Source organism: Macrobrachium rosenbergii, chromosome 30, assembly GCF_040412425.1.
Source record: "Macrobrachium rosenbergii isolate ZJJX-2024 chromosome 30, ASM4041242v1, whole genome shotgun sequence".
NCBI lineage: Eukaryota > Metazoa > Arthropoda > Malacostraca > Decapoda > Palaemonidae > Macrobrachium > Macrobrachium rosenbergii.
In genome coordinates this window covers 24,483,417-24,555,505 of record NC_089770.1, presented here as the reverse complement: position 1 = coordinate 24,555,505, position 72,089 = coordinate 24,483,417, and the positions used below count along the sequence as shown (strand labels likewise).

Genomic DNA, 72,089 nt, shown 5'->3' with positions numbered 1-72,089 from the left:
CACAAACTCTGGCGAGGAGCACAGAGTAGGAGAGAGAGGACGTGAAGCGTCCTCCTCCCTAAAGCTTCTCTTAAGAGGGCGAGAGTCTATCTGACGGTTCCAACCCCTGCGTGGGGAGGACGTGTCAGAAGACGAGAAGCAGTCCTTTAGGACCCGAACACGAGTTCGCGCCTGGGCAGCCTGGGAAACGTCTTCAGGACCTGCCGAAGGGACGCCAGACTGGTGGGGGTTCCCCGTCACCCTCCTTCGGCTTTCGACATGCTCTCTCCCTGAGTCCTGGGAGTCCAGCAGAGGTCCAGGCCTAGAGGCGTGATGGGGCCGGTCTGACGCCCCCTCCACTGCACTGGGGGCACTAGTCACTTCACAACACTTTTCTTGGAGAGCTGACACCTTAGATTCTAATGCACGAATCGATTCCATCATAGCGAAAGCATATTAGTCTCCACTGGCACGATCTCAGGCTGGAGACAAAACCACAGGGTTAGGGATCTAAAGGTACAGGGAGTTAGGGCCGACATCAACACTTCCGCAAAGAGAAGCACTCCTGGAGGAAGACCTCCTCAGTCGATCACGCTCCAACTTCCTCACATATTTATCATACGCTCTCCATTCATTTTCAGACAAAGAAGCACATTCATTACACCTATCATTCAACATGCATATATGCTTCCTACAGTTAGAACATACAGTGTGAGGGTCAACCGCAGCTTTCGGCAACCTCACCTTACATTCAGACATCACACACGCACGGTAACTAGCAGAGCTAGACCCAGACATAATGATAATCTAAAGCAAAACCAAAGAAAAGTCAAAAAAGCGTATGCCGATCTACCGATCCAAAGTCAAAATACCAAAAGACAATCAGATACTCAAGAAAAAAGCAAATCCTATGACGGAGGTGCAGACAACAGTTGTTGACAACACCGGCGACAGAGAAAATCTGAATGGAAAATGGGAATGGTTCTGATACCCGCCTCCCAGCGGCGGAATGGGTACTAACCACCTGACCGGCCACTGCGTGTGCCGCGAAATTTGAAATTCTGTCGGACCTTCGGAGAATACAGCTATATATATATATCTGACAGGTAAGTTTCATGAACAAACCTAATGGTAAACATAAACCAAGTGAACTACAAGGACTATTAAACCTAACCCAACCCAGGGTACCACAGCTTTACCTGGCGGCAACTGGAACCTCACTTTCCTAACCATGGGCACTGCAAATTAAACAAGGTTGTGAACTAGCCTACTTAAAAGTTCGTTTCCGGTCCGAACTCCATTTCCACATGAGGGCTAGTACTAAACAGTGATTCATCTACACTGTTTTGCTTTGATAATTACTAGAACCTGGGGGGTCAAATGTATTTTGCCATGTTCAGTATATACTAGCCCTTGGGGGATCAAATGTCCCTTTAAAGTCCTTTTCATAATATTGAAACTAAGAAAAAATCCCAAATTATTTACAAATACCTGTATTTTATTTTTCATCGTGACAAATATTAGCTTGCAAGAATTATGCATACAGAATATTTTTTTCATTTTTTTATGAAGATTCAAAAGATATAATAAAAAATCAAGTTGGGATGTTCAGACCGGAAACAAGCATTATACCTAATTACACATAACCTAACCTAACCCATGGTGTAAAGTCTTTACCAGGCCAAAGGGGATTTGCCCCCTACCACTGGACCAGACCCCAGCCAGCTTGCCTACGATACAGTAAATTTAAAACAAATAGGGTTGCAAACCTAATGAACCTGACCATAACCATAAAAAATTACTCATTTTCTAAGGTTTCCCAACCGGAAAAACCCTGGTCTACACCAGGGTGCTCCAGACTCAGAGCTGGAGAGGAGGGTTTAACAAAAAAAAATTAATAGCCTAATTTCTGATGGTTTGGAATATCAGATATATTCAAAATACATCAAAAGCAAATTCACAACAGGTATGTGTAATGGGCTAGTAAAAAAAAATTGTCAGCAAATCAGCTTCCACAAGAGCCATGATGGACAGCATGCTTCAATATGCCTGCACAGCAAGATAGCCAAAGTCTAGTGCATCACTTGCCAAGTAAGTGAATGGGTTTCTTTCCCCCTCACTTTTCATCTGAGTGAATAGATATGTTCCTTTCCCCTCACTACTAATTAACCACCTAGGCCTAGTTACCAAGCTTCCATGACGGGACCAGCAATTGCCAAACCTAATCCACCTGAGAATGAAGGTCTGTATTTGAGTAGGAACAACTGCCCCATCACCTGTCTTACTCAGGGCCTAAACATAAAGATTTTTCTCCTTTAATAGATTACAAGCCATAGGCCTATGCCCCAGCCATTTGGGTGACTTTCACACCAAGCAGGGTGGTGAGAATGCTATTATTTCCTGGCACTTCAAAGGAGGGAAAATGTAACTGCCAGTGCCTCATGTGAAGTTGCTTACCTGCCATTCAAGAGAGCATTTCATCCTACCAAGGGGTCCACAACCCTCCACAAAATGCTCTTCTGCCTTGAGTTAGTTTATGGGCCTAAATGATCCCCAGACCACTGACATGTCCTAAAATTTGGCCTACAGGCCACTGCTTATTCTCAATGCTGTATTATACCACACAACTGAGACTCGACATTGCAATTTTATGTTGTGCTCTCAAGTCTCCCTAATATACTTATTACAGAAATCATACCAAAACCTTTCTCAAATTTACTGTTACCGCGATATTTGCCGTCTTTTGTTTATGTTTTATCACTTAATTCCATGGGGATGGTACTAAACACGACTATCGTGGGAGTGACAGTGGTATTCAAGAAAATAAGCTAGGCTCATGTCAAGTGGCTAACCTGACACTAAGGGGGTGGGATATTCCCCCCTCAAGGTATTTAGCCTAGGCCTACATCCATCTAGGCTACTAAGCATTCCTCACAGAAGGCCTACTGCGTATGCAAGCCTTTGGGAAGGAAGTTCTTGGTCCCCGTCCTTTTCCTCGATCTAAGCTGATGCTGACAGGTTAGGCCTATATATTCACAATGTCCTAGACTCAGACGGACCTGACAAATTCCTACTCATCCTCTAAAGCGCATATCTGTATACAGGCAGATACATATAATATGGATATATACATATATATATATATATATATATATATATATATATATATATATATATATATATATATATATATATATATATATATATATATATAATATACTTGAACACATCATGCACAATTATTTCTGGAAGGCTTAGGCTACCTGAGCCCCCCATAGGCCTACAAGTGTTTGCACCACTTTGTGAGGTCTCTGCTTAGACATAAAGCCATCTAATTCTAAACACATACAACAAAACGATAATACTGGACACATACGGTAGCTACTTCGATGGTAGGTTAATTGGGAACATTCACGATAGAATGATCCACAGAATCCCGACCGAAATCACTTTGTACGACACAGACTGTCAGTCACAAACGTTTCCCAGGAGGAGCGTCTTTTGATTCTTTTGAAGCAGACGGCAACGTTCCAGTATTAATGAGTGATCGTTAAAACATTAATATGCAAAACAAAATGTTGCATTTCCATACTGTAATCAATACAGATTAAGATAAAAATTACCGAAATAGCATGAATTTCATATATATGGATGCATACAATAATTTTACCCAAATTTGATAGTGTTCTTTCATTTGAAGACTATGTTATCCGGTATGAAAAAATAGACAGCGCCTGAAAGTGGCGGTTTGGATTACGTTTTACGACTGTGTACTACCAAATTCAAAACCCGCTACTTGCTACTTAAAACGTTATTTGGGTTCTTCCTTAAATTTTGGCTGGATTGAGTTTAACTTTTTTCTCTTATAATTCCTTTCTCTGTAGGGGAAATGTCACGTAATAATTATATTGTCTTGATTGACTTCAGAGGGAGGGTATAGACACGCTCGTGAACGTTTTCATTTAGCTAACATAAATATGAAATTATGTGTAAGTAAAACTGGCCGTTAACATTTCGCTGCAGTTCAACACAGTGTGGTCTCCATCTGTATATATCCATGGCGGTCCTTTACATATACTCTGAGAGATAATTAAAGGACCTTGGTCTCAACAAAAGTCAGAAATGTACTGAGTTATAAAGCTTGTCGTTTTTCGAGATAAGCTGGTGTTATGCTGGAGAGGGCTCTAGCTCTTAGAGCAACCCGTTGAGATTATAAAGCAGTTTTTTTTTTTGGGGGGATTGTCTTTTACATACGGAAGTGGTGGGCGTAAAAGTGGTTCAGTTGCTGTATATGCTCAAGTATTGAGATGATGAACGTGGCTAGGGGACATTATCGTCGAACACGTCAAACCCTCTAACGGCAATGATACTATACAGTTTACGATTTATTATTATAGGAATAAAAAGGGCCTAGCCTTCTGATGAAGAACAACAGCCTCGTCTCTGCATGATGCCCTCAGAAAAACTAACGTGGCCTACCAGTTCCAATGCCATATTCGAGGATGCCCCGTCACTTTTACCGAGATTACCAGGCTGCGTCTCTAGAGGAGGATTTGAAACTACGTTCAGGACGGCGCCATCAATTGCCTGGTTTACGTGCGAAAGGCGCCAACCAATCAACGACGAGCGCTAGGAGACTCATCCAAACACTAAAACCAGTTTCATGCTCGCCACTTAAGTGTAAAGACCACACCCTGCTTCATAATTCATTTGTGGGCAACTCTGTGAACAATAGCCCGAGCTGGCATAACGCCGGCTTAATCATACACAACTTTATAATTCAGTATGTACCTCAACGTCTCTGACTTTCGTTGAGACCATGCAGTGCTGAACTGCAGTGAAATATTAACGGCCATATTATACATTTCCAGTCCTTTTATACTTAACTGTAGGGTGCATTTTTATAGTAATAAAAACTAAACGTTTCCGAGCACTTCTATGCTCTCATTTTGATGAAATGAATATAGGACAATTATTACATGCCCCACTCAGGGGCGGTAGGGCAGTCAGTGCACCTCACCCGGTGCACTGTAGGCATTGCTTAGGTTCTTTGCAGAGTCCCTTCGGCCCCTAGATGCAAACCCTTTCATCCCTTTTACTGTACCTCCTTCATCCATAATGCTCTTTCTTCAGTCTTGCCATCCACCCTCTCCTAACAATTATTTCATAGTGCAACTGCGAGGTTTTCCTTCTGTTTCACCTTTCTACTCTCAGTTTCCCTTTCAGTGCTGAATGACCTCATAGGTCCCAGTACTTGGCCTTTGGCCTAAATTCTATATTCTGTTCAATTATTACTTGACTCTACCCTACGGAGAAAGGGATAGATATATAGTAATATAAATTAGACATCGCTGATGCAGCCATAATTTTTAATGAAACTTGTATAAGAGAGAGAGGTGAGCGGGAACCAGCACAAAAGCTCTTTAGAAACAATGATAAATTTACTTTTTAATAAAAAACTCAAAGCCCTATAGAGGCTGGATGACGTCATCGCAGTCAAAACGTTTCTTCACAAGAAACCAAAGCCAGACCATATGATCAGAGTTTATATGACGTAACTTCCACATGCTCTCCCTCTCTCTCTCTGAGACAAAAAGATGTTATGCACTAATGTGCTCGCGACTTGACTAAGACAGCACGATACATGTTCAGAAACACACAAGACTATGGGATCATTTAGCTCGTGACTCTAACAAGAAAATGTTTGCTTGGCCAAGCGTCCTTCTCTTATCTCGTCGAATCAAAACAAAAGAGAGCCTGTGACCGCCCAGTCACATGAGACTGAGTGACGTAATCTTCTCCCGCTATTACGTTACTTAAAGATTTTAAATTACTCTTATTTCTTGTGAAATCCAAATAGACACTCATAAACTAACACGAATGATATTTTAACAACTATTATTATTACATACATGTAATAACTCTTGTATACAGGAAAAATACGACAGTTATAACAACACTGAGAAACATACACTACCAATATAGTGCTGCGGCGGACAGTTGAAAAGTGCTCTAAATATGAAGGTACCCTCACCGGAGGTATAACAAGTTGAATGTGGTATCAAATTGAAGCTTTAGTCTTGTACTTTCTAGAAATGGAGTTGTGCTTGTCAATATCCCTGCACAACGTTTTCTTTTTAACACTTTTTACCGCAAACTTCACTAGAATTTTTTGTGCGGTGTATACGCTTTCTTTATCATATTCTTACACTTGCAAAAGATTTAAACATAAATAAGGCATAGTTTCATATCCTTTAGGATACGAGGAATCATAATATGACCACCATTTTATTGTCGGAAGCATATAAAAGTAAATAAAAGAGACCTCTCTTACAAAAACAGTGAAAAAAATGGAAAAAACATAATTTCATTTACGTTCACAACCAAACTGTCACAGATATGAACATTTCTACCTTATTCATTGTTTTAGAGCATTCAATGTACTTTCTAATGAGACCAAAATGAATAAGCTAACACAATTCAGTATGGCTTTAAAGCAATTTTGCAAGAAACATCTTTTGCATGTAATTTCATGTGGAATTAGTCATTTGGAAGTACCATCATTTATATGTAATTCTGTTATTATAGATAATAAAGGCAAACATTAGAAGATACTACCAATGGCATAATAGATATGTAAGATAAATAAATAAAGTACAAACAAAATATAGTAACTGGTATCATCATGCAATATAATGTTTTTACAACAGATTCCTTTCAGACACTAATCACATGCTTAAAAAGCGTAAACATGATGAGTAACTAATCTCTCTCGTCTTTCTCATCCTCATCATCATCATCTTGACTTAAAATGTCAGCGTTTGAACAACTATTACAGTTGCACATCTCTATACATTTTGGGCCTGCTAAGATGCATGGACATTTTCTTCAATCAGTGCATTGTTCATCCTTACAGAAGAAGTGGGTCAGACTCCTTCAAGCTCGTTACATATTGCAGGTCTTTATTGCATTTCATCCAACCATATGGCTACTGCACCAAATTATGGTCTGTAACCTTGCTCCTAGAGATAAGGATAGCTAAGACGTCTGTATCATCACTTCTAATAATAGTGCGTGGAAATGATGACATATATGTTGCATGCAGCACCATCTTGAGTCTGCCTCTTCATGGGGTGAAAATAGTTTTTCCAGATATCTGCCTCCTTGGTGGGTTATTTCTCTCACAACTTCTCCATTAGGATAACCTCCAGCAGTTACAAATGCCTTTTTCTTTGGAAGTCTCTCTGAGACTCTGGCCTCTACGTAATTGCTCAGAAAATGAATGAGAGTCATTTTGTTCATTCCCGACTTGAGAAATTGTCTGTAGTTGGCAACCTGTCTATTTCCCACAATGATATGAGAAGGAGCACCAATGGTAGTTAGTATGTCACCACACCGCTGCTGTTCTTTGCCTTTGATACCTGAACTTAAGTCATAGCGGTCATACACTAACACAAGGGTCTCAATATCAAGGTCAGGATTCATGAATAGGGTGATTAACCTCTTGAAAATAACTTCTCCTAGGTCATCAAAAGTTTTGAACTGTGATTCATTATCACCTTGGATAAAATTCATACCGTCAATGATGTATGCTGTTGGAGTGTGGCATTTGGTTTTCAGTTCAGTTTCTTGCATAATAGTTTCCTCCAATTTGTGTGCTAGATCAGACTTTGTGGCCTTTCTTATGGTCCCAACATCTTGGAATAGTGGAGATGGAACTGGAGTTAATTCAAAGGACAAAACCTTCTTCATATCAATGTCTCGATACTTTGCAACTGATAGCAAGCGACGGAACAATACCTCTGGATCAAGTATCATTTTCCTAGTTGTGTCAAAAGATATTGTTTTTTTTCATGATCTCGAAAGTCACCATTGTACCCTTGGGAATGGAATCCCAAAAGCTTTTTGTTCCCTCGTCCATTAAACTCTCAGAGATGAAGTTTTTCTCTACAGCCTTGGTAGCAATCTGGCCAGTAGTGATGTTAATCAACTCTTTAGGGATGGTGTCTATGTCAAAGGGGTTTTGACAGTGCTTTGTGATGTAATCTTTTATGGATGCCACATCTGACTTGTCTTTTGACATTCTTGTTGGGCTGAGCTCCTCATGTATATTACCTTCTGAGGTGTTTTCAAATAGCTGCTGAAAGACCTCTGAGTACTATCCAGAAACGTGTCAGGGTAACATCCATCGCAGAAGCGCAGCTTTCCGCAGGGTGAATCCTATTACACCCCCTGTACCCTTTGCCTCTCGGTTGATAGTTTGCTCTAAAGCTTGATCAGTTGGGACACAGTTAAACTTTCTCCTTTTTGTCCGGCTCACAACAAAACCTTTCACTAGAAACTTGTACATCTCGGGATGCTTTGTCTCAAGTTGTCTCATCTCTGAAACATAAACTGGATTGTACCTGGCATAGTTTACTCGTCCAGCCACATGGAAGAAAGTAACCGTCTCCATAACTGTCTGCAGATGAAGGTTGAAATCAGCTTCTTTGTCTACCCTGATTAATCTAAGTAGCAAATCTCCTGCCTCTAGAAAGCTGGCCCAGTACTTGAAGGTTTGAGAACGTTCTTTCTGAAATGAGTGAAAGTGCCTGAGAGTCTGGATCACTTCAGATATCTTATTTTTCAGTAGATTAAATACTCCAAAATAACTAGCCTGGTTGTTCCTGTGCATACTGTTTTGGAGTTTTTGGGCAAGGTTATGGAATTCATCATCAATCCAAGGAAGACCATTTTCGCTGGCATAGTATTCAGCTGCAGACAAATATAGGTGTGCCAGTGCTGCCTGTGCAACTTTCACTCCTCTTATTCCTTTTGCAAAGTGCTTACCTTGCAACAACTTTCGGGCTGTCCCACTAGCATACACATTGGAAGATGTTAAGATATCTAGTAAGCCACCATCTCCATATAGCTTTCCAATGCTAACAATGAAAGTCATTATAAGATGCATACCACCGAGTCTCATGGTTACACTTCTTTGCAATTCAGGTTTTGACCAAATTATCTGCTGTGCCTAACTGTAAATGGCAAGGTCAGCAGTCACTAAAATATGTGGCTGGCCTTGGGATTTTGCAACAGAAATCAGTCTTAATATGGCAGTATACACAGCTGAGAAATTTGAAGGTGGAGCACTGATGAAAGGCAAGTATCTCACATTGGCAACAGGAATATCTGTCTGTGATACCATCGCATTGAATCCTGACCATGCTGGTAGGAGGGTCATGTCATCAGTATTTCTACACAATTTCCAAACTAAATCACACGCTTCCACCTGCCTGTGCAAGTTCACGTCATGTGTATTGAAGATGGATTCCTCTGCAACACGCTTTGGTTCAGGGCTTTTATGAGGTTTGTTAAAGATTGAAAGAGGTTTCTCCATATACCGCAAGGCATGTAGTGTCTTTTTCTGTGATCTTGGAATGCCACGTATGATACTGCTTGACTCGGTTTTTTGATATAACACAGCTGCCATACAGTGGGTGGTCGATAAGCCATCAAGTGTTTCTTCATGCTGGTCAAAATTGTCGATTGCAACATAATGATGGAAGTCCAGTCGCCTTCCTTGTACTTAACAATTCCTCGTGGAATGTATGTGCCATCTTTATGTTCATCATCCTCTGCCACTGATGTCGTAAACCGTCTAATCTCATCATATGGAATAGAATAGCCCAGCCCATGCATAGTTTCAATGAGTTGCCGACTTCCAAATCTGTGATGTAGATAAATACCTAAACCAAAACTGATAGGTGTCGCAATGTTATGGCTGAGTTGAGTGATGTTGTGACATATTGCTAATGTTTTTACAAGATTATCACTTACATATCCATCAGTATAGCATGTAGCATTGGTGAAGGCTTTGTCTGAGGTACACCAAGAAATGAATTCAAGTAAAGGTGTAGGGACAAATTCCACACATTTCTCCATGACTAAATCACCACTGGACAGATAGAGGTCTGAAATGAATGACACATTGGCAATGCTCTTTCTTATGATACCTGCAGCTCTGTGTAACATCGCTGAATCACTTTCACCGCATTCATTATTTGAAAAGAATGCAAATCAGTACTATCATCTGTGTTCTGGAGGCTTATCTCAATAACTCGTGTCAATACATCACCTAATGATAATTCCATGGATCAAGCTATGTCAGATTTGCCAGGTTGAGAGATGAAAATTAACCTGTCTAAAGTGCCCCTTCAGTTTTTCTTTGAGTTTCCATGATCTGCATGAATCTGGCTCAGGTGAGCCAACACTGCGAAGAATCTCTATAAATCTTGCGTTCATTTCATTCAGATTTAATACTTCTTTCCTGCCAGACAACAAAGTATGCTCAACCTCTTTACATAATACCATGAACCCCTTTTGAAATGGGTCATTCAGTGGTTCACTTTTTACCTTTGACTCTAATACTTGAATGTTGCGCTTACTGATATATCCAGCATAACATGATTGGTGATATTTCACATCATAAGCAAATAAATCTGGACATGACAACATCCTGAGTTCTATTTGTTCATCGTCTCTTTGCGTAGCTGCTTTGAGCACATGTTCACGTGTTGAGTTCCCAGTACCTGTTGAAATTTGAGTTGTGGCTTGTTGATGGTGAAGCCTCTGGTTTTCGTTTCCTGACAGCAAGTTGCACAATATGTTTTGCTGTGCATGGTGATCTGCAGCTTTTGTGAAATGCTATTCTAATGGTACCATTCTGGATGTCGTCGTGACTAGGTGAAAGCCTTTCATAAACGTCGTCTTGTCGGAGTTGTGCAGCATCTAAGAGTGTACGGATACCTTGTGTTGGATCCTTTATGGCCTTTTCCCCAGAAAGCAGTTTACTGCATATGACACAATTTGTAGATTTAATTTTCTTCTTTGGAGATCCACTTTCTTCTATGATTATAGGTTGACTTTATTCTTATATTACAGGATCATTAGCTGAAAAGGATAGGACATATTATGTATACTTACAATAGCTACAGAGAAGCATAACAAAATAATGCAATTGTGAAGAAACATACAAAATATACGATTAGGAGTAAACTTAATGAGGGTTCTGAGCCCTGCTGTCGGCTGGCTCAGTTCTTCATTAAAAACTTACTTTAATTCAACTTCGGATTATTCTAGAATGTTACTTTTGGTTTCATTAGAAAGCTCATTAAATGCTTTAAAACACTGCATAAGGCAGAAATGTTCATATCTGTGACAGTTTAGTTGTGAACGTAAATGAAATTATGTTTTTCCATTTTTTCACTATTTTTGAAAGAGAATTTTCAATTATTGACTTTTATGTGCTTCCGACAATAAAATGGTGGTCATATTATGATTCTTCATATCCTAAAGCATGTGAAACTATGCCTTATTTATGTTTAAATCTTTTGCAAGTGTAAGAATATGATAAAGAAAGCATATACACTGCACAAAAAATTCTAGGGAAGTTTACGGTAAAAAGTGTTAAAAAAAAAAGTTGTGCAGGGATATTGACAAGCACAACTCCATTCTTAGAAAGTACAAGACTAAAGCTTCAATTTGATACCACATTCAACTTGTTATACCTCCGGTAGGGGTACCTTCATTTTTAGACCACTTGCTGCAGCACTAATATATTTTCTACATAATCTATATATACGATATATATATATATATATATATATATATATATATATATATATATATATATATATATATATATATATATATATAAATGGATTTATGTGTGTGTGTGTTCCAGCATAACTCTGAAACGCATTGAGCAATTTCAACCAAACTTAGTATACATACGACTTACTATCTGGAAAAGAATTCTGTTGGGGTAAGACATCACTGGCACCAAAGAGCGGGTGTGTGGGAAGGGGGGTGACACGTAAAAATAACCGAAAATGACAGATATTAGTGTCTAATCCATAGTTTTCGAGGTTGCTGAGATGAATAGTGACACTCCCGATGCCCTTGTAGAGGTATGCAATCATAAGCCTCATTTATGTCTTTATATGAACTGCTTCAGGCGTACATTAGCGCCACAAGCTCTTCGATGATTTGCAAGACTTCATCTTCTACAGCTGCTGGTGTTGAACTTGGCTTGGTGAAGGTGGGTGTGACACAGAGAAACACAGCCTATGTTTACCATGCAGACTTCTTCCCCTTTCCAAGAAAGGCAGACACTGCCTCACACCCACCAAATGCATAAAAAAAATGAAGGGCTGAGGCTTTTGGTCCTGTGGCTGTTGCAATTTCATGAATAGGTAAACGTCAGTCTCTGAACTGCATATGATTACATTTGAGATGTCCTCATGCTTTGCAGCATATGCAGGATGAAAAAAAGACTCTAGTATCTGCTTTTTTGTGAGTGCAGCCTCATAGGTCAGCAGTGTCATGTTCAGCTTTGCTACAAAGTGCAACATCCCCTTTGGTGACAATAATGCATGCTGTATCATCTGATTGAGATGAAAAGATTATATCTGACAAATATACAAACAATTCAGTTTTGTTTTGGTCATTCCTGAAGCAGTTGGAATTACTGACAGATTATGCATTGCTGGTCACTCTATGGTGAAATCTTGTACTTATTTTTTGTCTTGTTTGTGTTTTCATCCTATATACATTAAATACAATGTGTGCTTGTTTGTGTTTCTTTAAGTGCTTCAGTACCTTGAACATGAATTCTTCTTGTGCACAAGACTCAAATGTAAACCCCTCTTGTTGGTCTCAGAGCAGTTGCAAGTGCTGCACCATCCATTATGATAACATCAGCTGCAGGTTCTTTGTCATGGATGTCTGATGCCTGCTGTTCTAGTAAGGGCAGCAACTGTGACTTTGTGCCCTGATGCATCTGCCCATTCTGTGCCAGTGATGGTGAGGAATTTTGATTTTCATATTGAAAGAATACATTTAAGTCATAGTGTCTGTTCTGGCATGAGATGAAGAAGTTTGAGAATAATTTTGGTCTTCCTATATGGTTTGCAATGACTGTTTGCACTTGGATTCTATAGAAGGCACCTTGCAACTGAACAGTAAAATTTTGTTCTTGTGTACTGGCTCATGGAATCTGCTTGTGTTCTTGAGTCTCTCAATAAAGTCTATGAAATGGGTCTTTCCAAGGCTCTTCATAGAATAGAATAGAATATATGATTTAGGCCAAAGGCCAAGCATAGGGACCTCTGAGGACATTCAGTGCTGAAAAGAAAATTTACAGTAAAGAGGTTTTTTTTTTGAAAGATGTACCAGAGAAAAGTCTCACAGTTGCACTATGAATCAATTGTTAGGAGAGGGCGAAAAGGAAGATGGAAGAAAGAGAATGTGAATGGAGGTAAGAAAAGGGAATGAAAGGGGCTGCAGCTGGTGGCTGAAAGGACTGCCAAGAACCTTAAGTAGTGCCTACAGTACACTGCACGAGGTGCACGGATGGCCCTAACCCCCATTGGGAGGACTCTTCATAGATCTCAAGGATTCTCTAACCTTGCTGTCCATAATTTCATGACTCTAGCACAATCAGATCCAATGAATCTTCCTCAAGAGGGTTGCCCATTTCTTTGATTACTTTTCTTAGACTCTCAGCCATTTCAAGAAACCTTTCCTCCACACTTTCAGTTTCATCATGATGCTCTCCCTCAGATTTTGGATCAGCATCACCTCTAGTCTCAAACTCATCAGCTGCAGTCCACCTTATTCTGTTCATGTGCTTGGTATATAGCCATTGAGGAAAAAGTCGAGTGCTTTTATGAACAGTGAAATTTCCCTTTGTGAATTCAATAAAGAGTCGCATATGGAGAGCCTCAGTGTCTCTCAAATGAATTGAAAGCCACCTGGCATAATGCCATGGTCAAAGGCAAAGAAGAAAGGAAAGAGTTCCTGCAGCAAATCTTTGTACAAGTTGAAATTTGACTCCTGGGATACCTGATGAAAATGAAAGCTAACAGTACTGGCTGAAGTACAAGATTCCAAAAGTAGAATTGTGGACACTGACTCTTGTTTTCTGATCCAGCTTTCAAAACTTAGCTCAGTTTCTTCTTCTGCTTCCTGGATATACTCCATGTAGGCAGCTTTGTGTAGATGATATAAACTGCAGACTGTCACCTGATGGGCTACACATGGCCTCTTCACATGTGAAGCAAAGATAAAAAAAAATCTGCTGTTCAGGTAAGTGTTTCTGCTTTTGCAAGAGTACTAGTCCAACCACTGTCTTTCAAGAGATCACCAAGAATTTTGAATGCTGCCATTTCGAAATGTAACCATCTTAACGTGATTACCATATCACCATACTGCATTGGATTTGCAAGTGCAAATAAAGCTGATCAGCTGCTAGAATGGGGGTTTGGCCAGGCCTGAGAAACTGTGTGGTTGTTCTTGCAATAACTATGGTATGTTGATCATTGCAAATGAATGAGCTGACTCTTGAAAAAGAGGCAACAGTGATGGAAAGTTTACTTCAAAGTGTGCCTGTCACTTATGAGAAGCATGATTTGCTGTGCAAGATATGGACACGGCATTTTCACTCTTGTATAACAGACTGGCTTCCTCAAGCCACTCATACTCAAGATAAATGTGTTTAGACAGCACAACTTGTTGGTGGAATGGAATGGAATATAGAGCTTAGGCCAAAGACCAAGAGCTAGGACCTATGAGGTCATTCAGTGCTGGAGGGGAAATTAAGTGTAAAAGGTTTTGAAAGGTGTAACTGGAGGAAAACTTTGCAGTTGCACTATAAAACAACTGTTGGGAGAGGGTGGATAGCAAGATGGAAGAAAGATAGGGCTGAGGGGACGCTGCAAAGAACCTTTAGTAATGTCTACAGTGTACTACATGAGGTGCACTGATGGCACTACCCACACGGGGCACAACTTGTTGGTGTCCTACACTTCTTCTGGGTGAAAGGAGGGGATGTTCATATTTAAAGCGAGTAGGTGGTGCATTTGAACAATATTCAGGAAGCAAAAGTACTTTTTTTTCCTTTGTTCCACTTTGGATGGTTTGGGCCACGTTTCTGACTTACCCCTGTTATCATTACTTGGATGCAGAAACAAAGGTATGCAGGTCCAATAGAAGGATGTCTGCACTGTTGTGATACTTGGATTATGATCCAAACTATCAACAGCGCAAGTTGTAAAAGCCATTTTCTAAGTATAGTAAAAAAAAACTATGTCTTCCTCCACAGCCCTGCATCTCCCAACCTTTTTGTCAATTCCAGATCTGTAACCAGTTAAGGTTTCTGGAAGTTTCCATGCCGACATTACTTCCGTTCTGCTTGTAACCAAGGGCCTTCAAGAAGGGTGACAATGCTGAATTTGTCCCGAAACTGCCCAGTCTTTCTGGTTTTTGCAAAAACCAGGAGACCACGGTATGTAGGAAATGGAGGTTCTCTTTAATTGAAATGTCTGATAACTGTTGAAGATGCTCAAGTCTTCTGACACTTGAAGTACAGAAGTTGTGCACAACTAGATCAGTAGATGATGGTCCATAATTAAGTTGGGATTTTATGTCCCCACCATTTTGCAGAAACTTACAAATTTCGGTAAACTTGGTGGCACAGGTTGATTCTCTTGTTAGTGTCTGCTGTTAAAGTCACACCAAATTCTATCTCATGTTCAAGCGTCTGTTTCCTCAATATCTTGGCTGCTTTGACCATGATTAGTGCATCATTTTAGTCAAATGCCATGGCTAGGGCTTCTCCCACTTTCCCCCTTGTCGGCAAGCCAAATCCCTCTTCCCTTTTTTGCCTCCTGTTCTGGAGTACGGGCAAGTATCTGTTCTTTCAACCATGTTCAGTGCATAAAGGGAGCCTCAACATTTAGCTGATCCAGTCTTTGTTTGTACATATTATAAGATTCTTCTATTGTGAAACAGCAGAACCTATCTGCAGTCAACTGTTTCTCTCATATGGACATCTCAATCTCGGAAAAAGCATGGGTACATGCCTCTTGTCTGTATTGCACATAATCATCTCCATTTTTCTGGGAATTCAGCCAGGCTATTTCCCTGTTGTATACGTTTGTCAGACAAGATGGGTGATACATATGGTCCTGGGAAACAATATCTCCAGCACTAAGGTTGACCAAAAATTTCTCATCCAGCAAATTTATGGCACATCATTATAGCTTTCCATGTAAAGTCAATGTCACAAGGTAATAGTAAATCTTTGACTGGCACGGGTTTGTCACAAATAAAGCAAATTCCTTCCTTCTCAGTCTTAGATTCCTCTGCATCTTCTTCACCTGCCTTTTGGGTAACACTTGTCAGTTTTGCACATGGGGCATCTTCTTTTGTCTTGGACACTGACTTCCTTTTCCTTTCCAGTTTTGTGGTTTTGAACTTTGGCATGCATGAGTCATGATATTTAACCTTGTTCTTTTCAAAGGTCTGCTGGATTCTGAAACCTTTGTCAAGTCTTTTAGGATCAAATGGTATGGACACTGCATTTAAGTTGTAAAATTCAGGAATGTTTGTAGCAGGTAACATACCAGCGCCAGATGAATCCATTAGCCTTGTGTGTCCTCTTGGCACAAGCAACAAAGCTTTCAGTTAGTCTTACTATCTCCCCTCAGGAAAGACTGATTTCCAAAATTTTGCTGCCATTGCTTTTGTTCTGTACGGAGAGGGTTTATTCTTTTACCACCAATACAATATACATACACTTTCAGATATGTTACAACAAATTATTCTCATTTTGAACGAAAATCATTTTATTTAAAGAAGAGAACAAATGATCTGAATTGAACTAAAGCACCTTTCTTTTAATTTAAAGAACAAATTATCTTCACTCAACTGACCTATCTTTAACATTAACAAATTATTAATACTTTCACGTAAAGTGTTTTTTTAACTGAATCTATAGGCCTAGGAGCATGTTATTTCGCTTCCTCATTTATATATATATATATATATATATATATATATATATATATATATATATATATATATATATATATATATACTGATAATAATAATTTAGTGTTGGTAGCGATACTTCAGTAGATCGTAGTCATACGGCCATAGTAGATAACTCCACTAAGAAAATATGGCAACCCTGCTTGTATAGTTTAGTCGATAACTGTCAGACTGACGGTGTCAGTGTCAAGTTAGGTTGGGAAACGCCATCGAGTCAATGTTGTTGGCGACCGTGGTTCATAATATGGATAATTTCAACTTAATTACGTTGATTTAGCTTCAATTATAAATCACAACTTTGCTTTAATTGATTTATTAGTGTCTTTCCGTGTGCCGTAACATATGGCAAATAGTGCAAGACAAAAGTCTTTTAAAGGCTAGACTATAGCCTACAGTGTTTCAAGACGCCATGGAACATCTGTCAGGTAACTGATTTTTACATGTGTTTGTTACACTAGTTTAATACAAGACATAATGGATATTTTACCGATTTCCAGTTTCAGAATTAGTGTTTACCTTCTCTACTTAAGCTGTCGACCGGCTTGCTTAGCTGCAATGTTAGGTATGATTGATAGGCCCAGTGCCGCTTGCATTTAGCCTAGGCGCATATTAGGCCAGATCAAGGCTTCGGGAAAATAGCCAAACTGACTGGAAAACTGTTTTGAAAAATTGCAAATCATTTGCACAGATGACTGTGCACAATATCACATTATTAGATGGGGAGGTAACGCCCTTCCCCAGGCTAGTTTAGTACACAGCACTCTAGGCTGAGGTTAGCTCAAGAGAAGAAAGGGTAGGTTAGGACATGGGCAGCCCTTGTGGAAGTATGTCTTGGGGACTGAGTTTAAGGTGGCCTCGACCTTTGGAAATAGCTCAACTCCGTTATTCTAAGCCGGCTGTCCGCGGTGAGCTAGACTATGGCAGTTGACGTTTTCCTATGTTATTTTACTTGCTTTACAAGAATTTAGAGTAATATATTGTCTGCCGGCTGTAACTAAACTGTCATTGACCTTTGAAGACTACGCGACTTGAATTGCCTAACGCGGGGTAGGTCTAAGCCAGCATTCTGCGGCAAGCCCCCCCCACCCTTCCATAGCTAATACGGCAAAATTGTAACCAGTAAACACCCCTAAAAATACCAACATAACGTACCCTAGGGGTGTTTACTGGTTACAATTTTGCCACATTAGCCATGGAGGGGGGGGGGGGCACTTGCCGTGGAATGCCAGCTTAGACCTACCCTGCGTTAGGTAATTGAAGTCGTGCAGTCTTCAAAGGTCAATTACAGTTTAGTTACAACCGGCCGACAAAATATTACTTTAAATTCTTGTAAAGCAAGTAAATAACATAGAAAAACGCCAATTGCCACAGTCTAGCTCACCGCGGACAGCCGGCTTAGAATTACCCTCAACTCTTCTGCACTTTTACTGCCTTCTTTAACACTAGAGAAATGAGTAAAATTTTATAAGTTGCATGAAAAACCCCTGGTTATTTTTCGGAAGAATCCAGCCACCACCAGCATTATAATTTATATATATATATTTCTTGGTAAAACACATCGAAACAAAAAAATTCTTAATACATAACCTGCGCAAATGCTTAACAACAGAGAAAAAAATTAATCAAAGTACCACTCATAAGGTAAGACAATACTGGCCCCACCACCCCCTCCATAGCTAATATGGCAAAATTGCAACCAATAAACGGTAATTCTAAGTATTACCTACGCACCTGTTTTTACCTTGGAAACTGGTTTTTTCCCCACCTTTACGGCTTCTGATAACGGAGGCGAGTTTGTTTGTTGGTGGCCAAGTGTCATTTGCTCCCTAACTCTATTCAACAGTAAAGGGGGACTGGGAATCCGGGGTTCTGGGTGGGGGAAAACAGAGAAGTGGAGCGGACTTGTTTACGTTACGGGGGTGCTGGAGGGAAAAATGAGAGGGCGTCATAAGCAAAAGGGAGGGAGTGGCTGAAAGGGCGGCGGGTACACGAGGCAGGGAGGGAGAAATTTCCTCACGTGCCCCAAAAGCGGGGGTAAGAGCAGCGGTGCAAGAAGGGGGTGGGAGAACGCGTCGGGAACGAGTGTGGGTAGCAGCGTAACAAGGTGGGGAGGGAGGAAACACTGTGGGGTAACGGGGACGGGGACAAAGAGTATGGCCGACAATAAACAAACTTCACCAACTTTACCAGAAGCTGTAAAAGTGAAGAAAAAAACGTTTCCAAGGTAAAAACAAGAGTGGGAAGGCGCTTAGTGCTGGCTGGAAGGAGCAACCTGGCAGGAAAAAACAATTTGCAGATAAAAAAAAAGTTAACACCAACAGAACTAACTGGCCTTACCTTAGGGACCGGGAGGGTAGAGATCAGCTGCTGCTTTTAAAAATGCATGGAACATGGTGTTGGGGTCGAGGAGATGAATTAAATAGGCTACAGCGCTGCACCGTAGGTCTTGTCACACCTGAATGCCCTCTGCAGGTCGAGGCGGCACTCCTTCCCGCAGCGGAGACAAAAGCACTATGTTTTCAGCAGGCCATGATCTTGACAAAGCTTGATTAACGGTTCGTAGTTGCCTAAGTAGTAGGCAGGAAAGTTGCGGTAACTGATATAGCAGTTAGCGCAAGACACTGGGAGGGTGTGCCGAGATATTGGCTCAGACGGACGCAACGTTGACAGAAGGGATTCAGTCATTGTACTGAACAAGAAACGCAAAATCTGTATGTTTTAAGGTGTAGGAATGGGTAGCAGATAAGGGCTGTGGTGGGTCAAGGGGGGTTGGGATGGGGGGGTTTCGGCACAACTGGGTGTTGGGGGGAAGGGTTTGTGTGAGGTACTTGGCGGGGAAGGGGGAAACTTACGCGACGATAACAGGAATGGTTTTGTTGAAAAAGCTTTGCGCTGGTTATGACAGTAAAGCAAAGAAACCATAAATGCTTAAGAAAAATGTGGCTGGGCAAAATGCATCTTTTGGGGTACAGATACGCTTTCGCCGTGTTTAGTACTGGGTTGGCGGGTTAAATGCATTTCGCCGTGTTTAGTAATGGGTTCAGGGAAATGGAATCCTGCTGGTTATAATAAGGAAGCAGAGAAATGATGCTGCCATGCAAAAAATGTGTGTAGGGAAAGTTTTTTAGTTTTTGGGGGTACAGATACACTTTCGCCGAGTTTAGTACTGGCCCGGCGGGGTAAATGCATTTCGATGTGTTTAGTACTGGGTTGGCGGGTTAAATGCATTTCGCAGTGTTTAGTAATGGGTTCGGGGAAATGGAATCCAGCTGGTTATGATAAGGAAGCAGAGAAACGTTGCTGTCGTGCGAAATGTGTGTAGGGAAAGTTTTTTTTGGGGGTGGGTACAGATACACTTTTGCTGAGTTTAGTACTGGGCTGGTGGGGTAAACGCATTTCGCCATGTTTAGCAGTAGGTTCGGGGGATGTAATCTCCCTGCGCCGCATTCAGTACTGGTCTGGGGGGTACCTGTGTTGCAACAGTTGCGGGTAAGTGCAACCAAGAACGTTGAAACTTACAAGAATAAACTCAAAAGCGTATATGTGTTTTTTTGTTTGCTGTGTTAACTTATAGTTTGGGAGGATTGCATGCAGGGTGTGTTAGATTCATGCGTAGGGATAACAGATTAACAAGTTATTGCACTTGCCGGACGAAATATGAACCGTTCAAAACAGATGTACCTGTGCCCTATTGTGCAGGACACGTATGTGAACCCTGGAAAAAGGACAGCCCCCCCAAGGAGGGGGGTGTGTTAGCAACTTTGAGTGGCAACGTTTAGGGGGTTTTCCTCAGTGGGGGGATAACAGCGCAACGTGATTGGTTAGATAAGTGTTTGTGGGGGGTTAGGTCCCCAAACTCTGAGTCTCCTCAGTAAGGGAGTGAGGAATGAACCATTGGCTCCCCAATAAATGTTCGGGAGGACAGTAGTAATGGGAGGGGTTGCCTTTGTGTCGGCTCGTTTAATGTTCTTGTTTGTTGTCTGTTTATTTAGTGGTTTCTCATGTCTGGGGTGCCGTAAAAAGTCAATTTTGGCCGGTTTCTCATGCCTTGTCATCTATGCCACCCACAACCCCGTTTTCCCTAGGGGTCCCCTAAATTGTAGGGTAGAAACGCGCGGGTGAGCCGTTACATAGCCAAATAACACTCTCCTGGGGGTATACCCCACCCAGAACCCTGCATTCCCATCGGGTCCCCTAGCTTGTTGGTTGAGGGGGAGCAGATCACCTGTCCCCAGGGTATACCCCACCCATAACCCCGCTTTCCTGTCGGGTCCCCTACCTTGTTGAATGAACTTTAGGTGTTAATTACAGGTTAATTACATTCGTCCGACAAAAATTAAAGGTAAATCCGTAATTAGCAACCCAAAACCTGTAGCAAAAGCTAAGTTATAGTGCCATCGCTGCCGTGGAGCTACTACTTAGTTCTACCCAATAAACACAACTAGGTTACGTTAGGTTGGTATTTTGAGATTCTTTTCGTGCCCTATTATTTCCTAGCCATTTTTGCATGAAAACCCCAAGATGGTCTTCATAGAAAAATGGCTGCCTGCAGTCTTCCGAAATGGCTGGCTTGAGTCTAATAAAAAATTACCAAATCATTTAGGATTTTTCATGCAAAATTGGCTAGGAAATGATAGGGCACTAAAAGAACCTAAAAATACCAACCTAATGTAACCTAGGGCTGTTTACTGGTTACAATTTTGCTGTTTCAGCTATGAAGGTGGTGGGACCGGTATGGTCTTACCTTGTAAGTCATAATTTGATTAGGCTAATTTTTTTGCTAGGACTGCTGTAAGTATTAACTCCGCATTAGGTATTTCCTTGGAAATTAACTTTTCCTGTATATAGTATTTTGGTTGCTTATTAAGGTTTTACCTTCATTTTTTGTTACATGACTGTAACCTGTAATTAATCACAGAACTTCATCCAACAAGGTAGGTGACCCGTTGGGAAAGTGCGGTTATTGGTGGGGTATGCCTCCGGGATAGGGTGATTTGCTCATGCGCTGTTACCATCATACAATTTAGGGAACCCCTAGGGAAAGTGGGGTTCTGGGTGAGGTAGACCACGGGGAAAAGGCGATTAGATCTTATTGTTTATGGCATTACAGAGATGAAAATCTCAAAGACAAACAAAGGAGGATAGAAACGAGCAGGGTAGATGTATCAAGGGCAAATCCCTCCTACTACTACTACTAGTGTTTTGAATCCTGTTACGCATGCTCACTGTTTAGGGGAGCGTTCGGTACATAGACCAACTTCTTAGTAAGGAAAGAGGAGGGACTGGGAGGGACGCAGTTTTATTAATACTTGTCCAACCAATCATGTTGCAATGTTAACTCTACATTGAGGAAAACCCTTCTGATCATATGTACTAAAGCCCAAATGGTGAGTGTTATATATATTCCTTTCTATTTTCAGACTTTATAACTCTCTTTTCTTTCTACAAACTTTTATTACTAGTTCCTCATTCATAATAATTACTGCCCTTGCACATTAACGTGTTCTTGCTAGATGACATTTACCCTATATATGTTACAATATGAACTTACAATTGAGTATAATCCTCTGAAGGCTGCTACTATACCCAAAAAGATTTTAGGAGGAATTGAGATCTTTCTTTCAATGATGTCGGATTGAAGGGCTGGGGGGCAGGGGATTCATACGTGATCTTCACATGTTAGACCTTTGTCTTTCCAATATTTACATCCATTGATTTGTATTGCAAATGTTCATAACTCGTTCGTCAATCATAACAATTTCTGCTAAGCTACTTTATCTTGTTCTTCTTTTATTATTTTAGGTTTCCTTTAAGGGGGGGCCAGGTAATCTGGCTTACTAGGTTAGGTTAGTGTAACCTTTATATTAGGTTTCCTTTAAAGGGGGGTCCAGGGAAGCGCAGCCCTCCGGCCAGGTAATGCGACCTACTACGTTAAGTTAAGTTAGGTAGGTTTGGTTACTATAATAACCTATATTTTAGGTATTTTTAAAGTGGGGCCCAGGGGGCCAGAGCCCCCCAGCCAAGTAATGTGGCCTACTCGGTTGGGTTAGGTTAGGTAATTATGATAACTTTTACATTAGGTTTTCTATAGGTTGCTATAATGTTTTGCGTCTGTTACAACGTTTTCTGTCTCTTCAGTCATTACCTCACTTCTACAAATTATCAGTTAGTTAGGTTCTACCATTCTACTGAAAATTTGCTGCTTTCCTACTTGCGTTCTTGTGCATGCGCGGAACCCTCTACCTACCCCCATTATTGTTCCTCACCTTCCCTCGCGTTTTGCAGCTGCAAGGTGCCCTCTACCAACCCCCACCTTGTTCCTTGCCTTCCCTTAGCTGGTCCCTACTAGAACATGACTCCCGAACGGTTTATGCAGTTTTAGAACCTTTCCATAACAAAAACATGTCCACTGAGTGTTCTTCCCTGCCCAAAACCTCGAATTCCCAAAGTCCCCCAACCTCATTGGATAGAGATGGGAGGTGAATAATAGTTGACCGACAAAAAACAACTTCTTCTCCTTCATCAGCGGCACTAAAAGTATGGGAAAAATGGCGTTCAAAATACCGAGAATAAAGAAATCTTTTAAAAAAATGTAGGCCACAATTTCATACCATGTATTGGCAACCTATAAAATAATACCGAGAAATGAATTTTACATTCTGTTTTGCCTTTATGGTAGCCCAGCCTGCTATGGAGGTTACCCACTTCCTTGTGCGGTAATTTGAAAGGCTGCTTGCAATTACTGGTAAAACTATGTAAGAGCTCCGCATCGGGTATTGACTTTTTCTATAGTATTTTGGTTGCTTATTAATAATTTACAGTTTCTTTTGTCAGTCTACTGTAATTAACTTCAGAACTTCATCCAACAAGCTATGGGACCCCTAGGGAAAGCCGTGCTATGGGTGGGTTAAACCAAGGGAAGAGGGGGATTATCCAACAAGGTAGGGGATCCCTAGGGAGAGAGGGGTTATGGGTGGGATAGACCAGGGGGAGAGGGGGATGATTTGTTATTGTATGGTGGCCATTTGAATGATATCACACATGCACAGTGATATAGGGGAGCTTTTGGTTAAAAGGGATTTTTCTAACTGAGGAAACGGGGGGGAGAGGGAGGGACAATGACGTACAGACAAATATCCAGCCAGTCACGTTACATTATGAAACCCACATTGAGGAAAACCCTCTTGACCATCCTTATTAAATTCCAAGGGGAGTTGGATGAAATGTGGATATCTCTCTCGCAGTGAGGGATATTTGAGGAATAGGGAGGGGATACATACACCTTGTTTACATTTTTCCTTTCGATTTCTAGTGTTTATAACAGTCTTATTTTTCTGCAATCTCTTATTTCTTGTTCTTCAATCATAATAGCTACTTATGTACTTTATCTTGTCCCCAATTTATGACATTTACCTTATATATATGTTACAGTATGAATTCCAAATTGATGAAAGGTATCTTAAGAATATGATTATAGGAAACTTCGAGATGGAGGAACAGTGGGGATAACGAGGAATTGAGATCTCTTTCTCAGTGGTGGGGCTGAGAAAGTTGGGGGGGTATTCATACATGATGTTTACCTGTTATTTCTTTCTATTTCCATTGTTTTCGTCTGCCTCTATGTTCTGCAAACATTATTCCCAGTTCGTCAATCGTAATAGTTTCTTATGCACATTATCTTCCCAGTTGTTGACATTTTTCTTATATTCCATGTTATGCCATTACAAAACTTGTTCTGTTTATACGTAGGCTGTTGTGTATTTCCTGATGGCGTGTCTTTCTTCTTTATTTCCACATTACAGATAGTTTTTCCTGCAGTTCCTTTTATAAAAGGTTTACTTCACCAATGCCTCCCCTGGCTAAGTAACATGGTTTACTAGGTTAGGTTAGGCAAGTTAGGTTAGTATACTGTCCTTTATAATAATTTTTCTTCAATGGAGGTGGTCTGGGGGCTCTGCGGCCCGGCTAGGTAAAATGATCTACTAGGTTAGATTAGGTTAGGGTAGGTTAGGTTAGTATACTGTCCTTTATAACATGTGTACTTTAAAGTTAAGGAATTTCATATTGTTATGTTACATTTGTAATTGGTTGCTTTAATACTGTGTGCTGTTTCCAATATTTTTATTTCTTCAGTACTACCTCACTTCTACCCATTATTTGTTGATACGTTTCTATCGCTTCCCTGATAAGTTCCTACTTTTTATCTACGTCCTTGTAGAATTTTCTTTGGCTCCTTGTTTCAATAACATCATTTCCCCCTCACTGCTCTTGACCAATCATAAGCCATATCACCCACACTGACCTGGGTGTCCATTTCATACCAGTACAATGGCTGGTCCTTTGCCTTCTACATCTTGCTCCACCGATCCTGTAACCTGTGATAGTTTGCCCCTCACTTGTGAGAGTTAATTGAATTATCGTGAATTTGGTTTTTATTATTTCGGTAATTATGGCAGATTAATTAAATAGTGTGAAGATCATGGTCTGTTACGAAACAGTGTATTTGCCCTCATTGTGGTAGTGAGTGCAGACATGATCTTCAAAAGAAAGCATTTAGGTGCATAAGTCCTGCATGCTTTTTTGATGGCAGCCACTAATTTATACCCTCCAAATATGTAAGGTAATTCTGTGTATGTTTCTTTGTCACTGTACAAACTGTATGGTTTATTTACCTAGGAAATAGATTTTATATATGTAGAATAACTGTGCACTAATTGTTACCTTGGAAATTGATTTTTCCAATGCTTTTAGTCTTGCTGATGAAGGGGGTGGTGTTTTTTTATTGTCGGTTTATTATACTTTGTTGTGAGTCCCTCTGTTTTCCTATCTCCCTCCCACCTTGTACACTCCCATAACCCTTTATTTTATTTTTAGAACAGGGCATCTGGTCTTTCCTCGCTTTGTGGTGAATTCTTCTTCCTTCCCTTCCCTAAGATGCTAATCCGTTTCATAACACAAACATGTCTGGTCTTTATCCTGGTGTATTTCCTCGCCTGAAACCCTGAATTCCCACAGGGTCCCCATCATTGTTGGCTAGAGTTGTATGGTAATGATAGTTGACTGACGATAAACAGCACCATGTAGGCTACTTCATCAACAACGCTAAAAGTATAGGAAAAATCAATTTTCAAGGTAATAATGCTTGTGGAGCTCTTATGTAGAAAAACCCAATTATTTGTTGTGGTTTGTCAAAACTCCCAAAACACTGACATTTCATGTGTTTCATACAAAACACTGTGAGGTGATAGAATTGATACTAGGTTAATGAACATTTGTTCATGTGGAAAAGCAAACCATTGCTGCTTTTACAGGCCTAGGCCACTGTCAAGTAAGGACATCTTGCTATGCGCCTTCTGATTGCTCGGTTGAACTTGTGTTTTTTGTTGCATGAGAAATAGTGGCATATTCACAGAGATGTGAAGGGTGTTAAGTAGAAGTGTTTTTTGTTGTATGAGAAATAAGGTCATATTCAGATATGTGAAGGGTGTTAAGGAGTATAGTGAGCCTTTGTCTTCTGTTTGTAGGTGGATCCCACTGAGATGGTCTGTAAGGGTTAGTCTACTACTTCCTCCTCAAGATGAAACACCTTCTTACTCCTCCCTTGAGTACACCTCTGCCTTGGGCAAGAGGTCAACTACTGTGTCTTTGTTGCTGCAACTGCTAGGAGTTCATACGGTTGAGCTCCCATTAGTGTCCTTCCTCCCTGGGGAAGATACCCATGGCACAGACCACTGCTGCATCCTCATGGGCAAGGAGAGGAAAAGCAAGTGCTTTCTTCCTCCTCATCATCTTCCCATTGGAAGGAGTCCAAGAAGTCCTCTCACTTGAAGTCTCATAGGACTTAAGTGATTGTGCAACTCGAGCCAGTTGTCAGAGACAGCTTTCCACCTAAGGGGAAAGTCTACTATATAAAAGGCTATGGTTTGTATTTCTGTGGGAACAAATGAAAAAAATTTGTATAAGAGTATTCTTCAGTATGAGCTGGATTCAGTGGTGTAACTAAAGGTGGGGGGGCAGTATGCACTGGGCGGCACTGTCCTGGGGCCGGCACCCTGGCATCTTTTCAGTAGGTCTGGTGTGGCATAATTCTAGATTTTATAGCATACTTCATCTGATTGGAACACTGAATAGCGATTTATCAACTCTAATGTTGGACAGTAAGCGATTTTTGACAACAGCAACCCTGGTTTCTTTCTCCTCTAGGGTTGTGTGCTCTCGTCTTTTCCTTTCCGGCCAGGTCAACCTTTAGAACTATTCTCACTGTCTCTGTCTGGATGCCGAGTATACTTGCGACCTGGGCAGTGCACCTGATGACATCAATAAGGACGAGTTCCTGGTAGAGCGAAGGCAGCTTCTGCAGTTCATTCAACAGTTCAACCTTGGTTTCTGTGTTCCAAATATTTTTATAACGTTGAGATTGTTTTTAACCTTCGGAATAAGTGTTGCCAGTTGTGAAAGAAGCTCCTCCAAGTTAGAACTAATCAAAAACTATCTTAAGATCAATTATGTGTAGGCTCAGATTGTCAAACCATGCGATGTTGTCAATAGAGCTTGAAATTACTAATCAGTTGGACTTTGTTGTTGTTATTAGCGATTTCGCTTCTAACAAAGCTCTTGGGGTTCTGTTGTAAATCTGCTGTGTTGTTTTTGTTTTAGCTTTATGAAATAAAATGAATGACTGATATGCTAAGGCTTAAAATGTGCATTTAATTTTTACCACTTAGTACTTTTTGGCATGGGAATGGGGCGGCACTATCAGAGTCCGCCCTGGGCGCCAATAATACTAGTTATGCCACAGACTGATTGCGTCATTGAACTTGGTAAGAGGGTTGTTAACTGCTGGTTAGGGGGAGTGGGTGGGGATTACCCCTCACTCCCCCTTGATGTAGGACCACCTTGACGTGGTGAGTGGGCTCTTGAACCCCAGGAATTTGTTCCTGGGTTTGAGTCCAAGAATCTCATATATAATTATATATTTCTTTGGAAGAATTTTTGTGGAATTTTCCACTTTTGCTAAAATTTATTGGACCTGTTAAATAGGAAAAGATATCATAGCTGGGATTGGGTTTATATCTGAAGCTAAATAGTGGGAACTGTGGTAGGACCATATTTGTTGGGGGTTGTTGGCTTATTACAAACCTCCCTTTACAGTACAGTACTTCACATGCTGGGAGGATGGATTTGTGTGCAGTCTTGTTACACTCAGACATGGATGGTCTTCTACAAAATAGCACCTTCTACCTTTCTCTTGAGCTGTCTTATGTTAGTCTATACTTTCCCCAAAGCTTGTGTAGCTGTCATACCTTCTCTCTCTCTCTCTCTCTCTTAGTGTGTATGCAAACTCAAGATGTTTGTCCCATGTTCCTCTGTTATATAACACTTGTGAGAGACATTCTAAGTCAATTAACTAAGACTTACCAGCCAGTGCACGCAAACATGTTTGCATCTGGCAGTTCGGTTTCAACCAATCACACAGTTTACAGATGTTCTACTTGATTTCGAGAGTTTGTATTAACCCAAAGTTATCATGAGAAATATTTGGGGTTGTTAGTCACAATTTTCAGAGGTTATGTCTCCACAATCGTTTTATAAGCAATCAGCATTGACTGCTGTTTGTATAATTATGTTCACTCCTTAAGAGAACTCAAGGCTATTAATGTGTCAGCCTTTTCATGGTAGCCTTATGGAATATGTACTTTTGAGAACCTTATATGTAATATTGCTGTTGCTGTTTCTCAAAAAATTGGTATCTAGCAGAAATGCTCTCCAATTTTTATTGGCGAAGCTCATATATCTTAAGTGTTTTAACTCATTTCTTCTTCCACATTTGGAGTACTGTTCTTCATTGTGATCTTTGGGTGCTGACTGTCATCTCAAACTCTTGGACAGAGTTATGTTTTCAGTCAGTTTTATTTTGCCAGCACTTAATGTTTATTTGGGGCATAGATTTAAAGTGAGTTCATTATTATATGGAATGAATCTTACCTACTGTTAAAGTTACCTTACATCCTTGTGCCATTAGGTGCCATTTAGATTCAAAGTAAACCAGAGAATAATACTTAGTTGACCAGGATGGACTGTCTGAAATCACTTGTTTCCCACCATATGGCATTGGAATGTTAACATTCTTGTCAGAAATCTTCCTGCTATGTCCTTGTGAACATGGTGTGAATTTGCTGTAATAATTTTGATATTGTGTTTGTTTTCTGTTTTACATTGTCTTTCACAGCAAGTGGGGATAGGAGCATTAGGTTCTATACAGACGAGCTTTGTGTAAACCGAACATTCCTGACTTGCAGAAGGATCTCGTCCTCTGGGAAGGGGTGAATGCGATGCTCAAGAAAGGCACCGTGGAAGTTGTGAAAGATCAGTCTCCAGGGTTGTACAACCATCTGTTTCTCGTAGAGAAAGCAACAGGTGGCTGGAGACCGGTCATAGACCTGTCTCCCCTGAACTGGTTCATTCACCAGACTCGGTTCAAGATGGAATTGGTATGGGCAGTACTCTATTCCATCAGGGAGGGTGACTTCATGCTTTTGGTGGAATTGGAGGATGCGTATTTTTGAGGGGAAACTTGCCTCTTATCATTTAGCTTTATCTGCGACTACTTTGGTGCGGGTTCGACAAGTGTTGAAATTGAGACAATTGTTAACGAACGCTCCCAATAGTTACACTCCCACCCTTTGTAGGGCGGGGGTAGGACAGTGAATGTTTCGGTTGCTCATTCTGCTCTTGTTGGCGAAATTGGACGGCAGTGTAGACAAGTACTCTGAATTTTTGGTTTGTTTTTGTTCATGTTTATCGGCTTGGATTGTCTAGACTGTGGTTTTTTTTTTTATTATGAATTCTTAATCTTCCTTATCAAAATCCCTTAGATTTTGCAAGATAAGCTGTTGCAAGACCAGATTGGCTTCTTTAAAGTTCAATACACATGATGTATACATTGATCATCGTGGGGTAACGTGTGTTGCAGAAAACCAGTGTGATCATTGTTGGGAATGGTCTTTGGTAGATATTGAGAAGATGGTAAAGTATCATATTAAAAGAGAGAAGGATAGGCTTAGAAAGAGTGTAAAGAATACAGCGAGTCTTGCGTCTAAGTCTTCCTTAAAATTAACTTCTGATCAAGAGATAGATAGGTCTGTTGATTCTTCTTCTCTAATAAATTCTCATCTTTCCGCACCCATTAAGTCAGCTCAGGGTAGTAGGTTAGATTCACTACAGTCTGATATTGATTCTATAAAATCTAAGATTGAATTTTTATGTAACAAGTTTGAATCTTTTGCATCTAATGTATCTAGTGCATTGGCAGGGACAGTGTCCCCTCGTTCCACAGGGTCCCCTTGTTCCATTGGCAACTCCGTGGACGCGGCCTTGTCTGTCCCATCGGCTTCTCCTGCTGACAGGCCTGGTAGTCCTGGGGTTCCCAAATGGGTTCCCAAACGGGGACTGACATCCTAGGATGTTCATGGACTGTGCCCTCTGTCTCCTGCCTTTGCTTCTCAGTCTTTGGTGGACAGACACAAATTGCACCCACCTAAAGACATTCATGGTAGGGTGAAAAGGTCTAGAACTTCGCTTTCCCAAGGTTATTGTAGCGATTCATCTGAACCAGGTACCTGATCCCATTCAGCAGCGAACGATATCGCTGCATCTTCAGCCATCTCGAGTCCGGAGTCATTAGTTAGGCATTCATGCAGTAAGCATATGCTCGTAGACTCCTTTTCTGTTGATGATAGTCCAAGGTTTGATTTCATCAAGGCTGTAGGGTTGTCTGCTTCCGAGGCTTTTGCTGCTTTTATGGACAGCCTTTCTGAAGCTAAGACTAAGCGTGTCAGATATTCGAGGCCATGGGAAGTGTTGATTCCACAACAGGCGTATTCTAGGCTACGGGAAGCTTCATCGAGTCCACTTGCCTCCTCAGCCAAGCTACATGCTGCCTCAGCCAAGCCGCATGCCTCCTCAGCCAAGCCACATGCCACCTCAGCCAGGCCGCACGCTGCCTCAGCCAGGCCACATGCCGCCTCATCGAGTCCGAGGGAAGAGTCGATGAATCATCAAGAGACAGTAGGCCATAGAGTTTCTCCGGTCCCGCAGTTAGTGTCTATGACGCGTGAGTCTTCTAATAGTTAGAGGAGTGAGGAGGTAAGTGCGAGCGAACGAGTTCTTAGCGGCATCAAGGGAACAAGCTGTGCTTCTCCTGTGTTGGAAGGTAAGTTACTGTGGTTAAAGGGTTGTCACCTTCCTGTGTCAGCCAGATTTTCTCAGTTGGATCTTGAGAGAGACCGTTCTCACTTCAAGTATTTGCCAGGGTATTAGTAAAATTCTAATGCCAGGTCTTACAAGAGACCATCTGGTTCTGAGGCTTCTTCAGTTGTCTCTGAGGAGGAAGACTTGTTGAGGCTCAGCTCTTCCTGTCAGTGTTCTCTTCCTACTTTACCCTTGGATAAGGAAGAGGAACACTTAATTAGTCACTTCAGGTTTTAAGGAACTGGTTCAGGTGTGTTTGGACAGATATCCTCAGTTCTTTTCAGTGGAGCATTCAAATACTGCTCGCTCTCTTAAGAGCTTCCAGGTTTGGATCTGATTCTCCTCCTCTCCCTTCCTTTAGGCTGTCAGATTCTGTGCATAGGAGATTTGACTCTGTTGCTAAGGCTTTGCCTAAGAAGGTCTCCTCTAAAGGATCCCCTCTTTTGTCTTCCTTCCTTCATGCTAGGAAGTCACTAGTGTATCGGACAGCAGAGTTTCTCCCCTTTTCTCCTGATCTGGCAGTGGATGGCGCTTTTTTGTCCATGATTTTTCCGACTACAAAAGGCACCATTGCGTCAGGCAGGTTGCATTTCTCTATTCCAGAGGCTGAGAATATGTATAAGAGTTTGACTAATGCTATCGAAACATGTCCTTCAGTGAAATTGTACTGAACACAGTCGAACAGTGTTTGAAGGAGTTTGGTGAACTTCATTCTCCTTTGGCCAGGGATCCTTTTGTTAAGGCCTTAGGGATTTTTGCTTCTCTAGGTAAGGCATTTCATGATGTGATAGGGAGCTATCCCATGTTGTGAACAACTGCAAAGTTCACAGAAGAGAGCAGTTTGGCTCTCTGCTGGTTCCTTCAGTTTCCCCACTTAGTACATAGTCTTTAATTTCAGCACATCCTTTTGGGAAGATTATTGAAAAAAACTGCGTCTGTAGCCTCTGAGACTGAGAAGACAGAGAATAGGTCTTTTATCTATCAGTCCCAAACTTCGAAAGGGAAGGCTCCTGTGTCTTCCTCTTCTTAAACGGCCTTCAGGCAATGCTGCCTCCTTTGCTAGGTCTTCCTTTCCAAGTGCCAGAAAGAGGAAAGTATCCTTTTGCCAGCAAAGTTCCAAATCCCATTCTGCAAGGGGAGGGAAGTTTATCCCCTCTTATAACAAGAGTCTAAGTCTAATAAAGAATAGCTCTTTGAGCCCTCAGGTATCTGTGGGGGCCAGGTTAGGACTCTTCGCTCAAGTGTGGGAATGCTTATGGGTAGACGCTTGGATAGTGAAAGTACTTTTGGAAGGCTATTGCATTCCTTTCAGGAGTTTACCTCCTCAAACAAACCAGCCCATAGCCTTTCGGTCTTACAAGGCAACCTAGAGAAGAGAAGGATCTTGAGTCAGGAAGTCTCTTCTCTGTTAGAGAAGGCAGCTATAGAGGAAATACTGGCTACTTTGCCAGGTTTTTACGTGTTTTCCTAGTTTCAAAGGCAACTGGGGTTGGAGGCCTGTTTTGGATGTATAAAAGCTCAACCTCTATGTCCAGCTGTCCCCTTTTTCCATGGAGTCAGCCTCCATGGTCTTAGCTGCCTTGGAGAAAGAGGATGGATGTTTACAGTGGACATGAAGGACGCTTACTTTCATGTCCCCATTCACCAATGTTGAAGAAGGTTCCCATACTTTGTCCTTGGGGGAAAGATGTACCAGTTTCGAGCTCTTTGTTTCGGACTAAGTTCCGCACCTCAGGTTTTCACCAGGGTCTTATCCTCCTACGCAAAATGGCTTCACTTACTAGGAGTAAAGATACTTCTCTACCTGGGTGATTGAAGTCCATTGTGAAGTCCAGGGAGGATTGCCTGAGGGCAAGAGAGCTAGTTCTCGGCTTAGCGAAAGCCTTAGAGTTACTGATAAACTCGACAAAGTCTTCACTGGAACCGTCAGAGAGTGACCTATCTGGGCATGGAGATAGATTCTGTTCTTTTCAAGGTTTTTCCTACACATGCTTGAGTAGACATCTGTTGTCAGTCGCAGGTGAATTTGCCTCCTCAGGAAGCATGCCAGCCAAATGCTGGCTGTCTCTGTTAGGCCACATGTCTTCTCTGGAGAAGTTAGTCCTAGGTGCTCGACTATGGATGAGACCATTGCAGTTGCACTTGAGGAGGCTCTGGCACAGGGAGTAACAGCCAATCCACGAGTTAGTGCCCTGGAACCCAGATCTGTTCCCTTACCATGGATGTCCGAAGAGAGGCTGCTTGCAGGTAAGTCTCTAGAGTCCCCAAGCTCAGTCCGCTCACTGTATTCAGACGCCTTGGACAAGGGCTGGGGCATAGTTATGGGGAATCGGAATGCTTCAGGAGTATGGTCCCCAGTCGAGAAAAATTTGCGCATAAACTGCAAGGAGTTATTAGCTATCCAAAAGGGGCTGCAGAAGCTAGAAAGTGCAGTGACCAGCAAAGTAATTTCTGTCTTCTCAGACAACTCAATGTCTCTGTCGTACCTAAGAAGACAATGGGGCACAAAGTAAAAAATGTTAGTAGCCATTATCATGGATTTACTCCTCTGGACAGAGGAGAGGAACATTGTCCTAATGCCCCAGTTTGTACCCAGTCGATTGAATGTTCTGGCAGACATGCTAAGCCGTCCAGGACAAATGCTCGCCCACAAATGGATGTTAAACCCAACTGCATGCGAGGCAATATGGAAAGAGTTCAGCCAGCCTCCCGTCGATCTCTTTGCAACGAAATTGAATCATCGTCTCTAGTTGTATGTCACCAGTTTTGGACCCTCAAGCCTGGGCAGTAGACGCTATGGCTTTAAATTGGACAAACCTGTTCGTATATGCTTTCCCTCCATTTCAGCTGTTAAAGGAAGTGGTCAAGAAATTGAAAGAATCCAGGAACACCACCATGTTTCTAATCGTGCCTTGGTGTCCAAGGAGGCATTGGTTCACAGACCTTCTAGACATGTCGATAGAAGTTACCAGACAGTTGCCTTTTTGGACAAATCTACTTCGACAGATAGGGACAGGAAGGCTACACAGAAATATCAACAAACTTCACCTAACCTCTTGGAAACTGTCGACAAGCTCCTCAGAGGTAGAGGCTTTTCGAGGTTGTCTAGGGACTCCATCCTCACTGCAAGGAGAAAGTCCACTCATGTATTATATCAGAAACAGAGGGCACTGTATAGTGCATGGTGCAAGTCCAGGGTCATTTCATGTCTTCTCATCAGCGTTGATAATGTAATCAGGTTTCTGTGATTCTTAAGATATGCTAAAGGTTTGTCTGTTTCTCTCATCAAAGGTTATAAATTCATGCTGGCTTCTGTTTTGAGCCATACTGGATTGGATATTTCAAAGGATGTTGATTTACATGTAGCTGTTTGTTCTTTCCAACTGGAAATGCTGAAGGTTCTTTAGAAACTTCTTTTAAGGAACCTAGATATTATCTTGCGGCACCTAAGAGGCCCTCCTTTTGAGCCCTTTAGAGAGGCTTCTCTCAAGGCTCTTTCTTTGAAAACCTTCTTTCTGGTGGCCTTGGCTTCAGCCAAAAGAATAAGTGAAATGCAAGCGATATCATCGTTAGTAAGGTTTTCTTGTAGTGGAACAGAATTATCTTTTCTGGCTTCCTTTCGTGTCCAAGAATGATGTTAAGGCCAAGGCTCTTCCTAGAGTTTTCTCTATCCCTTTGCTAGAAACTAATTCCTGAAGAAGAGGAGCTGGTTTTATGCATGCCCCATTAAGGGCTCTGAAGTATTATATGTCCTGTCTTAAACCTGTAAGGAAGCAGTGTAGGAACCTATTTGCTTGAAGTTCCTGTGTCTAAAAATGCCATGGCTTTCTTGATTAAGTCCTTAATTCTGGAGGCACACCAGACAGTCTCTCCAGAGGTTTGTCCTGTTTTGAAGGTGAAACCACACGATATCAGAGCAGCGGCTACATCTATTAGTTTTCGCCAACACGTCTCCCTAGACCGTCTAGTCTTGGCAGCACAGTGGAGGTGTAGCTCTGTTTTTGCTTCCAACTACATGAGGGAAGTAGAGATCCAATATGAAGACTGCCGTATGCTAGCGCCTCTGGTTTCGGCAGGGGAGATTATCTCCCAGTCTTCCCATTATGTGTCATGAACAAATAAGGGTTCTCCCTGGGTATTACCTTCCTGGGTCAAGGGGAACTGTGTGTGAGGAGTTCGTACACGGTAGTTTACTCCACTTTATTTATTTGGGTCATTTTGTAAAATGTAGTTGTCCATGCTTTGTTTGTTCTTGGATGAGGGCAAACAAAGTCTGTTTTTTATTTTTATTAGAGTAAATTATGTTATTTAATATTGCAGAGCCATCGTACCTCATTGGAGAAAGCTACCCTGAGCTGATTGAAGACCGCTTTTTTTCACATTGGGCTTGTTTTGGGTGTGAGGTACCATAGCAACTCGACTAGGTAGGTGGCAACTCTTGAGGGATCATAGTTTAGTTGTGGTTGTAGCTCCCATCAGCTCTGCAGGCCTAAGGCACAGGGGCCAATAAATTGCCATTCTGCATTGCGTGTCTTCAACCAATGGCCACAGTTGGGGTTCAAGTTCCAGCTCCAAACATAGTGGACCTCACTTGATGAAGATCCTCATGTGGCAAGTACTTGCCATGGGATCATATTCATCAAGTAAGCAGCACAAGGGATATTTGTAATGATATCTGATAAATCTGTTATAGGGAATCTCTTGCCCACCTCCAGCACACAATGTTGGAGTCAGCTAAATGACAGAGGGTAAGTTTCTCCTCAAAAATAATGATTTGTTCATGAGACTTACCTGCCAGATATATATATAGCTGTATTCTCCGAAGGTCCGACAGAATTTCAAATTTCGCGGTACACGCAGTGGCCGGTCAGGTGGTTAGTACCCATTCCCGCCGCTGGGAGGCGGTATCAGGAACCATTCCATTTTCTATTCAGATTTTCTCTGTCGAACCCGGACTGTCAACTCCTGTTGTCAGTTCCTCCGCCTTTTGATTTCGGAAATTTGTTGTCACTTTAAGTATTTTGGTTGTTTTTTGGTATTCGACTGGATCTGTGACTTGGCATACGCTCTTTGTGGACCGTTTTTGATTTTGCTTTTGACTTTTCTTATAATTAAGATGTCTTACCTCTAGCTATCGAGTCTGTAGCTTGGGTGAATGTAAGGTGAGGCTATCGAAGACTTTGATAGTTCCTCACTCTTTATGTATATATGTAAGGGTGTTCAATGCTCTATGATAATCGGTAATGAATGTGTGGGATTGTCTGAGGGTGAGTGGAAGAAATATGAAGCCTATATGCTTAAATTGGAGCGTGATAGGCTGAGGAAATCTTCCTCCTAGAGTGCATCCTTAGTTGGACAGTCAGGTTTTCTCCTACTAGTAACCCTGTAATAAATTTATTACTAACCCTGTAGTTTGTTGCTGCAGAAGGTAATTCCCTGGCTCTCGTGTGGAGTCAATGCGTGCTTTTGAAACTAAAGTGAATGCAATTCAAACGCATAGTGTTAGTGCTAGTGCCCCTAGTGTTGTGGAGGGGGCGTCAGATCGGCCCTATAATGCCTCTAGGCCTGGACCTCTGTCGAACTCCCAGGACCAGGGAGGGGGCATGTCGAAAGCCGCATGAGGGTTACGGGGGCTTCCCACCGATCTGGCGTCCCTTCGGCAGGTCCTGATGACGCTACCCAGGCTGCCAGGGATCGTGCTCAGGCACGCATCCTGAAGGATTGCTTCTCGTCCTCCGACACGTCCTCCCCGCCCGGGGTTGGAGCTCTCGGTTGGACTCTCGCCCTCTTAAGAGAAGCTTAGAGGAGAGGACGCTTCACGTCCTCTTCCTCTAGACGTTTGTACTCTTCCCCGAAAGTTGCGTGGATATTCCTCTGCAGAAGAGAATAAAGTGTTTTTCGAATGATCACTCTACTCGACCCCCCTGTCGCGCTAAGGCAAGGGCTAGAGCTTCTTCCCCTGTGGAAGGAAGTATACGTCTCGCCCCTTTCCTTCTCTCAGGTTCAGCCCTTCTCCCGAGAGAGTGGCTTCTCCAACGCGTAAGATTTTGTTGGGTTTGCAACAACAGCTGGATGCTCTCATGAACCTTTCAAGATTCGTATCTGCCTGTTAAGAGGTACAGACTTTCACCTTCGTCTCCCGCTTCGGGAACGATACAGAGCGTCTGTCGTCTAGAGAGAGTGTTTAGTGGCTTCCTATATTCGTCTTCCCCGAGTTGAGGTGTTGGCCTTTTCTCTTGTCTCGCCAGCCAGAGCGCGTCTTGCTCTTCGCGGCGCTTCTCACGCCACGTCTGCAGCTCCTCACCTTGACGCCGCGCGCGCCTAGCCATGACGCCGCGCCACGCTGTGACTCTCTTCTAGTACTTGCCACGGAGCCTCTCGCGCGTCACGCCATGACGCTTTATCGCTTCGCCGATAGCTTCAAGTCTTGTGTTGACACCGCTCCAGTTGTTCATCATGTCGCACATAACTACCCGCTTCAACATCTGATGTCCTTCTTAATTTAGCCAGTACTTGCTTCGGCAGTACATATACTAATTGGAACGATACAGAGAAGATTAGCATGGCTCTTGCGCAAGGATGACACGCTAATCGTGAAGCGTTCCACATTTTTTATGTTTACTATACGCACTCTAGTTGACGACTTCTTCGTTCGCGGGAGTTCCCGCCACGTATCGGGCGAATCGAACTACTTTCACCACTCACTCAAGACCCACCAGCTGCGGAAGAACATCCTCTTTCGTCAGTCGTCACAGCCTTTGTATGAAGAGAAACTTCTTTCGTCTTCTTCTTCCTCTGATTATCAGACTCTGGCTTTTTCTTAAGGATCTGTTTCTGAGACTTTTCAACCGTTGGCTCCTCTCTCCACCTTCGCAGTTGTCTTTGTCTTAAGGAGCGTTTGACGAAAAAATCGGAAATAAAATTTTCTGGGATATTTTATATCTGGCATCATACATATCCTGACTATCTTCTCAGAAAGTTTTATTTAAAAGTTCGCCACAGTTAGAAGTTATAAACAAAACAGTAACCTATCATAGTCAAATTACATTTTTCATATAATGTAATGATATTGTCAGTATATCGGTGGTAATTTCCTTTTAGCTATGAAATAATATCTAATGCGATCTATGGCAACCCTGTAGACATAGTACGCATCAGCGGAAGACAGGAATGCCGCAGGGCAGTCAGTGGCAGTCAGTCAGTAGCAGCTCAGAGCTTGACTAAGTAAAACGTCGCGCTGGCCAACCTCAGCCGTGTTTTGACACTCGCTTCATTTAGCGAAGTTATATTACTTTGCAGGTCTATTTTTTGGCTTTTCATTATGTCATAAAAACATCAAACTGTGTAACGGCAAGCAAATAAATACACAGAGAAGCAAAAAATATCGTTTTCTCAAAACTAAAGTTATCGACATTCAAACTGCATCTCCTTCATAACGCTTGCACCGATCTCAGATACAAAAGTAAACGAAAGCTAAATGTTTGCATAACAAAGGGGCTTCCTTGGGAAACAACACGAGACCCGCACCACGAGAGAGTTTTTTTTTCCCGAAGGAATGTCACTTCAAGAGAGGTAGCAAGTGACTCCCTTCATCTCCAGACTCCCTTTGCAACCAGGCTTCATTTTGCACAAGCCTGGAAAGAGTGAGGGCAGACGTTTGGTCCCTCCTACTGTTAGAGAGAGGTTACTTGATTCCCTTCCTGTCTCCTCTTTTTTTTTTGTTTCCCAACTGCCTTCCTGTCAAACAGAAAATTGTTTGACCTGCTCGAACAGATGTTCGAGCGGAGAGCAGTGGAACAGATCTTGGACTCGGTGTTCCCGGGATTTTTACTACAGATTGTTTCTAGTCCCGAAACTTTCAGTAGGCTGGAGACCCGTCTTGGACGTCAACAGGTCGAACAACTTGGTCCGGAAGGAAAAGTTCAAGATGGAGACCTCGCAGCCAATACTAGGAGCCCTTCATCCCGGGGATTGGATGGTATCTTTGGATCTCCAAGATACTTATCTTCACGCCCCAATTCATCCACGTTCGGTGAAGTATCTCAGGTTGTCTTGGGGGACTAGACGTACCAGTTCAGGGCTCTTTGCTTTGGACTCTGCACAACGGCCATACCACGTTGAAAACACCGCTTCTCGTCCGATCAGCGAAGTTAAGCAACGTTGGGTCTGGTCAGTACTTGGATGGTTGACCGCCTGGGAACACCAGATGCTGTTGGCGTCACATTTTGCTCCGAGGGTGTTTACACGTCTCATGGAAAACGTTGCGATGCAGTTGCATCTGTCGCACGTCAGGATCTCACTCTACTTGGACGACTGGTTGATTCGAGCGTCGTCGGTTAAGGTATCTGGAGGACCTTCAGTTGACTCTGCATCTCGTGAAGTCCCTGGGACTTCTGGTCTGTGGAGAAGTCGCAGCTGATCCCCTCACTGTCCATTGTGTCTGGGAATTCAGATCTATTCAGCTGGCTTTTTATAGCGTCTCCTCCGTCACAAGAACGGCAACTTCTATGTACGAAAAAGTTTCAGCCTTCTTGGAAAGGAAACATGCTAGGTGAAGGAAGGAATGAGTATGCTGGGGACCATTTCCACGCTGGAGAAGTTTGTTTTCTGGGAGTCTGCATCTCAGGCCTCTTCAGTTCTTTTGTTGGAGAACTGACAAAGCAAGGAAGACTTGAAAGAGGAATTGAGAATTCTTCCTTATATAAAGAGGATCTGTGGTGGTGGCTCGATCCAACGGAATTGCAGAAAGGATCTCCCTCAAGCTTCTGAACCCCAACCTAGTGTTGTTTTCCGACGGGTCGTCAACAGGTTGGGGGTAACACTAGAGGGAGAGGAAGTGTTAGGAACCTGGAGAGAGGTGCAGGTGTCCTGGCACATCGACTTCAAAGATTTGGCGGCTATCTTTTAGCTCGCCAATTCTTCGAGGTCCAAGTTTGCAATCGTGTAGTTCTAGCAAACTCGGACAATACTACTTGTTCCTGTTCAGCCTTGCAAGAGAGATTATTCTTTGAGCCTATGCTCGCAACATTTCGATTCTCACAAGTTTTGTTGCAGGGGTCGAAAATGTTCGAGCAGACCTGCTCTGTTGGCGCCATCAACTCCTGCCGAAGGAATGGACCCTTCATCAGGAGGTTTGCCAAGATTTTGGAAATTTTGGGGTCGCCATCTTGTGGATATTTTCACAACCTCAAGAACAGCGAGGCTCCCTTTATAAAGCTCATCTGTACTCGACCCTGGGGCAGTTGCGATAGTTGCTCTTCCCTGGGATTGGACGGGAATAGATGTTTACGCCTTTTTCCCGTTCTAAATTCTGGGAGAAGTCATACGCAAGTTCGCGGCCTCACAAGGGACGAGGATGACTCTCATCCCCACGTTTTGGCCTTGAACCACTGGTTCTCGGAGTTTCTCTTCTGGTTGGTAGACGTTCCGAGGACCCTTCCTATGAGAGCAGACCTGCTCATACAAACCCACTTCACGAGATAGCTTTGAATCTCCCGCTCTGAACCTGACTGCTTTCAGACTATCGAAACTTGGTCAGAGCGAAGGGGTTTTTCTGGCCAGGTGGCACGGGCCATCGCTAGAGCCAGAAGTTCTTCATCTAAAGGATATATCTGAAGTGAGCAACCTTCAAAGGTTGGTGTAGAAAGAAGGGCTTTTCCTCTTCCTCTATCACTGTGAGCCAGGTTGCGGATTTTCTCCTTTACTTAAGAGAAAAACTCGATATAGCAGTTCCGACTATCAAGTGTTATCGGAGCATGCTTTCGATTGTATTCAGACACAGAGGATTAGCTTTGTCTGACAATAAGGACCTCCACGATCTTACGAGCTCTTTCAAGACGTCCAAGGTTCCTCAGCTGATTTCCCCTGCTTGGAACTTGGACGTAATGCTCAAGTTTTTGATGTTTAGTCCTTTTGAGCCTCCACTCTGCATCTCTTAAGGATGTTACTCGAAAACAGCATTCCTCCGCGCGAAGAGAGTGAGAGAAGTTCGAGGCCTTCATGTGGGCTTCAAGGAACACAATGCTGTCTATTCTTTAAGCCCTAAGTTCTTGGCTAAGAATGATAGGTCTTCTAACCCTTGGCCTAGACACTTTGAAATTAAAGGTTTAGCAGACCTTATTGGACAGGAACCTGAGGGAGTTCTATGTCCAGTTAGAGCTCTCAAGTACTACCTTAAAGAACACAGGACACTCGTGGTCCATTGGATGTTTTATGGTGTTCTGTGAGGCAACCAGTTAAACCTATGTCGAAGAATGCACTGGCATTCTTCATTAGGACGTCATTAAGGACGCACACTCTAGTTGTGACGACTCCAACTTCAAGTTGTTGAGAGTTAACGCTCACGAGGTGAGGGCAGTTGCTACCTCCATGGCGTTCAAGAAAATATGGTACTCAGTGACATTTTTAGTGCCACATTTTGGCGAAGTCAATTCGGTGTTTGCCTCACACTCTTGGCAAGATGTTTAGGTAGCATACGAAATTGCTTTTCGCTGGGACCATACATTGCTGCTTCAGCAACCTTGGGGACAGGGGTAACTCTGATCCTATCCCCTATTTTTTAATTGTGTTTTTGTGGTTGTTGGGTCGACTACTGGAGGCAGTCTTCCCAATCCTTTGCAAACTAACGCTTTAGGTGTTGGTTAGGTGGTTAGTAATGCTCTTTTGTCCTCTTTGTATGGGCTATGATCTAGTCACATTGTGGTCACGCCCCCGTTGACAGATCATCTAGAAGTCGCCAGCTATATAGGTCACTACCTCGCTGGGGTCTCTAGTAAAGCAGAAGCAGACTAGAGTGGCAGTAACCACTCAGTCAGCTACGCTATCAGATAAGGAACCAAAATAATTTTACCAATACTTGGTTTTTTCCCTAATTCTTGGCTGTCTCTACCCCCCTCCAAAGGTGGTATTCAGCTATATATATATCTGGCAGGTAAGTCTCATGAACAAAATGATATTTTAATGATAAAATAAAGTTTGTTCATACTTACCTGGCAGATATATATATTCATATTGCCCCCTCCCTCCTCCCCTCAGGAGACAGTGGCATTAGAAAATCTGAATAGAAAATGGGAATGGTTCCTGATACCCGCCTCCCAGCGGCGGGAATGGGTACTAACCACCTGACCGGCCACTGCGTGTGTGCATGAAATTTGAAATTCTGTCGGACCTTCGGAGAATACAGCTATATATATATCTGCCAGGTAAGTATGAACAAACTTTATTTTATCATTAAAATATCATTTTTACTTATAGGACTTACCTGGTAGTTACATATAGCTGTCGTCTCTGAATTTTGTGGCAGAATTTTAAATTCCTCACGCTTAGCGCTAAAAACATCTAGGTGATCCCTCTACCAGCGCCCTCTATAGGTAACAAGGAACTATCCCAACAATGTTCTAGAACCCATTAAGTTTTCTGCCGAGAGACCGGTAACACGGTCTCGTTTTGTGGTTGAATTTTTTGTCTGCAATTTATACTTAAGTATTTCTTTGTGGTTTTTTGCTAGCTAGCGCTTTGCTTTTGTGGTCGGAATTAATTCTTTGTACAATATGTCTGATTCTGGTTCCCAGTATAGATATTGTGCTTTTAGGCTGTAGGACTCGTTTGCCTTTATGGTTATCGACCCCCATTCAGTTTGCTCTTCATGTAGGGGTAAATTTTGTAATTCAGAGAATACATGTGAGGAATGTATGCATCTAACAACGGATGAATGGTCAGCCTTAGAAAAATATCTACGGAAGTTAGAAAAGGACAGAGTTAGAAAGCTTCGCAGAGGTCATCATCTGCTAAGTCTGTAGGGCAGGTAATTCAATCTGTTAACCCTCTCCTATTAACTCTCCTTTGTCCGACCCTGTTGATCCCAATCCTATCACCGTGTCAGAGTTAAAAGTCCAAATGGACACTAAATTTTCAGCTGTGCTTTCAGCCATCCAGACGATGGGCCAAGCCATTGAAAAATTGGCTCCTCGAAGTGAAGTGTTAGTGGAGGAGGTGTCTGTTCGGCCCACTCGTTCTCCCAGGTCTAGACCTCTGTCGGACTCCCTGGTTCAGGAGAGGGCATGTCGAAAACCGAAAGGAGGCGAGTGGGGCTTGCTCCCTGAGCAGTCACCCCCCTCAAGTATTCCTGTTGTGCATTCCCAGGATGCTTCCGCACGCCATAGAAAAGGCGCTGCTGGGGATGTGTCTTCTAGTGGTGATGATTCGTTGACTCTTCCTCGAAGTGGGCGCTTCAAGCATTCTTCTCGCCCTCTCAAGAGGTCTCGCGCCGTCTCTCCTGCAGCGATTCCGAAGAAAAGATCGTTGACGGATCCGCATGCGGGCTGTAGCTTCTGGGAGGATCCTGAACCTTTTTCCTCCTCCTCTTCGGTAGATCAGCCCCCTCGTCGGAAGGAACCTACGCGTACTATTGCCCGTAATAAGCGTGTTTCCGTTCCAGGAGCGTCTACATCTCGTCCAGCCTCATCGCAAATAGTGCCTCCTCCACCTACCGGTCAACAAGATCCCCGTTTTGTCGCTCAAGTCACGGACAAATTGACGGATCTTATTCAGTTCTTTTGTGGCGCTCGTGCTGCTTCGGGAGCACCTGTTGCGGAGACACTTCCTTCGAATGCGCCACAAGTCTTGACTCAAGATCCTCCCACTTCGCATGCACCAATGAAGAGGCTCAACCAGACGCTTCAGCATTCTTCTCTGGCTCCGGATTCGCCACGTTCGGTTGACGTAGCGCCACTTCAGCATGGCGCGGCGCCACTTCAGCTTGGCGCAGCGCCACTTCAGCTTGGCGCGGCGCCACACTTGACGGATTCGGCGCCACACTTGACGGATTCGGCGCCACATCGGCATGGTCGTAAGACTTTAGATTCCGCACGACCTACTTTTCGTCAGGAAACTGTTCCTGTGCACCAATTGTCTCCTGTGTCTTCTGTAGACGAAGAGATCGAAGAAGATGTAGAAATAGAAGAGGACTTTCCAGGAATTAAGGAGAAATCTTCGGGTTATAAGGAGTTACTCAAGTTTTTCGTGGAAAACTTTGGGGACTCTTTTAAGCCTTCGACTCCGGCTTCTCCCAGATCGCAGTTTAAGAGGGATAACGCCTCGGATCCAGCTCCTTTTACACGCCTAGTTTTGGCGATTTCGGCCAAGAAGGCTATCAAGAAAATTAATTCCTGGCTCTCAGACAAGAGAGAGCAAGGCAAGAGTATGTTTTGTCTTCCACCCTCCAGATTGGCTCATCGCAGCCGCATGTGGTACGAGACTGGAGAACGTTTTTCTTTGGGTGTGTCTGCCTCCGCTCAAGGAGACTTCTCCAGTCTAGTGGATTCAAGTCGTCACACGGCTCTTCAATCAGCGAAGATCTTTTTCACGCAGTCAGAGTTGGATCATCTTCTCAAGAGTATTTTCGCTGTTGTGGAGGTCATCAGTTTCCTTGATTGGTCAGTGGCGGCTCTGGCTAGGAAAGTCAAAGAATTCGGACTTTCGGATGCGCAGTCGACGGATTTCACTTCGGTAGTCGACTGCATAGACAAGGGGGTATGCGATTGTGCCTTGGAGCTAACTTCGGTTTTTGCAACCGGAGTTCTGAAGAAACGACAACTCTGGTGCTCTTTTTGGCGAAGGGTGTTTCCCGCAGCCAGAGGTCTGCTCTCCTCTTTGCTCCTTTGTCGAAGGACCACTTGTTCCCGAAGGAATTAGTTCGAGAGACTGCTGAAGCTCTCACACAAAAAGCTACACAGGACCTGTTGGCTCAGTCAGCAAAGAAGCCGAAGAAGACTACTCCGGTAGCTACTTCCACCAAAACTTCGGTGTTTTCGGACACTTCCAAGACGTTCAGGGGCAAGTCTGCTTCTCGGCCCTTTTCCAAGTTTCGTGGGAAAGGAAAATCTTCTACTCGACCTTCCAATTTTCAACAAAAGAAATGAGTGTGCTGTCCTCCACATAGCAGTAGGTGCCAGACTCCAGTCGTTCTCGGAAGCCTGGCAAAAGGTCACTCAAGATCCTTGGACCTTACAGGTGATCCGAGAGGGGTACTCCATCCCATTCCAACAAAAGCCCCCTCTATCGGACACTCCAGTCGTTTTTCCAACATACTCCAACGACTCTCAGAAGTTTTTGCGCCCTTCGAGAAGAAGTAGAAGCACTGCTAAGGAAACAAGCCATCGAGTTAGTGCCGACCCCATGCTCTCGGGTTTTACAACCGTCTCTTTTTAGTTTCAAAGGCGTCGGAGGTTGGAGGCCGGTTCTAGACGTGAGCGCATTGAACGTTTTCGTAAAGAAAACGAAATTTTCGATGGAAACGACAGAGTCAGTGTTAGCATCTCTTCAACCGGGCGACTGGATGGTCTCGATAGACCTCCAGGATGCGTACTTCCACGTTCCTATCCATCAGGAATCAAGGAAGTTCCTGAGGTTTGTTTTCCAAAGCAAAGTTTTCCAGTTCAGAGCTCTTTGTTTCGGACTGTCAACTGCACCTCAAGTGTTTACAAGAGTTCTGTCAACGGTGGCGAAGAATCTTCACTTACAAGGAATAAGGATGTCAATGTATCTGGACGACTGGCTTCTGAAAGCACACTCCAAAGCCAAATGTGTGGAGGACCTAATGAAGACATTATCTCTGGTAAAGGAACTAGGCCTTCTAGTCAATGTTCCGAAATCGTCCCTGTCACCATCACAGCAGATAGTTTATTTGGGAGTGAGAATGGACTCTCTGACTTTTCGGGCTTCTCCATCAATACGGAGAGTAGAGTCTTGTCTAAGCATGATAGACGACTTTCTACATCGCGAGGTTTGCTCAGCCAACCAGTGGATGAGCTTACTGGGGACCTTAGCCTCGATGGAGAAGTTCGTAAAACTGGGAGACTCAAGATGAGGCCTCTGCAGTTTTATCTACAAAGCCAATGGCCACATAAAACCCATCCGGATTCCTTTCTTTTCAAGATCTCAGATCAGATCAAGAAGGAGCTGTTCTGGTGGAATTCAAGGGAAAGGCTACAGGAGGGAATTTCTCTTTTTATCAAGAACCCAGACCTCACACTCTTGTCAGACGCTTCGGATCAGGGGTGGGGAGCGACTTTAGACAACAAGGAATGTTCGGGCCTGTGGCAGGAAGAGCAGAAAGAACTGCACATAAATGTGAAAGAGCTGAAAGCGGTACATCTAGCCCTGATACAATTTCAGCAAGAAGTAAAAGGCAAGGTTATTCTAGTTCAGTCGGACAACACGACAGCTCTTGCTTATATCAAGAGGCAAGGGGGCACTCATTCCTTCTCCCTGTATCAGACGACCAAGGAACTTTTAGAATGGTCGGAAGAGAACGAGGTCACGTTATTGACCAGGTTCATAAAAGGAGAGAGGAATGTAACAGCGGATCTTTTAAGCAGGAAGAACCAAGTCTTGCCCACGGAATGGACCTTACATCCGCAGGTTTGCAAACGATTGTGGAATCTGTGGGGTTGTCCGCTAGTAGACCTATTTGCAACAGACAGAACAAAACGCCTCCCAGTATATTGCTCCCCAGATCCGGACGACAAGGCACTTTGGGTGGATGCAATGACAATGAGTTGGGATTGCCTAGATCTTTACGCTTTTCCACCGTTCAAAATTATCAGGAAGGTCTTGGAAAAGTTCAGGAACCACAAGAACACCAAGATGACTCTAATCGTTCCCTTCTGGCCATCGAGGGAATGGTTCCCAGATCTTCTCCTCCTCCTCGCAGATTTTCCGAGGATCCTCCGTCGAGGAAAGATCTACTCAGACAACCCCACTTCCTGAGGTTCCATCAGAACTTGTCCGCTCTACGGCTTGTCGCCTGCAGACTGTCGAGCGACTCCTCAGGAAGAGAGGTTTTTCAAAGGAGGTTGCAAGCGCTATTGCACGACCCAGAAGAAAGTCTTCCGACGCAGTATACCAGGCTAGATGGAATCAGTTTAGAACCTGGTGCAATAGACATGGAGTTTCGTCTTCTAAAACCTCTCTAAATCAAATAGCGAAGTTCTTGCTATCCCTTTTTAAGGAGAAAGGATTGTCTTTGAGCACGATTAAGGGGTATCGTTCAATGCTTGCTTCGGTATTTAAGCACAGAGGTCTAGACATCTCGAACAATCAAGATCTAACAGATTTACTTAAGTCTTTTAATACCTCGAAGACGAAAGTTCCTAAACAAATAGCATGGAATTTGGACATCGTCCTTAAATGGATTTGTTCAGATCAATTCGAGCCTTTTAGCAAATGCATCGCTGAGAAACTTGACTAAGAAAACTATTTTTCTAGTAACACTCGCAACAGCCAGGAGGGTGAGTGAGGTTCATGCATTGACAAAACTATTGGTTTCTCTCAAGGAAAAGCTGTTTGTTCTTCCTCTCTTAGGTTCTTAGCGAAGAACGAAGATGCGTCAGACCATGGCCGAGGTCTTTCAGCATTAAGAGCCTTTCAGATCTTGTGGGAGAAGGAGAACAAGAGAGATTGTTGTGCCTGGTGAGAGCCTTAAAGTTCTATATTCACCGAACAAAAGGTATCAGGGGCTCTTCGGAGAACTTGTGGTGTTCTGTGAGAAAACCCGTCAAGACCACTTTCTAAGAATGCTCTTGCTTTCTTCTTAAGAGAAGTTATTTCAGAAGCCCATGTGAATTGTCAGGACTCAGACACGGGAACTCTGAAAGTGAGAGCACATGAGATAAGAGCTGTAGCTACTTCTTTGGCTTTCAGGCACAACCTCTCAGTGCAGAAGATTGTGAATTCTACATTTTGGCGATGTAAGTCGGTCTTCGCATCGCATTACTTGTCAGAATTGAAGACTGATTTTGACAATGGCAGCACCTTAGGGCCTTTAGTAGTTACTGACACGGTGGTGGGTGAGGGAGAAAGAGGGGCAACCCTATCCGACTAACATTTTCTCCTTGAAGTTGGAAGTTGAGTTTGGTTGCGTCGTTTGTAGGTACTATGTTGTTGGTTTAGGAGTACCTACAATCTTTTAATTTTATGGTTGAAAGTTTTTAATTTTATATTTTGGTGATGGAGGTGATCCCTTATTGTTAATTTGGTTCTACGCCCAGAGCAAGGGCATACTAAGTCTTGTCCGTCACGGCGTTGTCCTCACGGCAGTACTAACAGATTGTATCTGACACCCGGATCCTTTATATCCTGTCTATACAATCGAGGGATAAGCAGACTACAGAGGCAGTAACCACTGAGTCAGCAATCCTTCAAGGTAAGGAACTAAAATTCATGTTTTTGATTTCTAACAATATATGTGGCTGACATGATCCCACCTCCTCTAAAGGTGCCAATCAGCTATATGTAACTACCAGGTAAGTCCTATAAGTAAAAATGATATTTTTATGATAAAATAAGGTTTTACTTATACTTACCTGGTAGTTACATGAGTAAACCCGCCCACCTCCCCTCTCATGTCTAGTGGGCTTAAAACTTAATGGGTTCTAGAACATTGTTGGGATAGTTCCTTGTTACCTATAGAGGGCGCTGGTAGAGGGATCACCTAGATGTTTTTAGCGCTAGCGCGAAATTTAAAATTCTGCCGCGCGTCAGAGACGACAGCTATATGTAACTACCAGGTAAGTATAAGTAAAACCTTATTTTATCATAAAAATATCATTTTTATGATAAAATAAATTTTTAGGTACTTACCCTCCATCATTGAAATAAAATAAATTTTTAGGTACTTACCCTCTATCATTGAAACCCTCCCTCCTCCCCTCTTTTGAGATTAAGAGTAGAGTGAGCCACCGAAACATTCACTGTTCTACCCCCACCCCACAAAGGGTGGGGTGTAACTATTGGGAGCGTTCATTAAAGTTGTTTCAATTTTAACACTTGTCGAACCTGTGCCAAAGTAGTTGCAGATAAAGCTAAATGATAGAGGGTAAGCACCTAAAGATTTTATCTTAAAAATCATTATTTCTAAGTACCCATCCATAAGTTTTTCTGGAAGTACCTCTGCTTTACCCTTAAGGAGAAAGTGTTCCAATTCAGGATAATTTGTTTTGGGCTCACAACCTCTCCCCAGGTGTTCACTCGAGTGTTCACCTTGGCTCAGCTTGGGCCCACTCGCGGGGGATATGTCTTCTGAGCTACCTGGATGATTGGCTTGTCCTAGTGAGCTTTTTCGTGGTTGCTCCAAGACAGAGATCACCTTCTCAGCTTTTGTCACAACTTGGGGATAGCAATCAATTTTGAGAAGTCCGATCTCACACCCATGCAGAGGGTAAAGTATCAGGGTATGCTGATAGATACAGCAGCAGCAAGAGCCTTCCCTTCAGACTCTCACATCAGCAGGTTCAGGGAGGCAGTGTAGATGTTCCTGTCTTGGCAGGAACAACCTGCTCGGCAGTGGCATGTCATTCTCAGTCAGCTGTCATCTCTGGAAAAGCTGGTCTCTTATGGTCAGTTTCACCTTTGTTCCCTTCAATGGAAAATGAAGGAGTTTTGGTGTCTGGCAAGGGATCTTCTGTTCTTCCAAATTCCTATCTTGGAAGAAGTAAGGAAAGACTTAGCTTGGTGGCTAGATGACAGGAGCCTTTTAAAAGTGCTGTTAGGCACTCCCCTCTTGAGATGCTTCTGTTTTTGGATGCATCACTTGAGGAATGGGTCGCACACCTGGAGGAGTTGCTGGTTTCGGGTGTGTGGAACTGGAATGACAAATGCTAGCACATTAATGTCATGCTCATGGTGGCTTTTTTAAACCCTTCAAGAGTTTAAGGACTGAGTGATGGTGTATGGGCTTTTTCTTACACACTGTTGGAGATGGGTGAGAGGGAACAGATGTACAGGTTAAAGAAAACTCTTATTCACTCATCCTAATTTATTAACCTTAAGGGGATCGGCCGGTTTCCGACTTTTTTAACGACAGGTTGTTGATATATAGGGGGTTTGTTAAAGGATATTGTGTGGAACTTCTGGGGAAAAAAATTTTGTTCAGTGACCTTAGGTTTTGTGACGCCAGAGCATTTTTCGGCCAAAAATGGCCATTTTCAAAATGCATCTCCTCCTTTGCTTTTTGGTTTTAAGGGATGAGATTTGAACCATGTATAAAACACATATGGACCTTCGATACAAAGCTGGGGATTTTTGATTTTTCAATTATTTTTCGAGATATGAATTTTTTTTTTTTAATGAAATTTTCCCGGAAAAATTACAGAAAAAAATTGCCAAAAATCAGAAACTCAAAATATTAAAAATCCCCGGCTTTGTTTTAATCTACCATGTTTCCCCATGTTATATTTAAAATTTCATTTAGATTGGTACAATACTAAGGGAGGAGATGCATTTTAAAGGCGGAAAACTTATGTTTTGAGAAACGGGCCTTCAAAGTTTTAGTTACATAAAAAAAGTAAAAGGGACTTCAAAGACTGTGTTACAACTAATTCTATGGTTTTAATTTTTATATTTGGGTATTAATTAATGCAAAATGATTATAAATAAGAATATTAATTGATTATTTATGTGCCTAAGACACATTCTTATAAATTTTAGGTTCCTGGTCCCCTGTCTGATCTTGCTGCAAGGTATTACTCTAGGGTATCATAGTTGCCTACACTTTTTATTAGTGTCTCGAATCCATTCCTTGCCAAATGGATCCTGGGAATTACTTTACATTCACAATTAGGGATTCGTGATTCAAGTAATTCATCAAGTCTTGCTTCACTTATTATGATCATTTTATTTTCAGGATCGTCTATAATATCAGCCTCCGAGCTACTGCTTTCTTTTTCTAAAATATCTTTGCCCTTTGGTAGTGACGAACAAATAAAGAGGCGTTTAGGGGTGGATGTGGTTGGTCTCTGGTCAGCAGAGATCGCTGCCTGCGCCGTTTGATGGGCGACAGCTCTCTCTCTCTCTCCGTCGCTCCATTCCCTCTATGGCACTAATTTCTTGAACTCTTTCTTCTACTTCTCGCCTGGACTTTTCCACTTGGCTTTTCCACATTCTAGAAGCATGAAGTGAACTCTTGGACCTTTTAGGCACGGTGAAAAAACAAAACACCGCAGAAAATACAGAGTTCAGTCAAGGCTAGCGAGCATGAAAAAACGTGTCCTTCTAGATTGGAAGTTTATAGGCAACTCTCGGCCACAGTCGGCGTCATGGTATGACGTGTGCGTTGTCATGGCTAGGAATAACTAAAAAGGTGCCGAGTAGGATATTATTGACATTATACATTTCATTTCAAAGGAAGTTTTCGTAATATATATCGCAAAAACTATACCAGACTAAATCATTTGCGCTACTGGTGTTTTATGGGTATATAGTTATTGTTACATTTTAGGCCATAACTAGAGAAATATGGCAAATTTTAGCATAATATTTCGTGGACACATTCTTGAACCCTATACGAAGCCATAGAATTTTTTCAGCAAATCGAATTTTTAAAGATTATTGGGTTTTTGGCGCCGATCCCCTTAATACTACAGCTTATCAACTGTTCTTAGCAAAATGTAGCCTATTTCATTAATCTTAATATTGCAGTTTTTCCCACGACCATCAAAAGAACTTTAACCTAATTTATTAATCTTAATACACAATTAAGTAAACACAACCAGAATATGGAGGAACTACGTCAGTGGCATCCAAACACATAAACACAAATCCCGATTGAGGTTCAGTTCAGTACAATTCCCAATCTTTCATCAATAACAGCCATAAGTGGTTGGCTGTGATGGTAACTCTGGCATATGTCCCAAAATAGTTCCTTGTCATTATTAGCACTTCATCTCAGAAGAATTAAAAGGTAATCATGAAAGTCAACGTATAATTTGGGTAAACACCAAAGAATTTGGTTTAACTATGGCATCCAAGCAGAGGACAGAAATTACTGTGGAATCTCTTCATGCAGTCTTTATCTACACAAAAGCACTTCATCCATTACAACGAGAATCTGAGATCTCATTTACGACAATATCAACATACAGATATTTTAGCACGTTCTCTGACCCCCATCCCATTTGAGACAGACACTGTCTTAGTAACTGCTATATAAATCTTGGAGTGAAAATTGAAAATGGTGTCGGTGTCTACAGCTGTTTGACTGATTTGGTAGTTGCCAATGAAATCTATTACAGGCGAAGGGGAGCTCAACCTTCCATCACTCAACTGCAAAAAAATTAAAAAAACAAACATGAACCCTCAAACACATCATGCATTCACAAACAGATACATGCATACAAAACAAACATAATGGAAAAAAACACAAAGTCATCAGATGAAACAAATATGAGAAACTAAACACAAATTTCATCACACAAGCCCACTTTCCAAATGCCACCAGAATGGGGCATTCTGTGGTGTTGATAAGCGACGACACCATGGTAGTGGCATATGTTAATCAGGAAGGGCTAGTTTCCTGCCAGCTTCACATGTTGGCAGTGCAGGTGCATGAGTGGGCAGTAGTGCACTCAGTAGAACTGTCAACCAGGTACATTCTGGGGACCCAGAATGTAGTGGCAGATGAGCTCAGTCGCCAGGGTCAGGTGATAAGGACGAATTGGTCCCAGTGCCAAGATATAATTAAAAAGTTGTTCAATCTTTGGCGCCTCTCAATGTTAGATCTGTTTGCAACCCAGTATAACAGGAAGTTGCCAGTGTTTTATTCTATTGCACCAGATCCATGAGCAGCAATGGAGGATGCATTCCAGCACCCATGGGACAATCTGGAAGTATACACTTTGCCTCCATTCTGTCTGATTTGATGGGTTATCAACAAGGTCATGATCATCCTGAATCTCAGGATGACCTTGGTGGCTCCCAAGTGGCCACATGCTGAGTGGTATTCAGACCTGCTAGCTCAACTTTCCGAGGAACCAAGAGAGATTCCCCCATGGCACAAACTGTTGTGTGATCCACATGCAGAGGTATCACTAAGCGGCGGAAGGAGTGGTGCTTCATGGCTGGAGACTATCCAGCATCTCTTGCGACCGAGAGGCTTTTCTCGCTACACAGTGACAAAGATATCTGGATACCTTCCGAAGTCTTTAGTGGCTGTGTACTAGAGGAAATGGGCCATCTTCTGTGGTTGGTGCCATTGACTGGATGTCTCAGTGGTTGGAGATACTCTTCAGCATGTAGCGGACGTTCTCATCTTTCTTTGTCGTGAGAAGCTCCTCTCAGTATTGGCCATCAAGGCCAAGTCCTTCGGTTGAAGGAGGTAGATCTCTTGTCCTTGTGGGAAATCTCCATGCTTTTGAAAAGCTTCAAACAGTGTTGCCCTCCCAGGGAACTCAGTAGAATGTGACTCTCATTTTAAGGAGTCTGACCCATGCACTGTATGAGCCTTTATGAGAGTCATTAGACAGGGATCTGACCTTTAAGACTTTTCTTGCTTGCCCTGGCATTGGCGAAGAGAGTAGGCAAACTTCATGGCCTTTCCTATGATGTTAAACCCTCGAATGGATGGGGATCTGTTACGCTCGAGTTTGTCCTGGAATTCGTAGCGAAGACTCAAGTCCATCTCAGTTCCTTCTTTGCAGGACTTTGTAGGTGGTGATCGTGACAAGATGCTACTTTGTCCAATTAGGGTGCTGTGGTACCAACTTGAGAGGACTCGGCATCTCAGGCCTGAGTGTCGATGACTCTTCGTTGTTACTGGCTCGACCAAGAAAGGGGTGTCTAAAAATGCGGTTGCTTTCTGGCTTTGTGAGATGATGGACATGAATATGATCTGGGCGAGAGCTCACAAGGTTAGGGGCATTAGCCCATTCCTCGCGTCCAGGAGAACCTGTCTGTTTTACAGGTATTACGAGGGGTGTGTAGTCCTGCCAGACTACATTCATGTCGTTTTACCTTCAGGACATTGCCCACAGTTGCCCACAGGTCCATGGACACATTTTCCTTGGGTCCTGTGGTGGCTGCTCAAGTTGTGTAGCTCACCCAGCTCCCCTAGAGGAACAAGTAGTATCTCGCCAAAGGTGAATGGTATGGTAAGCGAGAGAAAATATATATGAGTTACTGGTCTCCTCCCTTTTCTCTTTTACCTTTCTCTCTCATAAATAATGTAAATACTGTTATCTCTTGTAAACAGCGTAAATACTGTTGTTGTTGATGGCACTGATTTTTCTGTTGATTTTTGCAATGTTACTTTTGTTGTGAATCTGTTCATTAGTTTTTATGCGGATTTTATGTTATTTCAATTCTTTTGGAAGACACTGAGCTGAACCCTGGGCCTGTTACTCATTACAGTAAAAAAAAAAAATTGCAAAGTACTTTACTCAAATATTCGGGGCTGAAGGTTAAATTTTCTTGATCTCCAGAGTTGTGCCCATAACTATGATTTGATTGTTTTATCTGAGACTCTTGTAAGTACATAGCAACAAGTCAAAGGTTGAATTTTTAATCCTGAGGTTTGATGGCCCTGGCTTTATCGTCATAACACCCCACATGCACAAGGTATGTATACACTCAAGTCCAGACGACCTATTTATTATCAGAAAAATTTGGAGTGTAGTTGCCATGAAGTCCTTTATTTTGAAATTTTCAGTAAGTTCTACATTGTTTACGTATTTGCTGTTTACCACAATCCAAATATTGACAATTCTATATATGACTTAATCTTTTGGAAAGGATTAATATGGCTCAGTCACAGGATGTAAAAGCTTCATTCGTTATTTGTGGAGATTGTAACGCAAAGCACAGCGAGTAGCTAAATTCAAATTCCACAGATCAACATGGCTGGTCTGCTCTCGAGTTCCGTGTATCCTCTGATTTTGTCCAGCTAATGTAGGAACCCACACACGTTCTATTGTGAAGCCCAAGATTGGTGGATATATAGGCATTTCGGATCATTGCATCATTGAGTTGGACGTATCTGTCAATCAGTATATTCTTGATGTTGCCATTGGAAAAATGGTATGGCTGAAATCTAGAGCCAATTGGATTGCATTATTAAAGTCACTTAATATTTCTGATGCTTTATTAGATCCTGATCCCAAGAAGCTGTTAAATGACATGCTGATGGCTATTTTAATAAGATATGTCCTTAGAAAGGTTATCAAATTTAGGACAAATGACCAGCCATGGTTTGATGAATACATGTAGACAAGCCTACCTGACAAACAGACCAAATTCAACACAAGATGAAACTGTTCAAATGAAAATTACACCATTTTTGTTGCATCTCGCCATACTGCGAATAGAACTTATCATACAGCCGAGAGAAATTACAGTACTTCCATGAAGAGGAAACTTGAAGGAATTAGTCAGTCTCATCTATGGTGGACCAAATTAGCATCATCTATCTTTGGGTCAGGCTCGTCTCCCATTCCAACACTACTAACTGATGATGGTAGATTGGTTACTGGCTCTAGGGAAAAGGCAGAACTGCTTCATGGTTACTGGCTCTAGGGAAAAGGCAGAACTGCTTCATCGAGCTTTTGAAGCTAATCAATCCGCTGAGGATGCCCCTCTCCCTGATACTTGTCATCCTAAACCTACAGTCGACCCCAGGGATTTGTTGGGGATAGGGACCACAAGCCCCCTGTGAATAGCTAAAATCTGCGAATACTTGACACGTCCCTCTAAAAACGCTTATAGCTGCTTATTTTAATAGTTCAAACACCAAATGTCTACCTTAAACTATCATCATACACCAAATATACCTTAAACTATCATCCTAAAACACTTTAACATCACTTTCAAAGTCATCTTACAACATTACCCTTAAAAATATATATGGCTGACAGCTACATGTGAAAACTAATCAAGTTCCCCTATACTGTATTCAGGCATGTACGTTTTCATTCATACAGTTACTATACAAGCCATCCCCTTTTTCTTTTATAGGGCAAAATTGGTAATTTACAAGAGAATGAGAGAGAGAGAGAGAGAGAGAGAGAGAGAGAGAGAGAGAGAGAGAGAGAGAGAGAGAGAGAGAACAGAAATACATATGCACATTAAAAATATTTAATATTAAGATTACGTAAATCATATGGATACTCACCAGTGACGAATGTTGATTAAAGAAGATGATGATGGAGTTTACCTCCTCTGGGGATGCCTCTTTCCCTTCTTCAGGAGGGTTTCGCCGGGTTTTGGAAGGCGCCTTCATGTTAAGGTACTTATACATTTTCACAAACGTGGTATGATAGGGCTTCATGAGATCTTTAAGGCCATTTGAAAAATTAGTGGAGCTTTCCTTAGAATCATCCCATGCCTCTGTCATCGTCTGCAGCTCCTTGGGTTTCTTGAGAATTTCGTACAGACCTTTGAATTCTGCAAAATCCTGCTCCGTTGGGGGGATAGAAAGTACAAACGAGTTCCTATTCACCTAGGGCCATCGTAAGTATTCTTTTCTCTTCATATTCCTTCTTGATGAAGAAGACAGCACTTTCTTTCACACCATAATGGGCTGCTACTTCTCCATGACTTTTGCCCTCTATTAACATTACAATAATGCCTGCCTTCTCAATTTTCATGATTTTCCGCTGGCATTTAAGGCTCTTGTCCAGATGCTGTAGAAGAAGCAGGGCATTTAGGAGGCATCTTGGGGCATGATTCAAAAAGATACGTGAAATCCGCACCGATACTTATGTACACAATGTGCAGTAGAGGCATACGCAGTGAACTGAGAAGCTGGGCAGAGATGCTAGGTCATTTGCACATCATGTACAGTACATACGTATGTGCAGGGTAGTGTGCAGAACAACATTGATATTCTGCGCATACGGTACACTTATTTTATTGATATTTTGCTGTGTTGTAAGATGATTTTGAAAATTGATATGAAAGTGTTTTAGGATGGTGATAGAGTGCATATAAAATACGTAGGTAGTTTGTAGAATGACGGGATTATGGTTGTCTGTGGAACTTGTCAGTTCTGTTTTCATGTTATATTTTCATGACTAAATACATTTTTTATGATAAAAAAGATTTACTATTTTCAAATATTACAGTACTGTAATATATTAATGTAAACAGGAAAATATCAATAAAATGTATTTGTTTTTTCTTAAAAAATGCTCTACCTAAGCCAAGCAGTCGAAAAGCTCTAGCAAAAGAAAACATCTTGAGATGCTGTATACCCAGGTGCAGTGCTACGTGACATGCTATTGGCTATCATTTGCAAAGCAGCCAATCCAGGAGTGCCATTCATTTTCTTTGGCACTCATTGGCCCTGTAAGGAGGTAGTGCCATCAGAGCACCTTGTGCGGGGAACTGTAGGCATTATTTAAGGTTCTTTGCAGGATGCCTTTGGCCCTTAGCTGCAACCCCTTTTGTTCCTTTTACTAAGCCTCCTTTCATATTCTTTCTTCCATCTTGCTTTCCACCCTCTCTTAACAATTGATTCATAGTGCAACTGCGAGATTTTCCTCTTGTTATGCCTTTTAAACTTTTACTGTCAAATTCTGTTTCAGTGCTGAATGACCTCATTGGTCCCAGTGCTTGACCTTCAGCCTAAATTCTATATTCAATCCAATTGGCACTCATTGGCTGTATCCTTGGCGCTGATTGCCTATACCCTCCAGGCATTATCTCGTGGAGATGGGCTGCGGGTGCCTGCATCTCTGCAAGTTCACCACACAGACCGCTTGTTCGACCATGTCACTGCATATCTGTGTACTTTGCTTATCTTTTGTGTTTTTTTAATCTTTGTGTATCTCTTTAATCATGCCCTAAGATGCCTCCTAAATGCCTTGCTCCTTCTAAGACTTCTTGCAAACAGCCTAAGCGCCAGAAGAAGGTCATGACGTTTGAAGAGAAGGTAAAACTTATGGATATGTTAAAAGAAGACAAGAGTTACACAGCTGTAGCCCACCATTTTGGTGTGAATGAGAGTACCTTGTGGTACATCAAGAAGAGAGAGACGGAGATAAGAAAGGCCGCGAGTGCTAGCTGCTTTGGTATAGCAAAAACAATATGTAAAGTGTGTGATCAGACAGTCATTAAGATGGAATCTGCATTGGTGTATTGGGTAAAGGACTGCCGTAAAAAGATCCTCCCCCTCAACACTAACATCATTTTCAAAAATAGCAAGACAGCTCTACCAGCAGTTTTCGACTGCTAGGGAAGGTGGCGACGTACAGGAAGGCGATGATGCATGGGAGGCCTACTTCCTAGACTTTGATGAACCTGCGGAAGAAGATGAGGAAGCGCCACTAGCAGGACTATCATCAGCTCCTCAAGGTTTTCAGTCCAGCAAGGGGTGATTCCACCAGTTTCTGAGGCAGTTCCAGCTCAGGAGTGTTTTTCTGCATGGGAAAGCAGCATCCAGACATGGAAGCAGCCGCGCAATATCCTGAGACCTTCAAGAAAATCATCAGGGATAAGGGCTACCATCCAGAACTGGTGTTCAGTATGGACGAGACTGGCTTGTTCTGGAAGATGGCTTCCCGGACATACCTCAAATAGGATGAAGCCAAAGCCTCCAGGTTCAAGGCCCAGAAGGATAGGGTTACCCTCATAATGTGTAGGAATGTGGCCGGCTTCTTGCTAAAACCAGGCCTCATTTACAAGGCTGCAAACCCCAGGGCCCTCAAGAATAAGAACAAGCACTTGCTGCCTGTGTTTTGGATGCACAACCCCAATGCCTGGAACACCAAAGTCCTTACAGATCACTCATTCATTCAGAGCTTCATCCCTCAAGTTGTGCAATACCTCAACAAATTGTGCATGGAGGTCAAGATGGTGTTGATTATGGATAATTGCTGGTGGCCACCTTCTGGAGCCTTATTACGAAGGAGTCCAGCTCGAGTTCCTCCCTGCCAACACCACCTCTCTCCTCCAGCCTGCGGACCAGGGCGTGATCTGTGCCTTCAAGGCACTCTACACCTGGAACTCCCTCGAGCACCTTGTGAATGCAGTGAATTGAAGGAGTATTGGCATAAATTCCCGATTACCACATGTCTAACCGTCATTGACCAGTCATTGAAGGACATGAAGAAGGAGACCCTGAACACCTGTTGGAAGATGTTATGGCCGGGGTCTTTGCATGATTATGAGGGCTTCTCTCCTGAAGAAATTCAACATTCAGCCATTGATAAGATGGTCCAATGGGCGAGGATTCTTTGTGGAAAAGGCTTCGATGACATTACCGTGGATGAAGTAGGCACCCTCATTGATGCCCACTGTGACCCCTTAATGGACCAGGATTTGGAAGAGCAGACAAAGTCTGCCAGCGAGGAAAAAGACATGCCAGGTTCAGGGAACGAACCTTAGGATGAGGGTTTGTCTTTGGAACGTCTGCCCCAACTTATGAGGATGACAAAGGAGCTGAAGGGGCCGACTTCGGCATGAGATCCTTATATGGAACGCTCTGTAAAGTTCAGATGCCCTTGATGCAGCAATGGCACCCGGTAATAACACCCTCGTCAGCATGAAGAAGCAGCAACAGCAGCTGCATATCACCATGTTTATCAAACGAACGAAGGACCCTCCCAAGCCTCCCCAAACTGATGAAGAAGTGCCTTCCCAAATGCCTGAAGGAGTGCCTTCCCAAGCCCCTGAAGAAGGGGAAGTTTCACCCCCAGAGGAGATGTAATTCCTCTGCTTTGCTGTGCAGTCATACCTTCATCATTATCATTGGACTGCACAGCTAATTCATCATCATCTTTAATCAACATTCATCACTGGTGAGCACCTGTATGATTTATGTAATCTTACAGTATTATTATTATCATTATTACAGGTACAGTATTATTATTATTTAACTTATTACTGTATTTAATCTTGTTATATTATTACAGGAACTGTACAGCATTATTATTATTATTTAATCTTATTAATCATATTATTATTTGAAAATTAGTACATACAGGTACTGTACTCATTATTATCTGTACGTATTATTACAGGTGCAGTACAGTATTATTATTACATTACTATATAATTTAATCTTATGTAATATTATTATTTACTGTAATCTTATTAAACTTAATATTTGAAAATTAGTACTGTAAATCATTATTTTATCATAAGAAATGTATATGTACATACAGTATGTAGTCATGAAAATATGTAATTACAGAATATTGCTCTCCAAAAAAAAATCCATGAATAAGCAAGTTTCCCGCTAATAATTTGGAGATAGGTTCCACAGAAAAATCTGCGAATAGGTGAAGCCACGAATCCAGAACTGCGAATAGGGCAGGGGTCGACAATTCTTACAAAATTTGCATTTTGATCCAGGGATGTTAAGAAAATTCTGGATAATCTTGATAGCTGGGGTGGAGAAAATGCTGATGGTTTCTTCCCTTTGTCTTTTAAAAAAAAAGTTTCTAGTGTGTTGTCTCCCACGATTAGTAGATTCTATAGATTTGTATGTCGACGTAGTATATTTGTGATTGAGCACAAGCTTGGTAGTACAGTGCCTGTTCCAAAGAGTGGCATATCTGCAGACTGCAGTAACTACCAGCCAGTCTCTTCTTGATTTTTTGGCTGTTGGCTCCTGATCACAGTACTGTAATTTTTACCTTCCTAGGATATCTTCTATCAGAAGGAAAACAAATATCAGGTTATGTAAGAATGATTACTGTGTAAGTAGGATGCTGAAATTTTGAGGTGGATCAACATACTGTTTGTACCAGCTGCAGGGGTGCAGAGTGTGATCTAGACATTAGATGTGAGGAATGCAGGGATTGGTCTAAGGACCTTTTGCTTAAAGTGTCAGATATAGGAAAAGAAGGGAAGTAGATAGATTGCGGAAGCAATTAGTTAGGGCAGGTCATAAACCTGTCTTTTCTTCCCTTCCTAGTGACCCTTTGTCTGTACTTAGCTCTACTCAGTCTATTGCTAGGCCTAGTAATATAGCTAGTATGGAGACTTCCTCGTTAGCTCCACCTTTCACTCCCCTTTCGGTTCAGAAAAAGCGTATTGAGAAACTAGAACAGGATGTAAACATTATTTTAGAATCCGTTAAAGGTTTGAATTTATGGTAGGGAGCTTTACCGAGCCGCCCCCCCTGGTGTGCAATTGTTTTTGCATTCCCCTTTTTGAGTGAGGTGAGATCTTGGTGCCGCTGCCTGTATGTAGCTTGAACCTAGGACTGCCCTGCGACAGTTGGAACAGTCCTGTGCCACCCAGTTCTCAGGGTGATGGGGTTCTGTGCCCTCCGACTCCTACCTCTCCTTTTTCACGATTTGAATCCGTTTAATGCGTTTGCTGAAAGATCGCTTTGGTAAGCATAAATCTCACTGTATTTCGACTTCGCTGTCATCGATAGCTAGTAACGAGGTTGCTAGAACGGTTAAGAGTAAGAACGTAGGTAATATAGACATTGTTATTAATGGTAATATGCCTGTAGCAAGTTGTTCTTCCTCTGTTATGTTGATTCAGTCAGTTGTTGAACCTATTTTGTTTGCAGCTACATCTCATTCTAAATATTTCACTGCTATTTCTCTTCCTCCTTGAGATGCACCTGTTTGTTTGTTACATGCTGTTGGAAAATCTCCTTCTGACGCTGTTAATGTTTCTCTTCCCCCTCCTACTATGGTTACAGATTCTACTGTTGCTTCCAAACTAGATGCTATTCTAGCTGCTTTACTTTCTAAAGATGCGTTGTCTTGGGATGACCTTAAGCCAGTTGAGATGCTCTTGGATGAGGTGGTGGAGTTAGGTGTCATCTACCCATCTCCCCGTCCCTCTCTGTTACAAGTCCAATTTTCTTTGACGCCTGGTGGCACCTTGTCTTCTGCTTTGCCGACTGTTATCGCCTCAAATGGACAGCTGCAGACTACTTTTCATGGAGTCCCCTCCTATCGAGTTGAAATTTTGTTGCGAGGAGTTGGCTGCTGTTACCATGAATCCGCAGCTTTCGGAAGAAGAGTTTGAGTCAGAAGAGTCTCCTTTGGTCTTTCAGCGTTTGCTAGAACGTTACTCTTCTCTTTATCCTCATTTGGTGGAGGAAAGAAGTTCTATAGAGACTAGGTCTGTTTTCTTGTAGTATTTCGGCGCCTGTTAAGTCTTTGAAGGAGCCTAAGCTTTCTCCTTCAATTAGAGCGCATTTTGACGAAGTGACTCATATTCTGGCGCACTAAACTTCCTCCAAGTATGCCAGCTCTAGTCTTCCTGGTTTTATGAAATCATGGACTTCATAACACAGGCTCGTTACTGGTGCTTAAACCTCCTTCCGGTGACGATTCTGATTTCCTTGCTTGTCTAGATCCTATGAAGAGACGTGCTCTTGAGAATGGCAAGGTGCTTTGGTCTAATGCAGGGGCAGAGACTTTGTCCAAGTCTTTGTTTAGAATTATTTAAGTCTTGTCTTTTACTGACCTTCACTTAGTACTGTTGCTGCCTCTCTGTGCCAACTTAAGGACTTTCTGGCGCCAGCAGGTATCAAAGCTTGGGAGAAGCCCTTAGATTTTTTTACTTGCCTGTACAAGGCTATCTCGGACGCAACAGGCGAGTGTTTTTATGCTTTTTGTAACTCGGTCTTAAGAAGAGAGAACAATTGTGCTCTTTCGTCTAAGGTCTCTACTACCAAAAAAATGGCATAATGTGGCACTCCCTTCCAGAGTGAACGGTCACTTCATGCCCCTTTGAATTAGCATTTCCCGAAAGCATAAGACCCTTCCTTCCTTTCTGTATCCTTTCCATGTACTTAACATAGTGCCAAGAGGCACCCGTGACCTTAGTGCCACGTCTGGCACCATGCCAGTCATCCCCAAGTACAGTGGCATCACGTAATATAAGCCCACGAGTACTTCGTTTCAGATGCCTCATCAAGGCAAACTAACTGCATGACTTTGACTACACAAAGTCATGTGCCAGAACACAATTAAGTGCATGACTGACCTTAGAATTACTTTAGCAATAATTTTATAAAACTGTTTACGTTGTTACTTTGATTTATATAAGCATGAAATATTTTACTTTGAGTTGTAATAATCGCTGCAATAATGAATTTTATTACTAGCAGCACTTCATTCTACATTAACATGAAATTCTGAAATTAATGTAAAATAATTTGCAATAGCTTTATTTTGTAGAAACCCTAATTTTAAGTTAATGAGTGTAATCAAGGGAAATTTAAAGAGAGATGAGCATAGTCAGTCGAGTTAACTTATTTGTAGACATTTGAACCCAATTAAAGGTGCGACATGTCAATTAGAGGGGAGAGTTACTACGAAGGGACACCCTTCCCAAGCTGACTCTCCCACCTAGCTTCACAGAAGGAAATGAAATAAGATATAAACCTTTATGTTGTAAGAGAATAACATAAAAAACTGTTATTTTGTTCAAAGAAGCACAGTCGTTCTTCATCATATTGCTGACTGACAGGAAGGCTATGGAAAATATCTGTCCCTTCTTAATCTATAACTTATTGCTCCCTAGACACTCCTTAACCTCCTTTACTTTAGATCCGTGACTGCCTGAATACCTATGTTTCCAGGAACAAAGCCATTTGGAGGCAAATCCCTGCTATAGGCTAAGATGAGCCGGTGAAGAAGATTTACTCGAAGAGAAAGCTCAGGGGCCCTTAGCAACTGACCACGTGGCCCTAGCCCTGCCATGTGGTAACCAGGTCAAAGAAAGCGTGCCAACAATCTGCAGGTGCAATCATAGAAAATGGAGCGTCAAGAGAGTGGGAAGTTAATCCTCCAAAGGTCATATAAGGAGCCATGAGATCGGAAGACAGACGGAGGCATCTTGACTACTGCACCCGAAAGCAGCTTCCCCTTGACACGTGCTCCTCTGGGCCATATCCCCGACACGTGACTTTCTTGCTCAAGCCCAAGTTTTCCTACCAGTGAGAGCCCCCCTAAATTCCTCCTATATTCTTATCTGTGGTGAAGACAACTCTCCAACAAAGGCAACATACCCTGATCAGAAGTATTTCTTAATCAGTCACGAACTTAATCTTTTACCGATTTTTCCATTTCATTTCAAAGTGCAAAGTTAAGTATATCTTAGTTTAACCAGACCACTGAGCTGGTTTAACAACTCTCCTAGGGCTGGCCCGAAGGATTAGATTTATTTTACGTGGCTAAGAACCAACTGGTTACCTAGCAACGGGACCTACAGCTTATTGTGGAATCTGAACCACATTATGACGAGAAATGAATTTCTATCACCAGAAATAAATTCCTCTAATTCTTCATTGGCTGCTCGGAGAGTCGAACGCTGGGCCAACAGCGTGCTAGCCGAAAACTTTACCCACCCCTCCAATGAAGAACTATTTCAAAGTGCAAATTTCCATTCTAGACTCTCTTACCAAATTTTCCATTCATTTCAAAGTGCAAATTTCCATGCTAGACCTGACTTCATTATTTCAGTGCATTAATTTACTCGTAAGTGTGTCAGTGTCGTATATTGAGATACCTTGGCACCTTCTGTTCACTTCTCGACTTTTCCTTTGATTATGCTGTTACTTTCCATCATGTAAACTTGTGCATTCTCCATTGGAGACAGAGAAGCTTGCTGTGGAATCTTCCCTTTGATTGTGCCCTGCTTGCCATGGTCTCAACCACGGCCATTTAACTCTACAGCGCCATTGAAGCGAATTTCTTCGACACCTTGCAATTGTTGTTTGTTAATGTGAATTTGTTATTTAGCAGGACCTTGTTTCTCTGCCTCAGTTAATTCCTGTTCTTCTGATTTTGTTGTTAATGTGAATATAAGTGAATTTGAATATAAGTGAATTTAAAGTGAACCTAAGTGTTTATCTACAACTTCTCCCCATTGAGTAAAAGCCTTCAGTCGGGTATAATAGATTTCCCCTGGTAAGTGAAGCATTCTCTTAGAAAAAGCATAAATGTAAATTCCTGCTCAGAATCCAAGCTCCTCACAGGCAAAACCATAATATATATATATATATATATATATATATATATATATATATATATATATATATATATATATATATATATATATATATATATATATATATATATATATATATATATATATATATATATATATATTATATATATATATATATATATAATATATATATATATATATATAAAAATATATATATATATATTATATTATATATATATAATATATATATAGAAAAAAAAATATATATGTAATTAATGTATAGTAAAAAATGAGTTAAGTAAAAGATGGCTAAGACGTCAAGTCACAACCTAGTGATATGTACATCCGAAGCTTCGACCGAGGTGCCTTCCTTCCACATACTTATAAAAGGGACCAGTTTTGAGAGGGGTTAATCCCAAGCTGGGTGAAAACAAATGCAAACATGGAATTCATTAGCCGTAGGGCTATTGCTGCTAAACAGAAAGAAAGTAAATGCATGAACGTAGCATTTTACATTGGAATTCACTTACACACTGGCAAGTTCAGTGCCTTTATGGCATCTTCTGTAGACAGAACACTGCAGGTGTCGTCAGAGGAGAAGAGGGTCTTTGTTGTTCATCCTGTTTATCTATTCTGTCGCTAGGCTTTGACCTGTCGCTTACCGATGCTGCCCTTGAGAGACCGTTTAATCTTTGTTACGTTCAGTAGCTGTGCTCTTTGATGCAGAACTAAGAGTAATTCGTCCTGAATCCTTAGTTGGAATCTGGAGGATTTTTCGTTATGTGCCAGCAAGGAAAATGGCATCCTTTTTTAGAACTGATATGAGAATCATTCTAAGCTGGAAATACTAATCCATTTTGATGTTTAGATTTTGATAAAAATATGAAAACGTTTACATATTTTGTCATGTTTGCTAGAAGCCTTATTCACCGTATTAAGGTGACTGGCTTTAAAGACAGAAAGCGCTTTTAAGTGAAATACAGTAGGATAGTAAAAACAAGGAATATTAGCGGGTTGTTTATATTTATCTTGCTACCAAGCGTTACACTGTTTGCCATGCTTGTTTGATTGTTTGTGAAGCCTGTGAAAAGTGTGTTGTTTCGGAAATTAAAGCGAATAATTAGCCATGGTGGGAGGGTAAAGCAATGGGTACATAAGCATTTGGATATAAATTGAAGGAGAGGGGAATGCAGATGTAAGGTGAAGGCCGTGTCATGTGAGCGGGTTCGGTTTCGTCTGACTTCGCAGTGTGTTGACCACAAGGACACTCGAATGTTGACCATTATGGTGTATAGCTGGGCTTTTATAATGGAATATGTAGCCATGATTTTACCTTTTGTAAGTTAACACAACACATTTGTTCTTATCTTGGAGGAAGACTGTTGAGTGTTGACTATATGGAAATTCTAAACGATCAGTCATAAATAAAGATAATCACGCATGTGCAGATAGTAGATAAATTGCAAATTAAATAGGAAGGAACTCCTTGCCATCATAAGCAGTCATGTGCTGATAAATAGTAAAGAACTGAATATAGAAATTATAATGTAGTTTCTTTTGTTATTTTATACTATTATTTTTGTTAAGCATTCTCATCCGTCTGTGTCGAAAAAATTATAAATGATTTAGAAATATGCATATGGTAATAATTATGATGACAGTTATAAATTGCTTAGCTGCTTATTAATATTCAATTGTTTATATTAAATTTTTTGTTTCCCCCAGGTTCTCCTGCTTCAGAAAGGTAGGATCCACCACGATACAGGCGAGCCTTGGCTTTTAGATTTTTCCCATCAGTTTTTGGAATTTCAGAAAGGAAGGCCGAATTTTGGTTGTATAGTATTTCATTTACGGTATGATAACACTGTGCCTCGGAAACAAAGCTGTCTGTCATAATTGGCGGGGCGTTATCCAGTGGTAATAAGGGAAATTTCAACCATGTACGAAAATATTAGCCACTGTTGTCTGTGGGGGATTTTTACTCAGCAGGAGGTTTCACGTGTTATTAATCGTTAATATGTTGGGAATTTTGGTACCATAGGTGACAGTGTTATTTCTTGATGCGATCAGCTATTTGCGTTATTCGGACAGGCATGAGAAGCAGTTTGAGTATTTTATGCTTATTACCTGTATTAGTGTATTTAGTTGTGTCATTGGCTACATGTGATTTATTAATTGTTGCTTTTAGTGGGTGTATTACACTGGATTTATAGTGTTAATTTTACACCATTATATGTTTTGCCATTTTATACTTTCATTGTTATTTGGTAATTTGTGAGTTGCACAAATATTGATGTATTTTATAATTTTTGCAATTATTTATTAGTGTATTTAGTTGTGTCATTGGCTACATGTAATTTATTAATTGTTGTTTTTAGTGGGTTAATTTTACATCATTATATGTTTTGCCATTTTATATTTACATTATGTTGTAATTTGTGAGTTATACAAATTCTGATGTATTTTATCATTTTTGCAATTTTTATTTTTGCGAAAATGGGTGTGTATTTATGTGTAGTGAGTTGAATTTGCTAGTCAAGGCTCGCCGTATATGATGCTACTCTGAAGGCTGCTCTTAAATAAATAATGATAATTATTATAATTGCTTTAGTTGCTGAAACTCAGAAATATAATGTCAGAATGATAATAGTTTAGGTATTTTATTTTTAAACTTATTAGATAAAACAAATTGAGCTAGTGAATTTTACGTACGTTGCTAGTTAGAAAATGCAACTAATCATGATCATTGCAGACTTACTTTTAAATTGTAAATCTATGCAGTTTTTGCATCTTGTGCCAACCATTGCAGCGTTATCATCCCGCATTTTACAGAAGCTAAGTTGCATGCGTTTTCCTGTTGTAGGATTCGTTGGTTGTTGTTGCTGGCTTGTTTAGGTGCTCTCTTGCGATGCTTTGTTTCGTGCCATGTTCCGTGTACTGTTATTAAATAGCCTGTGCTTGCTTTAGTGTTAGTCTGCTTGCGCTGCCGGTTTTGACGCCCGTTGGTCCGGTCTCTCGCTTTCTCTCTCGTTTTGCTTTTGGATGTAGCTTTGTGCGTTTTTGTTCTTCTGTAAGATGATCTGGGATGATAACTGTTCCAAGATTGTGGCAACTTCTGAGCATTAGTTTTGAATACTCATCAGGTTTTCAATAAAGGATTTGAATAAGCAAAGAAAGAGCTTAAGACGCGTTACAACATACTTGGGACTTCATTTTGGAAGTTTTACAGATCTCTGACTGGAATATGTGAAAGTAATTAAAATTATTCAAATTTTGCGGCAAAATAGCATGAATATACTCATAACTGATAAATTTCTGCTTAATTCAAGATGAAGAATATTAGACTTCCCAGCTTTAAACGTATGGCAACCAACAATTGAAATTACTGTGTTTTTAAAGTTAAAGAAATTAAATTCATCTCTTGAGGTTTTCATATTTTTGTGTTGACATTTTCCTCTTACAACTCAGCCTTCAGGGTTTCATCCGTGGTGGAAAAGGCTCCACGCGCGGCTGTATTTGGTGAGTGTTATATATTTTCAGTTTTTAAATCCGGGAATTTTTAATGAATTTGTGCACATATTTCTTTTCAGGAGAAAACATTTGCTTTTAGGTTTTGGTTCAGTTTTCAGATTTTGGGTTTCGCCGCGCTTTCAAACCTTTTTGTTTTGATACAAACGGCGTTTTATCCGTTACGGTTTAGTATGAATTTTAAAGTTGGTATTTAAGCACTGAAACACCATTTTAATTGATTGCAAGAGTCGGCAATCCCGTCGATGTGTTAAGAAAGCCCCGCAATAAGTTCCGAATTGTCGGTAAACGTGCTGAAATGATACTGAACAATTTCGAATGGCGAACGTGCGCTTTGGCTTAGTTATTAAGAAAAAACATATATTGCATCGGAATTAGAATACCTTACTGTAAGTGAAATGCGAATGTCTTCGATCAGCTTTCTTTAAATTAAATGAAGAGAATTCTCCTCTCCTTTTATTGTATATCCGAAGCGTTAAATTAGTTTCGTTATGTGTAAAATTTCAAATAAACCAAGTGCATTAAGAATGAGAAAATGAAGGGAGGGGATAGAAGGGTATTAGATCAAGCTGCAAAGCGTAATAACTCAATACTGTCGACCAGTTAGAGGATTCAAGCGTGACCTTGATGTGCATTGGGCGTGGATTGTAAAAGGTAGTATATCGTTTGGGTCACATACTGCAAGAGGGTTGGGTTGTATTATTTAGGTTATAGTTATTTATAGGTTTTCTATTGGTCGGTCATGATGTTAGGTCATATCAGCCAGGTTAGGTTAGGTAACTCAGGTCTCTAGGTTTTGTTTGTGGTTGTTGTTGGTCCGAAACCCAGGGAAAGAAGACGGAAACCCGAAGCGTCATCTCGAGAGACCCAGAATCCACATCTCTTTTCAGGTAAGGTTATCTTCACGCTTCAGACCTTTCTGTCTACTTGAAGAAAAGGAGAGCTGTCAGCTGTCTTTCAGTTATACATGAGCGCTAAAGCTAATACAAGTAAAAAAGATTATCTTGCTTCTTCTACAGAAAAATGTCATTAAATTATTTTATCTGTATTAAGGATTTGACGACAGTAATCATATTTAGAAGAATAACATACGTACCGAAAAGCGGATTAAGGTTCCGCTAAGTATTTTAAAAGCCGTTCGATCTCTCCTTCACTACTAAGTAGACTGAAAAGTGTTCTTTCGCTCAGATCTTTTAAGACGATGAATAATGTAAATGAAAGTTCTACTCCGTGTGATACTTTTCCTAAAGTTTAGAAATATGTTCGAAGCAGATAATTACAGGAAGATTTGATGTCATTGTTGATCGAGTCCATTTTGTTGAAAACCTTAAACTCTGTACACTTTTACTAAATGATTTTGAGAGCTTTTTGAGGATTTAATATTTAAATTGTAAAAAAATTTAGTTTTACTACTAAATTTGTGAATTTTCAATTTAATTTTCATTATTATACCAATTATTCAAGGACCTTTTCCTAATTTTTTACAGTTAATAAAATGCATCGTCTTAAATTTTCGCTTGTTGTGATAGTTTCTTTAATTCGTATTGTTTTCTCATTTCTAACAGGTGGGATGTCATTGAAGCATCTTCAGTCGTCTCTCTAGAAAATTTGTACGGTGGTTCGACCAGGAATATCTTTAAAACATTATAACGTAAGTTTTCTCTTGCTATTTTATCATTTCTTTGGATGAGTTTTGTAATTCCGTATCTAAGTTGCGTCTCTTTTATTATTGGAGGTTGTTAAAGTTTTTGTGTTAAATTTATGTTTAGTTGATAATCCTCCTCGAAGAAATTACCCAATCTCTTTCTCACTCTTTTCGTGCATTTTTCCACTGTGTAATTTCTTTACTAATTACGATTAGGAAGAATTGCCATCATTTCAGACTTAGCCGGCATTGACTAATATGCAGTGGACTGTATCAGGTTTTCAGTAAGCGCAAAGCGAACAAAAACCTGGAACTTAAACTTGAGCTTTTATAAGACATTTGAATGTTTAATAGACGAGCGGGGTATATTAGATTTCCTTGTTTATGAGTGACTGACAAAAATATATACGGAAATCTTTTTGCGTGCTGAGGTGGTTGAACATTTTTAAAGTGAGAAAACGTGTGTGTGTAAGATCTGCTTGTTCACGCATTTACATAGATTAGGGGTCTGTGTAGTAGATTGATAAGCAAGATTTTAAATTGCAAGTTGTTTTGAAACTTGTTCAGGAATAAGTGATATGTTATAAAAACAACTTTCATGTTGGCGAAGATAATTGTCAAAATATATATTTGCTGCTAATGTTGAAGAGGTACTTTGTCATTCTAAACAGAATTATTTTGTGCTATGTTGTTTGCCTATCTACTAAGAGGTTTTGTTGCAAAAGTCAAACTGATTTCCTCACCGTAACCTGATGGTTCGGTTTAATCTTTTTCCTGTGATCCGAGTAAATAGATCACTTCAATGGAATAATGGAAAACATGAATCTTGTACACCTGTTCCAGTATGTTTTCCGTAATTCTCTTCAGATATGTTGTGTAATACTGAAACGCTTGTCTGCTCTTTTATTGAACATTTCAGCACGCTGTAATTTTGAAGAGATCTCATTATTCTGTAATGCGACAGGTCAACTTGCTGAAATTCTTAACATATCTGTACGGTATTACGTTGGTCGGATTTGCATACTGTTTTGTTGAAGGGATGCATTTGCTGTATATCCTGTTTGCGCCGATAGAATAATCATCCCCCTGATTTGTAGCAGTAATAATTCATTTCTTTCATTACATATTGAGCGGATAGTGTTTTATTCTTGCATAACAACATCGATACTTGATTAGCGCAAGATAATTGTAACCTTTTTGTAGTTGAACGTCAACGTTAATTTCTCTTTCGTAGCTCTGATAATAATAATAATAATAATAATAATAATAATAATAATAATAATAATAATAATAATAATAATAATAATAATAATAATATGAGATTTGGATGGTCATACTCTTGGGGCTACTTGTCAAATCTGCCTATTTGAAATCCAAGATGGCGCAATTTTTCGAGATGGCAGCTATTTTGACCTTTTTAAAGCCGAGTTTTCTTATAGAAATTGATGTAGCTGGTCAGTCTAAATACTCTGAGCATCTTTATCTTTATATATATATATATATATATATATATATATATATATATATATATATATATATATATATATATATTATATTATATATATATATATATATATATATATATATATATATATATATATATATATATATATATATATATATATATAGTATGTATATATTTATGTATAAATATATATAATTATATATATATATATATATATATATATATATATATATATATATATGTATGTATCTTTATATAGATATAGATATATATTATATATATATTGATATATCTAAAGATATATATATATATATATATATATATATATATATGATATATCTAAAGATATATATATATATATATATATATATATATATATATATATATATATATATATATGTATCTTTATATATATATATATATATATTATATATATATTGATATATCTAAAGATATATATATATATATATATATATATATATATATATATATATATATATATATATATATATATATATATATATATATATATATAGTATATCTATGTATATATATATATAGTATATCTATGTATATATATATATATATATATATATATATATATATATATATATATATATATATATATATATATATATATATATATTATAT

At 41.2% G+C, this 72,089-nt stretch overlaps 2 long non-coding RNA genes and 2 other non-coding genes across 4 annotated transcripts in view; 3 read left to right on the top strand and 1 right to left on the bottom strand.

The window, feature by feature from the left end:
* LOC136854782 (uncharacterized) overlaps positions 1-3,500 on the bottom strand; it is a 291,921-nt gene extending 288,421 nt beyond the window's left edge. Inside the window, exon 1 of the long non-coding RNA XR_010857796.1 lies at positions 3,356-3,500. This is a non-coding gene — a long non-coding RNA (uncharacterized lncRNA). The remainder of the gene's footprint in view (positions 1-3,355) is intronic.
* A 13,559-nt stretch (positions 3,501-17,059) lies between these two features.
* LOC136854781 (uncharacterized) lies at positions 17,060-70,016 on the top strand. The gene is made up of 3 exons (XR_010857795.1): positions 17,060-17,279; positions 66,526-66,544; positions 69,894-70,016. It is a non-coding gene; the product is annotated as an uncharacterized lncRNA (long non-coding RNA).
* LOC136855187 (U6 spliceosomal RNA) lies at positions 37,614-37,717 on the top strand. Its single transcript, XR_010857947.1, has one exon. It is a non-coding gene; the product is annotated as a U6 spliceosomal RNA (small nuclear RNA).
* On the top strand, positions 39,204-39,322 carry LOC136855189 (5S ribosomal RNA). The gene has a single exon (XR_010857949.1). It is a non-coding gene; the product is annotated as a 5S ribosomal RNA (ribosomal RNA).
* Positions 70,017-72,089: the final 2,073 nt, after the last annotated feature.